The following is a 72,089-nucleotide window of genomic DNA, read 5'->3' on the forward strand; positions in this document are numbered from 1 at the left end:
TAACATATCAGTATGGGTTTATCAATTATAACAACTTTACTACAGTAATCTGAGATATTAATAACAGGAAAAATGTGTGCAGAGGTTGGGGTAAAGAGAGGGTATGTGGAAACTGTGTGCTTTCTGCTTTGTTTTTCTGTAAACCTAAAACAAGTCTAAAGATAAAGTTTATTAATTTGAAAAAATAGCTGAAATATAGATATATGTTAAACAGCATAAAATAAAACATAAGCACAAGCGGCCTTAAACACAAAGATGATAATAAATTTGCAAACAAAATTCAAATTGAATGTCTAGATATAAAAAATTTAATATTTGAAATGAAAAACTACAGCAGATAGGATTAAAAAACAAATTAGGTACCAGTAAAGGAAAATTGTTGAATTTTAAAGCATATTAATAAAAAATGTGTAAAATGACTCACAGAGAGAAAAAGACAAAAAATAATGACATTATCAAGCATTCTAACAAATTTGTAATTGGAGTTTCAGAAGACAAAAACAAAAAATAAATGAAGCAGGAAAAAGTATGGTAAAATAATGATAAAAAGTTTACAAATTTCATGACTGTAGTAGATAAACAAATCCAGTAAATCTGAAAAATAACAAAAATAATAATCTTATAGAAAGTAATACCAAGGCATATCATAATAAAATCACTGAAAATCAGCAATAATGAATAATTCCTACTTAAAAGAAGCTGGGATGGGTGGGTGGGAGGGAAGACAAATATCTAAGAGAGAAACATGGAGCAAAATAGATGCAGACTTCTTGTCAGAGACTATGTAAGCCAGAAGACAATGGAATAACATTTTAAAATGCAACAACAACAACAAAAAAAGAATGCTACACCCATGATAATATCTTTCAAAATTGAAGGCAAAAAAACTCCCCCAAAACAAAAAAACTTTATAGATCAACAAAATTTGTGAGAATTTAAATAAATGTGCACTGAAATAAATACCAAAGAAAAAATTTCAGACAAAACTTAATTATACCAAATGTATATTTGAATCTGTAAAAGGAATACAGGAGGTCTTCAAAAGCTTATGGAAAATCTGCATTATGAAAAAACTATGTATGGATCTCAACATTTATTTTTTTTACCAAAGTAAGATTATATTAACTTGCTATAACATGTCTGAACGGGATCTAGTTTGAGGCGCTAAGAAGACTAAGATGTCAGTTTGGAAGCAGTCCCTATCACAGCAATGTGAATTCTGCTGAAATTAAAGCAAGAATAAAAATCAAATTTATAATGAAGCTTAGGTGGAAGAATGATGAAATTTATGATACTTTACAAAAAGTTTATGGGATAACACCCCAAATAAATCAGCAGTTTACAAATTAATAAAAGTCATTTTAAGAAGACATGAGGTGATGTTGAAGATGAAGCCTGCATGGCACATCATTCCCATCAATTTGCAAGGAAATTTAATCTTATTCATGCCTAATTGAAGAGGACCAAATAAGAAACCAATAAGAAAAATACAAAATACATGAATAAAAATTAACAGCAGATTGGAATCTTAAGAAATGCAAAATCAAGCTAAATCAGTTTATTCAGGCTGAAGGGAAATGATACCAGATATAATTTGGATTCTCAGGAAGAAATGATGAACTTTGAAAACGATAAACCTCTGGATAAATACAAAACACTATTAATTATTCCTAATTATATACGTGTGTGCATATATATATATATATATATATATATATATAAATATATATCTGTTTAAAGCAAAAATGATAACCTTTCTTACTGATGTATAATCTGTGTAATACCACAAACAATAGCCAACACCATAGACATCTCAACTGGCTCAGCTTACACAATTTTAATTATAAAATTATAGTTGAGCAAACTTTCTGCTTGATGGGTACCAAAACTGTTGCACTCAGGTCAGCTTCAGACAAGAGTAGAGTTTCAATGGAAATTTTAAATAAGTGGAAGCAAGATTCTGAAGCATTTCTTCAAAGAAATGTAACAGGAGAAAAATATGGCTTTACTAGTACAATCCTGAAGACAAAGCATAACCAAAACAATGGTTACCAAGAGGTGGAAGTGGTCCAGTCAAAGCAAAAGCCAACCAGTCAAGTGCAAATGCCATGGCTACTGTTTTTTGGGATGTTCAAGGCATTTTACCTGTTGCCTTTCTGGAGGGCCAAAGAACAATAACATATAGTTATTATGAGAATGTTTTCTGAAAGTTAGCCAACGCTTCAGCAGAAAAACAGCTGGGAATGCTTCACCAGAGTCTTTCTCCACAACAACTCTCCTCCTCATTTCTCTCATCAAACAAGGGCAATTTTGTGAGATTTTTCAATGGAAAATCATTAGGCATCCACCTACAGCCCTGATTTGGCTCCTTCTGACTTATTTTTGTTATCTAATCCTCAAAAATCTTTAACGAGCACCCATTTTTCTTCAGTTAATAATGTAAAAAAGACAATATCGACATGGTTAAATTCCCAAGACCCTCAGTTCTTTAGGGATGGACTACATGACTGGGATCATTGCTTACAAAAGTGTTATGAATTTGATGGAGCTTATGTTGAGATATAAAGTTTATATGATTTATTTGAATCTTTTACTTCCATTTTTCCACAAACATTTTGAAGTCCCCTTATAAGAGTGTTGAAAATGGTCAATATGTGAATAAATATAAAAGACATGTTTTTTAACTTTAAAAAGCTTCTGCAGAAGATAATTTCCTCTTTAAAGTTAAAATAATAACAACGCATGGTGTAATTTATAGCCCTAGTAAAAATTAAATATATGACAACAATAGCACAAAGAGAAAAAGTAGATATGGAGATCTACTCTTATAAGGTTCTAAACTCACTGATCTAAAAAATAACAGATGCAGAATACCTCAAAAGGGAAGTAGAGGAAAAATGGGAAAAATATAAAATAGAGAACAAGATGATAGATTTAGCCTCAACACTATTGATATCTACATTGAATTATAATGTGCTATCTAATACTGTAGTCGCATTTGCTATGAGGTACATGATTTGTGGCTAGGCCTAATTGAAATGTGACATAAGTGTAAAATAAGCATTGGATTTCAATGACTAGTATGACTTGACATATTTTAAAATATTTCATTAATATATTTTTCCATTAATTTCATGTTTAATTGATATTTTGGATATGTTTGGATAAAAATAATGATGTATTGAAATAATGTTTTACCCAAAGTTTTGTTTGTCTACTAAAATTTTATATTGCATATGTGACTTATATTTGTGGCTCAAATTTTTATTGGCTATTACTGTTACAAAGTAAAGTAATAAAAAACTTTACTTGAATAAAAGTAAAGATTTTCAGATTGGATGAAAGCCAGGATCTATATATAAGCTGTCTACCCACTTAAGTATAATGACATAAGTTAAAAATTAAAGAATGGGACAAATTATACTATGAAAACACTATTTAAAGCTGGCATAGTTATATTAAATCAAACAAAGTAGACTTCAGGACAAGAAAAAAAAAAAAAAAAAACCTCCAGAAATAGAGACATTTTATAACAATAAAGAGGTCAACTCACTAAGAAGCTATAATAATTGTAAATGAAACCAATAAGAAAAATACAAAATACATGAATAAAGATTAACAGCAGACTGGAATCTTAAGAAATGCAAAATTGAGCTAAATCTGTTTATTCAAGGCTGAAGGGAAATGATACCAGATATAATTTGGATTCTCAGGAAGAAATGATGAACTTTGAAAATGATAAACTTCTGGATAAATACAAAACACTATTTCTTATTTCTAATTATATATATATGTATATATCTATATCTAATCTATATCTATATATCTGTTTAAAGAAAAAAATATACCCTATCTCACTGATTGACATCTGTGTAGATGCAATGTATCTGAAAACCTTCACGTAAATGATGGGAGCCTTGGTAAGTGAACTTATGTATTTGCACTGTTTCTACAATTTATGTGAAGTGCTACAATATTAACTCTACATTGGTTATCAAAAGCTAAGTGTTTGCACTGTAATCCCTAGAGTAAAAAGAAATGCAAAAGGCTATAGTTAATGAGGTAACAGATAAAACAAAATAACATTTAAAAAATATTCAAGAAATCCAAAAAAGTGAAGAAAGTAGGAGCAGGGAAACAAAAAACAATAAAGGGGCCAAATAGAAAAACTACAATAAAATGACAGATCTAAAGTAAAGCATATCAATAATTACATTAAATATGAAGGAATTAAACACTCAGTTTAAAAACTCTGCTCAAATGGACAGAAGCAAGACCAACTATGTGCTATCTGTTAGAAGTACTTTAAGTGAAAATACGTACAAAAATGCAGAGATTCTAAGACAAAGAAGCATTGCCCAACCATATGTTGTTAATAAGAAATGTACTTTAAATTTAAAGACAGAAATAAATTCAAAGTAAGTGAATGAAGATGAAAAATACATACGATGTAAATAGTAAGCAAAAGAAGGCTGGAATGGGTATATGAACAACAGATAAACTTAAAGAAAAAGAATATTACTAAAGATAAAGAGAGTTTTCAAAATACTAAAATTCCATTTAGTAGGAAGACATAATAATTATAACTAGGTATATGTTTAAAACCAGAATTTCGAAATAGATGAAACAAAAATTGACAGAATTAAACAAACACCTAATTCTAAAATTAAACTAAAATTTAATAAAGATTTTCTCCTCTTTCAGAAATAATAGAGCAATTAAAATTTGAAAATCAGTAAAAATGTAGATGATCTGAACACCACTATTAGCCACTTCGACCTATCTGACATTGAAAGAACGCTGCATCCAACAGCTTAACAGAAACATTGTCTTTCAAGTGTACACGATACATTCAGCAAGACAGATCATGTTCTGGGCCATAAAATAAGTCTTAATAAATTTAAAAGCATTGAAATTATAGCCGACAAATATATCACATATTAAACCTCTTTTAAACTATGATGACACCTCTTTTGCTTGTTATGTTCTATGATCACAATATAATTAAATTGGGAACCGATAACAACTAGGGGCCTAGAAAAACCCCAATTGTTTGAAAACTAAATAAAACCCTTCGAAATAATCTGTGGATCAGAGAAGTAATAATAAGAAAAATCAGGACATATTTTGATATGGCTTCCTTTATCTTTCTCTACCCTCATCCCAGTGGGAATGCTTTCATCCTGAGGCCTTTGTCCTAGCTGTCTCTCTTCTGCCTAGAACATTCTTGCAGCAGACATGGGTATAGCTTTCCTCTCTCACTTCCTTTGAGGGTCTGCTCAACTCTCACCTCAGGAAAACTTTCTCTCGCAGTTCTGTTTATAACTGAATAACCAGCATTTCCTATTTTTCTTGCCAGCTTTATTTTACTCTGTAGATGATCTAACCTACCGTAGATATTTTCGTTCTACTTTTGGTTTGGCTTATCCAACGAAGCTTTGTAGGGGCATGGGATTTTGTCTGTTTCCTTCTGCAATGTGTCCTTTGACTCCTAGCAGATATTTAATGAATGACTAAGTATAGGCATATTCAAAATATACACTGATATACTAAGAGAGAGTGTCCTTGGATGCTGGGAGTAAAAGCAATGTAAAATTTATGTTTACCACCTGCTTATCTGCATTTTCCCATTCTTCTACAATGGGAATGAATTTCTTGTGTAATTGTTTAAAAATAAATATCTTATTCAGAAATACCCAGAGCTGAACTCTGAAATATTTTCTATTTCCTGGCACTTACGTGAAGGAGGGAGAGGAGCAGAAAACATAAATTTCTAGAAAATTTATTATGCCATCATTTTTGTTCCCAATAAAAAATGCTTCTACACATGTTATGAAAGATATATCAAGACTCTACATATAGAAATCCATAATTTGATAATCAGTGGTATACTAATATTTTGTTTTAACTTTCTATTACACATCAACTGAATTCACCTTACAAATGAATTTACCTTACAATATCCAAGCAAGTATGACCATTACTTTGTCTACAACTTTCTTTTGTTCAGGCCACCTTATTATTGGATAGTTGGAAGTGATTAGATGGTATTTATAGCATTATAACTACTTTGCCACACTTCAACTCTGTTAACTTTTTAATTTGTGTTATTGTATTTGTATTATGTGAAGTCATCAGTGCACCTACCCACCTACTCAGAACTTCAAAATTTAACCTCAAAACCAATTCAGCTTCAAAGAGATTGAAGTAAAAAATAATTCAACATAAGCATGTGCAGCTGTGCATATAATAATGAAAATAAAAATTAATCCTCAAAAAGTGTTTTCTCAATTCTCTGTGTTGAATATCAGAAGATAAGATGATATCTATTTTATATAGAATTTCAAGAATTTGATTTAATTCTTTATTTTGAGCTCTTTGTAAAAAGCTGTTTTCTGTTTTATCTTTGAAGGCAAACATCCAGAACAGTGGCAAAATGAATAGCAAAATGTGACATTTTACTAAGTTTCTCTGTAAAATAAGTCAACATCACCCCTCCTTCACCATTTTAGTTAAAAGTCAATGCAATAAAAAGGACTAAAAAAAAAAAAATCAATGGCTAAACTGACAGTATTTTTTGAAAATAAAAATTACCAAAATGAACTTCAAATTCAAAATCTTTTAGTCATGGGAAATATGATTTTGTTTTACGTCTTCTAATCTACCTGGACTGTTTTCTTTTCACTGCTTACATCTGGGATGTATCTGGAGGTTGCAATGCACCATTAACATTTTATATGGAAAAAAAGCAAAAACATTGGTTTCTCTAAATAGTTATTATTCTATGGCATTTTAGTAGACAAAAAGTGATAAAATATCTTTCTCAAAAGCATTTTCAATCCATAACCAAAGATGGGCATAATGGGGTTATCTGTGTTGATACCTAGGTCCAACATTTCTTCAGTTTACTTGTAATCTGATTTCTTTTTCTCTTACCTATGTGAGATACAGGTAAGAGAAAAAGAAATCTCTCTTCCTCCTCAAGCTACTTATGTCTCCTTTACCTCTTGAGAATTTCTATTCCTGGTTGGAGCTTTTTGTAGAGTTGTCCTGCTGCCAGTCCAAAATCTGGCATTATTTCTGACAGTCATTTTAACTGGATGCAACCCAAACATGTTAGAGGATTGAAGTCAATTAATTGTGTTGTCAATTTCAATAAAAGAGCCACGACAGCCAAGCCAACATAAACAGGCTATAACAGTAATGGCCAATTTAAAGGTTCATTAACAAATACCAGTGGTAGCACTGTGATTCTCAACCTCTCATCACTCAAATGCTAAACACAGGCGCTGAAGACACCAGAAGAGACTACACGATACTATACAGACTGAAGTGGATCAGATTATTTACTTATTGCCATCCACATCCAAGTACAAATTAAGTTTGAGCTCTCTTGCATATTTTCAGATTTAATCGTGTCCCCCAAATGATGGCAATCTTATGGTTTTTCTTTCTTCTTTGTCAATTTCTTTTCTTCTTTTGTCTTCTCCTTCCTGATGATTTTCCCATTCTTCCTTCACTGAGCAATTTTTAAAAAAATTGTCTGATACAATTTGAAATAAATTTGGAGCTTCAACTTTTACTTCGGTTGTTCCCAGGAGTTTCTGCTCTTCCTCCTAAGGAGAAAAGAAGCTGCAGCTGCTTTGATTCCTATCTTAGAAAAATATCTCGTTGTATCTTGTGTACAAAAAAAACCCCCACAAAAGAATACAAGTTAAAAGGACAAATAGGGAAAAGTTATTTACAAAACTCGAGTGGATGAATTATTAATATTATTAATCTATGAAGAGTTTCAACCATTTGAGTGATAAAACTAATAACCTAAAGGGGAAAAAAAGCAAGTGAAGTTTTTTTTAAAATGTAGATTAAGAAATACATATTATGTATAAGCATAAGAACAAATGCTCACCCTCATCTACACAATCACTTGTAATTTTAAAAAAGAACAACTTTTCCATTCATCCTTTTAGAAATGAATTTTCAGTGATAGTATTTGGTACCATTGAACGTGAAATGAAACAGAGGAAAAGTCAGGGTGGATGCACTCAGGGCCAACGGAATGTTTATGTGTTCACTTTAAACACTGTTTTAGGCAGCCTGACTTTGCAAACACTGTTTCTTCAATGAAATAATAAAGAACTGATTGAAGTGTACATAAGTACAATATCTTGGAAATCAGTGGGCAATGTGCTACAATCATCAATTAAAAAAAAGCTCTAGCCAACACTTATACTCTGTTGTGAGTACATAATCAAATGTGTAGACAAAAACTTTACTACTAATAGGTTCATAACATAATTGCATAAGTAAATAAATCAATAAATAAATACTCAAAAGTATGGCTTAAAAGTGCATGACAATTTTTATGATAGGATATAATGCCACCCCTGAAAGAATATTTTCAGAGATTATTTATTAACATGGGAAGCTAGGTACACTGAGTGTTGTTTTTTAAAAGCAAGAGACAAAACTATGTATAAACATGACTTTACTGAAATTTATATATAGCTCTGTACATACATATTATATAATTATACAATAAATATACTCATGTTCATATATTTATTTATATTTATTTTTATATGTTTATATTCATATTTAAGGCCCAAAGGAAGTAACAATCTCTAATCTCTGGCTGATTATTTCACAGACAATTAATACTTTCTTCTTTAAAAAAGTAATTGCTGCTATGGCTTAAATGCATCTGACACAGTTTATGTGTTGAAAACCTAATCCCCAATGCAACAGTGTTGAGAGGTGGGACTTTTAGGAGGTGATTACATCATGAGCGCTCTACCCTCATGAATGGATTAATGTTGTTCTTGTGGGAATAGGTTTATTATCACAAGAGTAGCTTTGTTATAATAGTGCTCTTGCTCTCTCGAGCATGCTGTCTTGCCCTTCTACCTTCTGCCATGGGATGTTACAGCAAGAAGGCCCTCAGCAGACACTGGCACCTTGATATTGGACTTCCCAGCCTCCAGGACTGTGAGAAATAAACTTCTTTTCTTTATAAATTACCCAGTCTGTGGTATTCTGTTATAGCAAGACAACTGCAAGAATCTAAACAAATACATTTTGTAATTAAACAATATTAAGAACAATTTAAAAAATTAAGATTTTAAATGAGACTAATGAATCTGTTTTCAGTGTACACTTCATCTTTTCAGCATTTCACAAAGCTTCCCTTGATGACCTCTTTCAGGAGCTTTTTGAGATCAAAATGGGGCAATTAGTATTAATCCATTTCTTTAATGTGCAAATGGATAACTTCAAAGAAGAGTAATTTAAGAAGAGTACACAGTTGCTCTAGGGCAAAATTGGGAAAAGAAGCATACTTTTAGATTATTAATGTTGTATACACCCTAGCAGTTCACAATGCCATTACATAGTTATGTTTTCAGTAAAATAAGTTGGTAGAAATCCACAGTAAAAAAAGATCAGGCTTTTTTCATATATTAATTAGTCAAATAACAAAGTGCTAATGAAAAACCAGTCCCAACCATAGGTACCACATAGAGACAAGAATGGGGCTGCCAGAAACTTCTTTTGGAAGCTTTATAGTCTAATTACAGTAGTTTTAATGTAAGGCAAACAAAACCTAAAAAAAAAAAAAAAAACCGAAAGAGAGAAAAGTGTTATCAGGCCTAGCCTATAACTCAAAACTTTATCCTTTTAGAGGAAGAACTATGTGAAATAAATTTCCTTGGTTGAATGCCCCTTTTTGTAAATCACAAAACTGTATGAGAACATGCTTGGGACTAATTTGGTAATTTTTGTTTGTTTGTTTTTGGCTGGCTTCATAAATGTCCTTTGGAGAGAGAAAGTACATTTGGAGCCCTGCACACCTTCACTTTATCCAGTACCCTCTACTCACTTCCACCACTAGAAGGGCAGAAGTGACTGAGGCTGAAGCGTTTGTGACACACCTGGGACAGGGGTGTCCCTGAGGGGAAGGACCAGGCCTGCTTGGAAGCAGGGCTGTTGGAAATGGTAGGCTCCTACTAGCAATTTCACAAGCACAGAATTTTTCCTCTTACTCCTCTCCCACTTTGATCAGCCTAGGAAACACTTTTTTAAAAAATCAATTGTATTGAACTCTAATTTAAATAAAATAAATGCTCCCATTTTAAGTGCACAGTTTGATGAGATTTGTCAGATGTAATCACCCACATAAATAAAATTGATTAATTAATTTAATTGATTTTCAAATGATAAATCAACCTTGCAATCTTGCTAGAAATTCTACTTGCATATGGTTTATTATCCATACTATGATTGCTACATTCAATTTGTTGTTATGTTTTAAGGACTTTTGAGTCTATTTCTTATGAATGATATTGGTCTGTAGTTTTGTCACTTATGATGTTTTTGTCTCAGTTTGGAATCAGGGCATCATGAGGCTCATAAAATCAGACAGGAAAGTTTCTTTCGACTTCTATTTTTCTTAAACAATTTGTACAGGGTTGATACTATTACTTCCTTAAGTGTTTGGTAGAATTTACCAAAGAAATCATGTAGTCTGGAATTTTCTTTGTAGAAAGTTTTTACATGCAAATTCGGTTTTTAAAGTAGATATAGACTATTATTTTTTTGAGTCAGTTTTGGTAGAGTTTTACAAAGAATTTGGCACGTCATTTAGTTTGCCAAATGTATTGCCCAAAGTTTTCATAATTATATTAATGTCTGTAGGTTCTGTAGTCATATTCTCTATTTCATTCCTGCAATCTGAAATTTGAAGCTTCTGTTCATTTTCTTGATAAATCTAGGTGAACCTTTTTAAAATTTATTTTAAAATTTTTGTTTTAATTTTTTTTTTTTTTTTTTTTTTAGTTTCTTAAGGAATAACCTTAAGGTCATTGATTGCAGACTTTTTACTTTCAATATATGTATAATAAATTTATAAATTTACCTTTAAGACATGCTTTAGTTGCATCCCGCTTGTTTTATTATGTTTGAAAATTTTCTTTAAGTTTAAACTATTTTTTCATTTCCCTTGTGATATTTTCTTTGACCTGTGGGTTAGTCTAGAGTATTTTGTTTCATGGTCAAATTTGTGGGTGATATTTCACATATCCTGCTAATGTCCAACTGCATAATCTGGGTTCACCCTTGCAGTTCGCTGACGTGTCTCCGTGACTTCTGAGTCTTTCTCAAACACTTCTGAAGAATGCCAGAAATTATTTTGTAAGTGACCCTTCTCAATTAGTTTGATATTTTCTCATGATCAGACTGACAGTACAGATTTTGGGGAAGAATACCTCAGAATTGATATTATGTCCTTCTCGGTGCATCACATAAGAAGTTACATGATGTTGATTTATTTATTACTAGTGATGTTAACTTTGATCACATGGTTAAGGTGGCATCTCCACTGTAAAGGTCCTTTTTTAGAATTAAGTATTTTGTGGGGAGATACTTTGACCCCTACATAAATATCGATTTTTAACATCCCTTCACCACTAATTTCAACACTCCTCAAAAGTTCTTCCTTGCAGTGATTATTACCGTGGTATTTGCAAAATGGTGATTTTTATATTTTCTGCATGTCTACTACACTTAATAAATAAAATTTTATTGTAAGAAAGAGCTGCTCTTTCTACCCCTTTGGTTTATTTATTCAATTATTTATTTATATCAGTATTGAGTCATGGATATTTATCTCCTTCTGTAGGTTATAATCAGGGGTGTGTGCTCACACATTCATACACATCTATATTTATTTTCATATTTACCAATATGTATATATATCCACTAAAAACAATGATTTCATACCACTACCTTTGATTCCAGTCCAACACTACAAGATACATTATAGCCTTTTCCTTTCCCTTGTTTGTAACTCCATGCTCTCACAGTAGAAAACCTGTCTCTCATTAACCACAATGTATTTACTTTTTGCTGAATCCTAGTACACACATAATTTCATATTTGCAAACTCGTACCCTTGTGAAAACATGCTTATAAACTATAGTATACTATTTGTGCACAGTTCTTTTTTTCTTTAGCCTTACTGATAGACAAATATTGTTTTTCTTGATTTACTTTGGTTAGCTCTTTTCTGCCTCAGTTCTGTCAGTGTGGTTTTAATTATCACTTGTAATAGAGTTCAATTCATTTGTTACTCTTTGTATTTCATTTTGTATTTCCCCATATTGTGGTTTATTTTAATTGTTTGTTTGTTTGGGGGGAGAGTGGGGCATGTGAAACATTGTCCTACCTCAAAGAGTCAGAGCTCAAAAAATGCTCAGGAAAGCATCACCTTCCCTCTCTCTGATGTCATGTTTCCCTTCTTTTCTGTTTCTTTCTTTCTTTCCATTACCACTCACTCTCTGTAGGTAAACAATTGCATTAGTTTCTGGGTTGTTTTTCCCATATTTCTTTTGCACAAAACATTATACATGCATATTTTCTTAAATTCTATTTTTTCCTACATGAAGCATAGCATATTATACAAGCATACTTCAAAAAAGTCACAGAAAAATGGAATTAAAAGATACTATGAATCGTTCCATGAACTTTTTGAAGATCTCTTGTAGATACTGTTTTGCACTTTGCTCTTGCTATCACTTCATAGTTTATTACACTCCCTTCTAAAATAGTTAAACCTAATTTTATGAACTCTTATAATTCTTATTTTCTGATTCTGTTTCTATTGTCTGGTTTACACATTTTGTGCTTCACATTTACTTGCTTCTTGGGTTGTCCAGAAATTTTTTTTAGGGCTTGATTGTGAGTGGCTGCATTGTTTTTACTTGTAGATCAGTTTGATGTCTTTAGGATGTCTTTTTGAGCTTCGTTATGGTTGGCCTGCAGTTGGTTTCACTTCTGTTGTACTTTAGCTCAACTATTAGGGCACGGCTCCATGAGCTATCACCAGGGACTCAGTGACCAGATCTCACATGCCTTTCCACTTTGCATCAACTCTGGGAATTTTTCAGGTAGCAAGTTCCTAATTATCTTCTGCCAGCCTCATGTACTTGAACTCTGTACATGCACTGATCCGTCACAAAAAAGGAAAGCGTACCCAAAGTACATGTCTGGAGCTTTTTCTCTTCATACCTCCCTTCTTTCTGGAACTTTGCTGTGCAATCTCTACCTCCACAATGTCTCGTATCTATCTCCTCCACTGAGAAAGCCTTTGAGGCTCTACTTGGGCTCCTTTTTCCCATGCTTATGATTCAGAAATTTCTGCTAAGCAGAAAACTGGGTGACCATATAGTTGACCTTGTTTCCTTTCTGTCAAAGGTCCCTACTTTGTTCTGTCTGTTATCCAATGCCTGAAACCAATTGGCACATATATTTAGTCCGGTTGTCTTGCTGATTACTTCAGGAATAAGCTTGATTTGTTATTCCATCAGACCTGAGGGCAGAAGTTTGACCATTCTTAGTTTTGATATCAAATTATATGTAGCACCCACAGGCCAGTATGCTATGTTTGTGCAACATAGGCGTCATTGACCATCCTTTCAGGCACCCAGTCACCATCTGCAAATTGTGGCAATAAATAATATGCCAATCTATGATGACTGTGAGGTAAATAGTGCCTCTGGAACTGTGCAAGAAACAACTTACACAAGCATGAACTGCAGATCTGGAAGAATTCTAGAAGGAGAGAGAAAAATTATTGCTACCATATCTGTTTGCAGAATAAAATAGGGCAATAATCTCATTTTTCACTACAGGCTATAATGACTTGAGGGGCTTCTTGAGATAGATTAGAAATATGTTGACTACTAAAGGAAACAGAAATGCCATTCAAGAAGTAGAACAAGATGTTAAATATATGCATTGAGAAGAACCTTGTGGAAAACCAGTCAGATGGTAGGATGCTTAACACTAAATCACAGTGTGTGATTCAATGAGAAAATCAGGGATCCTCAGAATGTGTATAATTACAAATTATTTTTTTACACATATAATTTGTGTATGAGAGGTCTTCAGAAAGTGTGTGGGAAATGAGTATTATGAAGAAGTTGTGCATGGATTTCAAAATTCTTTTTGCACCCAAATTAACTTGTACCAACTTGCTGCAGCATGTCTGAACAGGATCTAGTTTGAGGCACTGAGAAAGATAAGACATGACTTTGAAAAGAGACCTTATCAGAGCAACATGAATTCTGCTAAAATTGAAGAAAGAACAAACATCAAATTTATGATGAAGCTTGGGTTGAAGAATTATGAGGTCACTGATGTTTTGTGAAATGTTTATGGGGATAATGTCCCAAAGAAATAAGCAGTTTACAAATAGATAATGCATTTTAAGATGGGATGAGACAAAGTTGAAGATGAAGCCTGCAGCAGCAGAACATACTCACCAATTTGCAAGGAAAAAGTTAATCTTTTTTGTGCCCTAATTGAAAAGGACCAAAAATTAACAGCATAAACAATAGCCAACAGCATAGACACGTCAGTTGGTTCAGCTGACACGATCCTGACTGAATAATTATAGTTTATCAAACTTTCTGCTCAATGGATGCCAAAACTGTTGTGCTCAGATCAGCTGCAGACAAGAGTAAAGCTTTCAGTGGGGATTTTAAACAAGTGGGGTCAACATCTGAGTATTTATTTGAAGAATTATAACAGAACATGAAACATGGCTTGATCAGTGCAATCCTGAAGAAAAAGCACAATCAAAGTATGGCTACCAAGAGGTGGAAGTGGTCCAGTCAAAGCATAAGCAGATCAGTCAAGAGCAAAAGTCATGCCAAAAGTTTTTTGGGATGCTGAAGGCGTTTTGCTGGTTGACTTTCTAGAGGGCCAAAGAATGATAACATCTGCTTATTGTGAGAGTGTTTTGATAAAGGCAGCCAAAGCTTTAGCAGAAAAGTGCACAGGAAAACTTCACCAGAGAGTCCTTCACCACCATGACGATGCTCCTGCTCATTCCTCTCCTCAAACAAGGGCAATTTTGTGAGATTTTCATTGGGAATCATTAGGCATCCACCTACAGTCCTGATTTGGCTCCTTGTGACTTTTTTTTGTTTCCTAATCTTACAAAAATCTATAAAGGCACCCACTTTCCTTCAGTTAATAATGTAAAAAAGATGGTGTTGACATGGTTAAATTTCCAGGACCCTCAGTTCTCTAGGGGTGGACTAAATGGCTGGTATCATCACTTATGAAAGTGTCTTAAGCTTATTAAAGCTTATGTTGACAAATAAAGTTCATATTTTTATTTTTATCTTTTAATTGCATTTCTTCATGAACTTTTTGAAATCACTTTTGTACTTATGTATCTATGGGATCTATATTACATTGCTATAGAATCACACATTACAACTCCTCCTCAGAAAGTTTTTATCTAGGAAAAATCCATTTAAGTAAGGCACAGAAAGACTGCCTTAACTGGAAAAAGAAGAAAAATCATTTACGTGAAAGTATGGAGGACCTGTTCTCTTGATACTCTTGGAGATGGTTGATAAGTAATATATGGAGCTGAGACCTTTTTTAGATGCATGAGGAAAGTTAAATAATCCTCTGTCCTTTGAAACTTTTTTATTTACTGCCTAGGCATTTATAGTTTAGAAGTTCTATAACTTTATCCTGCAGTTATGAGCCAGGCATCATGATACATATACCATGACAAATAACATTAATAGCATATGATCCTTGCTTGGGCATTTTATGCCATGGCTGGAGAGACAAATACAAGAAAGATAATTTTAATAAAATCGGTTCTTTAGCAAAAAGACATGTATAAAAGATGAAATGTCAAGGGGAATTCGTTGGACAGAGGCGCCCTCTCAAATCATTATTATATACAGACCTCTTTCACTATATAGATATCTCTATTCAACTGCAAATATGTACATGTACACACTTAAATTTACACATTTCTTTGGAGCACAAATGTCTGTGAATCCTTGAAAATTAATAAAACAGAAATTGCATTAAAGTTTTTGCTTCAAATTAAAAGTTCATTATCATCAAATGTAGTTATTCACTTTGTTCTGACAAGTATAATTTAATTTTAGCAACTACCATGTGTCATGCAAGACTATCATATACATAAGTTTTTATTTGGTGAGACTAATATGCCATGTGCTGCTCTAACATCTTTGCCATGAAACAGTGAGTTTGCTACTGTTCCCAGTGGAATTTAGCAGATCGAGTGCAAAGCTAAAAGAAGATTATTGCAATCTCAATGGAATACTGGATCCTAAGTGTTGGAACAATAGCTTCTTGAGGAGTGATTGAAGTTTTTGCTGTGGGCTGCATTATGCCATCACTAATTGAAGTGGAGCATTATCTCCAAATGAATTGCATCTACAGTTTCTGTGAACACCCCACACTGATATGGTATTTTACCTTTTTTTTGGGGGGGGGTCTCATTGCTGGAAAAATGTGGCAACTGGCTACATTGAAAAATAGAAGAACAGATCTTGCAGTGTAATAATGATGGAGAAGTCTTAGAATTATATTAGAATATAATTTAAAAGGGAAATTTGCCTATGAGTTACATATTGCAACTGAAACAAATCACTACAATCTTACTGGTTTAAAGCAACAATAATGTATTAGTTTACAGTTCCAGAGTTCAGAAGTCTGAAACGGGCCTTATGGAACTAAAACCAAGGTATCGGCAGGACTGCATTCTTTTCCGGAGGAGGCTTTAGGGGAGAGTCCAGTTTCATGTCTTTTCTGGTTTCTACTGTTTGCCCACATTCCTTGGCTCATGGCCCTCTTCCAACTATAAAGCAAGAAATCACGTCACTCTGACTTTTGCTTCTGTTGTTACTTCTTCTCTAACTCTTTCTCTTTCATGCCTCATTCTTTCACTTATGAAGATTCTTGTAACTGCCCACCTGGATAACCTTCCCCTCCCAATCACATACGCAAAGTCTCTTTTACCATGTAAGGCAACATAAAGGTTGCTTTAAAAATATTAGGAATATAATAGCATGATAAAGTATCCTGATAGGGAGGATTGTGTGCCTCTATATGAAATGCTAAATTAACTGAATATCTTACAAGAATTTTTCCAAAAAAATGGCAAGAAAAGTATAATCCCTGGAGCCTGTGAGTATGTTACCTAACATGGAAAAGAGGATCTTGAAGATGTGTTTCTGTTAAGGACTTTGAGATGAGGAGATATGCCTGGATTATTCAGGCACTCCCAAAATAATCACAGGTCCTCTGAAGTGGAAGAAGGATGCAGAGCATAGTCAGAGGAAAATGTGACTGGAAGAAGGTTTAAATTGATGCACTGTGCCTCATTTGAAGATGGAGGAAAGAAAGCCATGAGCCAAGGAATGTGGGCAACCTCTAGAAGCTGGACAAAGCAAGGAAACAGATTGTTTCCTAGAACCTCCAGAGGGATTCCAGCCCTGCTGACACCTCGACTTTAGTTCTAGAGAACCATTTTGACTTCTGACCTCTAGAACCATAAGAAATTTACGTTATTTTAATCCATTAAATTTGTGGTAATGTGTTACATCAGCAATAGAAAACAAATACAAATTAACCAGATTATATTAGAATTATTAGTATTTGGTTTACATGCTGGGAGCCAGTAACATCATCTGTAGATAAAAGTGAATTATGGAACCATCCATTTGTCCTAAGAGGAAAAAGAATTCTAAAACTTAGTAGCTTTATTATTTTTTTCATTTTTAGAGAATTAGGAGACTCATACAAGCCAAATTTTCAAAACTAACTTAAATTTAGAAAGTTATGAATTTCTAACAGCATGCAAATATTTTGAAATTTCAACTCAGTTGTTTCCTACAAATGTGACTTACTTCTCAGAAGACATTCATATTACCAAATCTTCACATACAATTTTACAAACTTACATTTCCCAGTTTTTAAATAAATCAAAGTTTAATCAATGAAAATTTTTAGTGTATATTTTTGTAAAAAAAGACTCAGCCTAGAAAGTTTATTCTTCAACTGTCCTTTAAAATTTTGTTGACTTCAGAAGCATTTTTTTTTTTTAAGATGACCGGTAAGGAGATCTTAATCCTTGACTTGGTGTTGTCAGCACCACGCTCTCCCAAGTGAGCCATGGGCCGGACCTCAGAAGCATTTTTTGTGACAATGAAAATTACAAGTACTCTTCTCTCTGGCTCATTTGTTGGTCTGCATATACACGTTTTTATTTACTCAACTCATCATCATTATGAGAGGGTAGGTCTTTTCTTTGAAAGCTTTGTACTCTTGTTATGGAGAAGAAATGCTAAGAAACTTGAGTCCAAGTGTAGTACCATAGTTTCAAGTATGTTGTGGTGGGGGTTGGGGGAACCAAAACAGGTGTCCATTCCAATGAATAGAGTATTACCATGGCCAGAATCTCATTTTACCTTTTGCCTTATAAGAAATACTTGGCTTTCAACCCCTCCCCCCCCATCTCAACTCTCTGATTTTATAACCCACGTATGGATTAGGAGTAAGGGATGATACATGCCTACTATGGGAACAGACAACCAGGACGTTGTAAATCTCTAACACATTCAAGTCTTTCTGGATGCCCTCAAAGTCAAACTAAATGCAGACTTCGTATTTTCACTTATTTCTTTATCCTTCTTAGGCTTTCAAGTTGTTCAGACATTTAGAAGGTCATTGGCATAAGACAGATAATAATGTTAATAAGTGATTAACTCAAGGGATAAATCATGAGATGATTAAGGTCTTTTTCCACTCATAGTTGGTTCATTTCAGGCTCAGGTGATTACTTCTCTGTAGTCATTGTTATCTGCATATATTTCAAAGTGAATAACCGTATCTGGATTCACTAGTTGTTCCGAGACAATGACTTCTGTCATCCACTCAGTCTATCATCATAATAACTGAGAATTGAAAAGCAAAGAGATTGACTCTTCATTTCACAAATTTAGTTTCTGTGCAAGAGTATGGGGAATTGTGCCTATTTGTTCTACACTATTTATATCATGAATAAAACAATACAAGTCAAGCATTTCAATTCTTCCAGCCAAAAGTTCAATTCTTTTTATTAGGATCATTGTTATATTACAAATATTTTAATGCATCTATGGAGAGGCAGTTCGCTATCTAGGGTGCAAGAAAGGAAAAATATGGTATATTGACGCCTGTATTGTTTCAAAGGTAAGTTATGTCTACGGAGTTTGTAATTAGAGAAGATTCTAATACCTTTCAATTATAACATTCTATATCAATAAATTGCCAGAAATATATCATATATATGATTATTTTGGTATTTCAGCCTTGTCCTCAGAGAAATTTGAAGTCTCAGGTGACAGAATCCATCATAAAAATATTAAAGGTTGGCCAATCAGCAGCAAATATTTATTTTTCAAGCCCTCCAGGCAGTCACAAATCATGATATAAAACATGGGATATGCCATAAAGTTGTTTTTTTTCAATTTAAATGAGCTGATCCTGAGGAATGTGCTGAGGCTTCCAGTCAAGATGGCAGAATAGACTGTCCCCAGCGTCACTCTTTCCCACAAATCAACCAATTTACAACTTTTAAAAAGCAATGACAGCCAAGCTGGGGCCACTAGAGCTCCTGAGGAGAAGAGGAGAGGAGGAGGAGAGACCAGTGGAGTGCATGAAGGTGGGAGAAGCCACAATGAGAGAAAGAAAGGACCATTCTGACTATTTCGAGCTCCGGCTGCTTCAAAGCTGGAGCTGGTGAGTGCATGGAGCAGGAGCTGGCAAAAGCTGCAGCTGTGCCATTTAGATGAAGTAGCTTGGAGGCTGCAGGGGAGAAGAGGGCCTTGGTGGCCTGCAGGCCAGCAAGACCAGTAATAGGGTTCCCATGGAACCACATAGGAGCAAGGAGCCACAACAACTGAGAAAAAGGAGCCACTCAGAGGCCAGTGAGTCATCGCAAGGGAACAATGTATGGCCCGTTCCACGGGACATGTTTGGAGCATGGTTGGTGGGGAAGATGGGCCACCGGGGAAAACTGGGGCACAGCAAGGACAGCTGATCTGCCCCCCCAATCAGTGCAGGCCCGTTCAGAGGAGACTGGTCAGGAATATAGAACTGCAGGGGGTGCAGTTTGCTGAAAAGATTCAGGCCCAGACCAGAGTTTCCACACAACTCAGGTGCACCAGATCTCATGAGACCTGGAAGTACCTACAAAGTCAACCATTAAAACCCGAGCTGCACAAAAAGCCTTCTCTAGAGAATCAGCATAAAAGCAGCAATTTAGCTCAACCACAGGGCTCAAGTACTGTCCCCACAGGAAGTTCCCCCATTTTAAAAGTAAGGAAAGGACAACAAATTAGTTCCAGTGCAGAGTTTAAATGGTGAGAACGGCAAATAATCCAACACAGAACTGAAAGAAAAAAACTAACCACAGACCAGAGACAATGTTTGATATTAACTAGTAGAGGTCCCACTTCACCAAAGAACACCTATAAAGCCTATAAGGACTGAAGTCCCCTGGGCTTCCAAGCCAGGGAAAGGGGAGGGCTGGGTCTTCAGCCATGCCCCCCGACACCCAGTCCCTAGAATGGGGGCCCAGGTCTTCAGCCATGACCCCCTACACCCAGTCCCTAGAATGGGGGGCTCAGGGCTTCAGCCATGCCCCATTGGCGCCTGCAACCAGCCCAGATACGATCACTGAGCTGCCTCAGGAAGTGCCCTGGGTTCTCCTGAGCCAGGGCAGTGGGGTTCTGATGGCCTCAGCCACACCCCCCAGCACCCACAACCAGCCCAGCAAGGACCAAACCACTGCTGAGAGCCCCCTGGTCTCCCCTGTAGGAATGAAGGGGTGCCACAGGCCTCAACTCCACCCCTCCTCCTCCCTCCTTCCACCTTCCTCTCTACCCCTTCCCCCCAACTGCTCCACAATAACATTACAGAATGTAAAAAAAAAAAAAATACTAATAAACCTAAAAAAAATAAATAAATGAGCTGATATGATTTCTCATCAGAGAACAAATAACTCCTATAACGTAAGCAGCTATAGCAGGTATGTTAAGAATTACTGGGAGATATCCTGGTGGGCTTGGAGAATGTTGTCTCATCTGAGTCTTTAAAGATTTAAGAAAGAGCAGAACCAAAAGTACAAAATAAAAATGGATGCGGCATGCGTAATGATATGGGCATGATGATAACTTTTGAATAATATGAGGTAATATTAGAGGGGGAAAAGAGAATAAAGAATCTTGACTTTGATATTAAAGACAGTCGGGGTTCACTACCAATGAGAAGGGTTTATCAATATTTATTGAAAATAGCTTGTTAAGGAGAATAATTGCATGATCTTTTGTGATACATTGTGGTACTATCTTTGTGGATATTAAGACTGAGAGGAAAGGTTTTCTATTGTAATGTGCAAGGACAACTCTAGGTGCAATTTCACAAATACTGAAAAAAGTCAGGGAGCTTGTGGTCAAAAATTTCCTCTATAATAAAACACCTTATAGAAACTAGCTGAGATTGAGAAAACCAGGGTAGTTCTCTCAAATCAAATAGTTTATATCTAAAGCTGCAACTTGCACAAACTTAATATATTGGAGGAGGCAGGAGTTTTTGCCAATGAGATAGCTTTTACAAGTGGAGAGAAGAGCCATGTATAAAATTTATATGTGTCAATCCTCGTAACTGGCATTTGACATGCAATACCTCAATTAATTCACATAAAAAATATTAAAGTAAATATTCTATCTCACATTGTATTTGTCGGAGACCAGTCAGGGAAACAGAAACCACACTGTTACGGGCAGAAAATCCAGCAGAGAGAATTTAGTATAGGCTATTGGTATAAGGTGTTGGTTTGCTGAATGAGAAAACAGAGAAGACGATGTGATCAAGAAAGCAGCCACCATCTCTAAATCTGGAGAAACAAAGGAAAGTGGTTAAAATATCAGAATGTAGAAGCTCAAATGATGGGTGTTGAGGAGTTGGGGCTTACACTTCTGCTGCTGAAATCTTGGAGGGACCACGAGCCTCATTCTGGGAGTGCCAATAGAGTTAAATAAATACTGGGGCCAACAGCTGCTGGGGGAGTCACCGCTGGGAATCACAAGCAAAAGGGAAGAGTCCTGCCCTCCCACCCCCTTCTAAACAACCTAACAAGAAGCCAGCTGGCACCAAAGAAATGTGGTGGGCAGAGTCCCAGCTCTATCCACACAAAGCAGAATATAGAGGGTGAATGAGGAGCCGACAGACATAGCATATTAACCACTACAAGTATTTTCCCCGTAAAATGTGTGATACTTAAAAAAAATTAGCAACACCCCAAGGGTCATACAATCAACACATGGCATAGTCAGAACATCCCATCCCTCCCATGCTTCCTTCCCTTATAACAGTTGGCCTTGTTTGGGGAATGTCTCATAAAAATGCTATGGTTATAGGGTCCCAAAGCTGATACCAGGGCCCCATCAGGGCACCTAGAAGCATCAGGCAATACGAGATACCAGCATTGGCCAGATACCTACATTCAGTCACCTTACAAACTCCTGGCAGATATGAGGTACCACTGGGGTCTGCAAAGCCTTTTGAGGTTATGCTTAGATAGAGGACTGTTTAGCATGGGCTCTGAGCCTGAATCAGAGACTGAGATTTGCTCACCTTCTTTGGGATTCACCTCCCACATCTGGGACCTACTCATAAAACACTTCACATTCCATATAGAGCAGTCCTAAATACCATATATAGAAAGTCTTTTTGAGAAGGATGTCTTCTAAGGAAGTATTCTAGCTAAATTGTATCAACAGCAATAGAAGAATAAATGGTGTATTTTTATTCTGTTTGTGTGAATCCCCAAGCCCAGCTAAATGAGCATGCATTTTGCCAATGAATTTAAAATATAAGAGCAGACAAGTTTTACCTAAGTCACTTTTTTGTATGAACACAACTTCAAACAACTTGAAACACCCTCTTTGGAGAAATGTTAATGAGAGGCCTTGGCATCTCAGAATCATTCTTAAAAATTTCCCACTCTTAAGGATTCTTTTCTTTCTAAGTGCTATTCTGAAATAGAAAATGGAAAATTCATAGTATCTAAAAGGTTAGATTACTTACTTTATCACCTTTTTTATGGTAACTTTAAGAGAAATAGCAAATGGTTTAACAATTGTCCATTTATAAACGTGAATGTTTAAAAGAAAACACAGAGTTAGGATTTCAAGTCGTATGGAAAATTTTCATAAGCAATGACATTAGTCAAAATGTGTTTGCCTTCACAGTTGGTGGAAATGTGTGTGGTAGAACATTTGAGACAAGAACATGTATTCAAGCCACATACATTGCACATTTTCAGTCAAAAGAAAAAATAGCTATTAATCAGGTTGAGTATTTACTGTTTTACTGTCACTAAAAAGTAATTTCTCAGAAGTTATCCCAGTTGCTGCTGTATAGAATTTTTGTTAACCTTTTTTTGTTGTTAGAGTCAATACCTTGATTTGTTCCAAGGAATAATATTTACTCCAGGAAAATGCTTCTTGTCATTTTTCCAAAACCTCTAAGTACTAAAAGCCCTTTTAGAAGCTGTTTTCTTTTGGGATTCTCACTGTGCCACCCACTCATAGGAGGAAAACTACTTCAACACCAAAAACAAATAAAGTCAATTAAGAAACACTGCGGCTGAATGATCAGTCTCAATGTCTAGAAGCTCATGGTTAGTCCAGTAGAGCTGCTGACTAGGGCAGAGGCCTAAATAAAGACACTTTTCTTTACAGCACATCACTGCTCGTACTGATCCTATGGTCCAAGTGCCTGTCCTTGAAATTCCTTGAACTGCCTGGATCCCTGCGTACTTTTCTTTTTCACCACTCAGGGAGTGTCCTATGCATTTGTTAATTAGTATTTGCAATGTGCTTTATTTTTATTTAATTAATTATTAATTATTAGATTATTTTTACATTCTAAGATGTTGCAGAGCAGTGGGAGGGTAAGGGGGCAGGTAGGTAGGGGGACAAAGGTGGAGGTGGGGGGCTGGCCCACAGCTGGCTCCTTTGCTGGCCTGGTTGCAGATTCTACCAGGAAATAGATTCTGCTTACAAACTACTGAAAGTGAGGATGTTTGCTTATGAAACTGTTTCATTTCAGTTGTTTTCTTTTTTTCTTTCTTAGTTTTTGTTTGTTTTATTTTGTTTTTTGGTGTTTTGTTTTTTGTTTTGGCTTTAGTTATAGACAGGTTTCCTCTGTCTGTATAGGCATTTTCAAACTATCACTACTACTTTTATAATGTTATTCCACTAGCTTATATTTATCTTGTGTGGTTTGTAGTTGGACCTCAGGTCATTTTATGGAAACAAGTTCAAAATTATTCCTCTGATTCCAGGTAAGTATTCTAAACTGTGTGTAGGTCAATTGCATAATGAGATAAATAGAATGAAGAGCTTTTTATCTGGATCATAAAAAACTTAAGAAAACAAATGTTGTTTTTAAAAAATGAAAAAAGTTGGAGAAATTAAATTACTGAGCTGATATCCATCGTAGAAAAATATTCTATCTTAAAACAGGATTTGTGACCTCAAGGCACTAATTATCAAAGTCTGAAATAAATGTGAGACTGTTTGCACCTTTGTATAGCTGAGAAAAAAAATGGAGGAAAAAAAAATAAGAGAATTTAATTATACACATACAACATAAGTGCTTGTGTACACATATGTTCTCACACATGCATAATAAACAGACTCACATACACACAAACACACATGCCGAATAAACTTCAGTCGGTTACCATTATAAAATAAGTACACCTCAGTTATTGGAGGAATTGACAATAGTTCTGGCATCTTTCAATGCCAGCATTTCAGTATGCCTAGGCATGCCAAGAAAAACTAAACACACAAGCATGCATACAGGCCTGCACATATGTGCACACACACACACCCTACCTTTGAGGTTGTAGTTACCTTTGATCAGAGGTTCTGCAAAATATCCAAAGCTCTGAAACAAACCATGACGTTTGAGAAACATTTGTAGGTTCTGACAAGCTTCCAAGCCTCCTGGTGGGAATACTTTGTGTTCTTTTCCATCCTGCTGGAGGAAAGCAGTGGCTTATGGACAAGCTCCCGGGCAATTAGAATTCCATAATTCAAATTAATAACCTCATAAAACACTGCAATTTATGTACTTAGTTTTTTTTAACCTATAACCAAAGTGCTATTCTGATAGCAATTTTGAAATTACTGGGAATTCATCCCAGGCTTGTTTAAAATAATTTTTTGAAATGTTAAAGACTTCTAAAATAGATAGATTTCATATAATAATGAATTTTTTAAAATTTACAATTAGATTTTCAGATTAGTAGGACACGGAAAATATTTGCTTTTACCAATTTTGCTTCACTGGGACGTGGACTTTGAGGTCTTGCTTTTCACACGCTGACCTTTTCTACTTTGGAAAGGGGAAATGGCTGGAAGAGATACGAAAACGACTTTATTTCATCATGTTCCTGTTATGCTTCATCACATTGTCTAGTGAAATGAATGAATAAATTAGGTTTTTAGTTTCATGTGCTGGATTATATATCTTATATACTTCCCTACTTTTAATTTAGTAGGGCAGTCCTTTCCATTAGAAGATGGGACTCATTAAAAGAAATGTTATTATAGAACTGTGTGCATTAGGTTTAATTTTTACTCAATTTAAAAAGAATACTTGGGAGAGCAGTGCATTGAAGCACAAGAAAATGATTAGTTGGAGTTCCTGTTAAGGAGAGGAGCCAAATGTGTGAGAAGCTGTACCTCTGGGCAAACGAAACAATCAAACAGTCAGAAATGAGGTTGCAGGCTGTGCATAGGTGACTGCTCTATTCTATTTTCAGACCTCCTGCCTATCTTTAATGACCATTTCTCTTTTTCTTGAGGGATCTGATGAAGAACAGTGGAGGTTAGAGGGAGGAAGATGATTTGGGCCCAACTAGGACAAGACCCCTACAGGGATGCCTTTAAGGATTTCTTATAGTCTCTCACCAGGAGAAAAGTCAAGTGGCTACTGGAGGGAGGGATCTCTTTCCATTCAAGGCTTTGCCAAGCCCAACGGTACTTAAACTTCAGTGAGCATCGAATTCATCTGAAGATCTTGTTAAAGCACTGATCACTGGCCCTATCCCCAGAGTTTCCAATAGAGTAGTTCTGGAAATGGGACCCCAAACTTTGCTTTTTTAACAAGTTCCCAAGTGATGCTGATGCTGCTGGTCCTAGGACCACACTTTGAGAAATGCCAACTCAGACTCTATGAAGGATGAAACATCTCCAAATAGATTGTTAAAGCTATAACTACACACAAATGTGAATAAAGTAGGTTTTTCTCATAAATTAGTTGGGTTTGTAATCACATCTGAGAACTGTAGTTATAAATGTTTGGCTGATTCTCAGTTGCATGTAAAGTATCCATATATAGTTAAATCCCCCTCATTTCTCCTAATGCCTCATTCTGGAAAGTTCTTTAGCTTGGTGAAGGTATTTTCATTCTCAGTTGGCATACTGATGGTGGGGATTATTGCGAGAAGCAGTGGGAAGGCCATATAGAAATGTTAATTGAATGGAAATCTTATTAATGTAGCTGGTATTATCAGAATTTTTTCTTGCATAAGTAACAGAAACTAACTCTGGATAACTTAAACAAAAAAGGGCTTTGCTGTTAGGTCTTAAGAGTGCTCCCATTTCTGAATGAAGGAACAAAAATCCAAGTTTGAGAAGGATAGGCACAAAACAGTCTTGGTAGCAGGCAATAACTCTTTGGGTGAATGCATTCCAAGGTTGCCAATATTTTCTTCCATTGTTTAAGATGCAAATTCCAGACAGAGAATGTCCGATTAGCTCACTTAGTTGAAGTGCTCACGTCCTCACCAGGGAGACCAGAACACTTTGATTCATAGCTCTATTGAACTGTGTGTGCTGGGGAAAAAAATTATTCACCAAAGAGCAGAGTAGTTTTATAAAAAGAAGAGGTAGTAGGTCCCTGGTTGGCCATACAGGTCCACCACATTGTTCACGAACCCTCTGTTGAGTGGATCAGCTGTTATGCAAAGACCAACTCTAAGTGCTATCATAGAACCACAAAGTGGGAAGACAGTGGAAAATAACCACACCGCGGACTTTCTCTCAGGAAGGTCAGTAACTAACACAGTGGTCCCCAACCTGGTCTCTCTAAAGTAGAAATGGGAGCCCATAAGAATTTTCAGTATTTTTGAAACCTACCCAAAATTATGCTTTTGCTTTCAGAATTGAAATGTCAAGTTTCATTATGCGGGTACAAATACACATCTACTCACCACAAAAAAACTTTTTTGGGGGGTCATTATATTAAAAACTCTGATATAGTTGTATTAACTTGAAATCTGGCAAACAAAGTAATTAGATTTTAAACATATAGTTTGGTAAATTACTGTTTTGAAAACATGAAATATTTGCCTGTGTGTTGGGGGTGGGACAGAGATAGCGTGATGCATGATGACTAATGGTTATCATCACTGGTTAAGTCATCTGTTATAAGCTGCACTGTGTACCCCCTCCCCAAATTTATATGTTGAAATCCTAACCACCAGTACCTCTCTGAATGTGATTGAACTAATGGCCTTCAGAAAGTTCATGCAAAAATTAGTATTATCTTTTAATTCTATTTTTTTATCAGCTATTTGAAGGATCCCTGTATTTAGAGTTAGGGCCTTTAACGAGGTGATTAAGTTAAAATGAGGCTATTAGAGTGGGCTCTAATCCAGTTTGGCTGGTATACTTATCAGAAGGAGAAATTTAGGCACATGAAGTGACAAGGGAGATGCATACACAGAGGAAAGGTCAAGTGAGCCAACAGAGAGAAGACAGACATCTGCACGTCAAGGAAAGAGGTCTCGGCAGAAACTAGACATACTGACAGCTTAATCTTTGATTTTTAGCTTCCAGAACAGTAAGAAAATAAATTTCCTGTTATTTAAGCCACAAGTCTGTGGTATTTTGTTATGGCAGCCCTAGCTAACTAAGAAACCATCTCAGGAAGGTGGTTGACCATTGTCTTGATATTGAAGACAAAGTTGTTCTCATAATCTATCTTTGTAGATCATTACAAACCTTTATCAAAATGTTCTTTTTTTATTGACAAAAATGTCTCTAAATTTTTTTAATTACATTTCCTCCTTTGAGTCTTGCATGAACATTAAGATCAACTGGCTGCCAAATACTTAATACATCCATGAACGTGCTTGAAGTAACTATTCCCCTTTTATCCAGAATTAACAGCCCTGTTACTTCTAGGACATATTTTACATTACCCTGATCATTTGTTTTGCTCTTTTCTTGGATTTTTTTCAAGTTCACTGAAGACAGGACCTCAGTGACTTGTTCTATTGCTGATCCCTTAAATAGACCCACATTGCCCATATGTCACATGGCAGAAAAGATGTAAAAAGCCATTTACTGGTGACTGCCCCTGCTTCCGCTGATTCTGAATTTTCCACAGGCTGCCATTTCTGTATATTTTGTTTCCTGATGGTTAGTAATTTAATGTTCATTACAGGATTCAGGTTTTCACTCCCTTTTCTGTGTCAGGCTCTTCATGGTTTCTGGGCCCCCTGAAGCCCATTTATATTTTGTTAATCTCTGACTTCCCCTTTAACCTCCACTTTCTCGAGCTCACCTTAGTTTGAAGCACTCGCACCTCTAGAGTGAGCTTACTTCTTCCATCTGCATTGACATCCATGGGTCCGCAGTACTGGGCTACTCCCTCCCGTGCAGGCATGACTTCATGAACATACGTGTCTGTGAAGGGTCTTCCTGGTGTAGAGGGGAGAAGTGATTAATATACTGCTTTGAAACCTCATATATGCATTATTACATCCCAGGGTTCTTCCCAAATGACATTTTTAAAAATGCTACCTTTTATTGAGTATGTAATCTGTGTTAGTCGTTAGTCACTGTACTAAGCACTTTGCACACACGACCTGATTTAATTTGAAAAAAATCAATTCCATGGGGTGATTGCATTATTCTCATCTGAGATACTAGGCAATAAATACACAGACAGGTTAAGTAACTAAGCCAGACTCATTCTTTTAGTAATCATCAGACTATGATTTCCTCCCCAAACCATCTCTGACATTTAGGCTTTCTGCAAAACTAGGTTACATCCACATTTGTTCTTTTATTCATTAACTTTTGACTTCTAACTTTCATTTAAAACTAAAATTGATTTTTCTGAACATCAAAATCTCATTTGAAAACCACCGTTCACAGCGGAGACTGACTGGGAGTGTGTTGGTCACTCCTGTGGCTAGCTTAGTGGAAGTGCACGGAAAACATGTTTCACAGATGGTTAAATAATGCTAAACTTCTCAAGTTTTTCTGCACAGTAGCCCTAAAATAAGAGGAAAGTATGTCCTGGGTGATCTGAGATGACTCACTGAAGATACTAGCTCTCATATTTTATCTTAATGATTCTTTCAAATTTTGCATTCTACTCAATAATATAGTTGTGCTTGCTCTAGTATAAATTTTTACATGCTTAAATTCTATTGCTTACACTTAGGGAAATTGTTTTCTGCATTTCTCAGTTATTGGATAAGATACTACTTCACTGAGGTTATGAATTTTAAAAATGGAACGGATCGAAACAAGGACAGTTCCGTGACTGGGAAATTTATCTAGGTGTTATAATCGAGAATATAAGTATGGATATAGTATATGTGGAGCCATATCACAGCTTTTTTCTTATATTGATTTATAAGTTATGTTGTAATAATCACCAAATAAAATGCCAAGAACGTTGTCAAAGAGACAATTCAAGATAGTGTATGTACACACTGTTTTTGTTGCAAATGTTATTAATTGTTTGTATACTTGAGTCATATGATGGGGCTGAAAATTCTCTGGTCCATTGGGCATTCTTTTTTCCTATCTCAAGCATATATTCATCAAAGGACTCTTTTCAGTGAAGAAAGATGAATGATGATTCTATTCTTATCTTTACAAAGACATTGTAAACATCATTACTTTTAATTGAACTAAAATGCTCAAATACTTCATCATCCCCACAGCAATTCTCTTATTTCAGCTCTTACCATTCATTTTAATCGCAATGATCTTGTTATATGCAATAACAACCTTGAGAGTTTCTTCTTGCAATTTTTGGTTGAAGTTATTTAGCCTTGAAAAAGTATCTGCTAGTTAAGTCAATTTTGTTAGACATCCTTTATCATTCAAGACAAAAAAGAATTACTTCACCTTATCCAAAGGCTGACACTTTCCTGGATGTCTTAATTCCCCTTCTCTGTGCAGAAAATCATCATTGTGGCTAGAGTTACAACACTAGGTATCCCTGCTGTACACCTGGGTTGCAACTTTCCAGATCAAGCTACAGTTCATCTGTGCAGTAGGTTTTCAAAGTCACTTCCTACTGTTTTAAAAAAAGTTATTCAAATCACTGCACTTTTTTTTTTTTTTAAGTAAAAGTTTCCATTTTCACCACCCCATTGAACACATTGAGGAAATCAGGAGGCATATTGTTTGAGGTGAGTATTCTTGGTAAATGATGCAGTGGCTGCTAGGTCACTCAAAAAGAGCAATGTCCTTGATGCAGGTTACCACTCCCACAGTCTGATATGGGCACCTCTTTTCAGCTTGGCTGCCTCTTTTTGATCCAAAATAGATTTAGCCATGCCTCTAGCATGAGCTCTATCAAATATTCTTCTGTTACATGAACTTCATCTTTTAAAGTATTTTTGAAAATGACCTTGAAGCTAACTTTGAAAGATATTTTATTTGCCTATTTATATTTTTTTTGGATTTCTTCTGGCAAAGACTTTTATTTCTTTATTTGGAAAAATTACTAGCAATTATTCTTTGAACTGTGTTAATTGGGTTTTAAATGCTACTGCAAAAGTGATGGTATCAGGCTATTTTTGTATCAAGGTTTTGTAGCAAAATGTTTCCCAGGTTTTAGATTTGCTTTTCCTCCATAGGTTTTTAAACTTATGTTTTAAATAAACATAAAAGTATGTCTATTTTGCTGATGCTTACTATTTATAGGGTAGTGTTTTAATTTTATTAAATGTTTATTATTTTATAAATATATTCTTATTGTCTGGAACATAACTTCTGAAACAACCCTCAATAATTTCAGATTTTTTCCTTTTTATTGTTATAATTTTCTATAAATTATTATTAGATCTTTCTGTTTTAAGACAAAATTTCATATACTGATCCCAAAATATAATTTAAAAATAAATCAAGAATGACACTATAAAAGTAAAACTCAACATTTTTGGTTGTTTTGTGATATTGTGGCACTCACTATGATAGACATTTTGGCTAAATTTAATTTGTGTTCATGTAAATCTATTTGGATCATAGATTGACGTATTTATCTTTGTGTTTTTTATTTCCCACTCAATTGTTTGTGACCTTTCCTAGTTAGTGAGAAGCATCTACACTGCCTCAAGGAGAAGCAAAGTTTTTGTTTGTTTGATACTGGCATTTAAAAAACCTCTCAGTGTTCAGTTTTTTGACATCCGGAACAGGATTTTGAGACTCAAAAGGGGAGACCCGAGGGAAACAAGTGTTCAATCCATGCCAATGGAATTAGGAAAAGAGACAGATTCAGGGGTTCTCTCTACCACAGAAGGTCATATGGCCTGGGGGTGACTGGGCTGGAGGGAGAAACGAGAAGTCAGAAACAGGAAGGGTTCAGCCCACAGGATACCATGTGAACAGATTCGGGATCAGCATTAGGAGACTCAGCAATGCTGGTTCATTTCCAGGAAGCTGTCAATATGGTCCAACAACTCCCGTGGATCATCCCAGGCTTTGAGGGAGTCATTTAGCTCAGCCTGTGGGGTGTCTAAGGAATCATCCAGCAGAGGGCTGTTTCCCTGCTCTGAAACTTTGCTGAGACCTGATCAATTTGCCCGTGCAGATAAATTTTCAGCCCTCTCCCCCTTTTGTTCCAGCAGCTCAGGTAATTTATAAGACCCTTAAAAATAGAGGGTGAGGGTCTTGAACAACTAAAGAGACAGAGATGAATATAAAAAGGAAAGTGCAAGAGAGGATCTTTCAGCCTGGTGAAATTCATCCTCAGTACGTAAAACATTTTATTGAATGCAGGTGTGTCAAAAAGAACCAAAGAGTGTGTGAGCGTGTGTATTCAAAACAAAAAAGCAAAACGGTGGTTTATTGGTTAGTACATGAATCTATAAAATAAAAGGGAAGCCTAAATGGGTTGCCAGTGGGAGTTATTTCAGATTTCCATGTTGTAACTTATTTGGACAGACAAGAATTAGCCTTGAGGGACAATGACATTAGCAAAGTCTGGACTTGTCACAGCAGCATTCCCTGTTCATGATGTAAATGGCATTCTGGGTATCTAATTATTACCAAAATACTAGATGTTTTACTCAGCATACTAACACATTCTGTTCTTTGGGCTTTCATAAAAAATCAAATGATTAGCTGACATGGAATGCACATTCTGCTGATTCTTTTGTATTTACGCAACAAATCTCCCAAAGACATCAACAACCCAAAAAAGAAAAGCTCTGCCCCAGTTTTTCAGTAAGATTAGTATTGTGGGTACATACACCATGCTGCTTCTATGGATTGGGTACCTGAGAGGGCAACACCAGGGCATATGTAGGCCCTGATTTAAGAATGACCATTCAGTTTCATGTCATTAGTACAACTTATGGAGAATCCCTAAAGGTTAAACTGCAGCTCATTTTATGTTTCCTGAGCAAAGATCCAGATTTCTGAGATTACTTAACAAGTCAAAGTCTAAGAATATTTAAAATAAATCTCATTTGGAAATTAATCTTATTGGAACAAGGCTAATGACAGGATGGAAAAATAAATGGATCACATGATTTTCCAGTCCATAAGTAGTAGGCTAATTTTCTTGTTTCTTAATCCTGGGTATCCATTGCTGATAATTCAATGCATATATTAATTCTACCCATATTTTACTTTCCTATTAAAATGCCATCTCCACCAAAGCGGCTTCCTGCATGCCTTGACTGAAAGTAATGATTTGCTCCTCTATTTCCTTATGGAATGTTATTTGGTATTTTTCTCATGACATGCCACTTTCTAATTCACATTTTACTTATGTGTATGGACTGTTTGTTTTACTAGAGTGAAAGGGCCTTGAGGACAGGGACAATATGTTACCCAACTTATTCTCCAGACAGAAAGCAGAAAACATTTTCTTTAAAGGGTGTGGTAGTAAATATTTTTGGTTTTTTGGGCCACATGAGGTCTTTATCCCCAAACTCCATTTTTATAACCATTTAGAAATGTGAAAAACATTCTGAGCTTGGAAGTTGTACAAAAACAAGTTGTGGAGCAGATTTAGCCCACAAACTAAAATTTTTCAACCCCTGCTTCAGATTATTTAGCAATGCATATAATAGAAAATTAAAAATGTTTATAAAAGAAATGAGTAAATATAATGAATAATAACCCATGAGTAATATACTGGAATGTTCAAAAATATTCTTATTCTAATCAGCATGTATAAAAATAATAGAAGATTTGTACCTCCATTGAACAAATTTACCAGGTCAACAGCTTTCCCCCAGAAACTGTTTAGTCATCAAACCAATAGAACTGATATTTTTTTTTACTACTCAATTTCAGTTAATTGTTATTCTTTCTGGATGTGTTGGATATTCAAAAAGCCATACTCAATGGGAATAAGATCCATATACAACAAAACAATTAGAGAATGAAATACAGTATTTCAAAGGCACAAGGCTTAAAGGCTGTGAGTTTGTAAATTATGAATCCATCACTAAATATTTATTGAGGCATTCCTCCCCTGGAAGAAAAGTACTATCAGTACTTCTGCTTAGGAGACAGAAAGCCACGGCAGTCAGTCACTCCTACCCTAATAACGAGAAAGCACCAGATAATCTAAGAAATTATAACTCTGTTGAGTGCAGCAGAGGCCTGAGGTCATAACACAGTGAAGGGAACTGAATTCCAAAGAGAAAGAGGGGCAAGCTCCTCTCTGAGGAGAGGTGGGAAATGTGACCTATTTTACCTTTGGGAGAACAGAAGAGGAGAAGGTGGCTGCTGTAGAGGCGGAGAAAAGAAATCAGCTAAAATATTGATAAATTCTGAACAGGCAAATATATCAGTTTAGAATACCTGGGAGCTCCAAACGCACAGTCACTCAAAAGCTCTACATCAAAGTTTTCCACTGAGTGTTCTCGGAAGTTCTAGAGGTGCAGGGGGACACTGCTCAGAGCCCCTCCGTGGTTCAGACACAGAAGTACACTGCCTGCATTGTGTAGAGGTACCTTCCCGGGATCGACATCTAAGTGAAAGACTTACATCTTCGGGAAAAGGATGGAAAACCCTACCATCTGCAGGGCGATTGTGGGAGAAGCAGAAGTAATACACCTCTGCCTCTTGGGAAGGGGTAGAAAGCCCTAATTATTCCCCTCAGAAATCAAAATAAGATCTATTGCTTCCAGTAAAAGTCCTCTGCTTCTGGAAAAAAAGCAAGAAAACCTCTTGGGCCAATAATACTGCAACAATGCAAAAACAGATTTCTTCTGATACTAAGAGAGGGAATGACAACTCACTCCTTTAGAAATTCCAGAGATATAAGGTAGAATTTGGTTGCCTTGAGGATCAAGGGGTGAGAAAATTAAGAAGGCCCCATCCCCAAAGGACCAGGTTCAAGAACCTGTCTAATATAGAAACTGGAACAAGAAAACAAAAACTGCCTAGTTCCACTGTGAGCCTAGCACTGACTAACAAGCAATGAACAAGTTTGCCCATGGGGAAAGTCTAAGAGGAGGGGCTGGCAAACTACAGTCTGTGGGCCAGTTTTACCCAAAAGACCGTTTTTGCAATACTTGTGAACTAAAAAATGTTTATTACAGTCTTAAAAGTTTGTAAAATAAAAAACACAGATATGGAACAGAGACCATATATTGCCTAAAAAGCCAAATTATGTACTTTTAGAAAAATTTGTTGACCTTCGGACAAGAGCATGGAAAGAGATTCTTCTGTTGCACAATTGTGCAAAAATGTCTTAAAAAGAGGGCGAAAGAAGAAGCCAGTGAAAAACAGGGCAGCACACCAGGCTCCACAGTAAGTACTTCATGTGAGGCAAGCCCTGAAGGAATTTGAAGCTGATGGTGCACCAACGGTAATGGAGCAACACAAAATTCTATGCCTAACTCACCCAGCTCAACTACTAATGAGAGTAGTATAACACCTTCACATTAACAGCCTAGCATAAGAGGTATATCCACTTCCAAGTGTAAAAATGATTTACCTCAGTATCTTTTTTTTCTACATGAAATTTTCATAATTCAACTTTTAAAAACTATAAGACACAAAAAATAGCAAGGGAAAATAAACTGTTTTCAAGTGATAAAATAGTCAACATAATAAGAATTGGAGATGACCCACATGTTAGAATAACTGGAAGTAACTAATCATGACTACAATTAATAAGGTTTCAGTTAGAAAGATGGCATTTTGATAGAGATTGCATTGAATCTGTAGATTGTTTTGGGAGTATGGACATTTAAACAATATTAATTCTTCCAATCCATGAACATGGGATATCTTTCCATTTTTTGGTATGCTTTTCTATTTCTTTAATCAGTGTCTTATAGTTTACATGGTATAGATCTTTCACTTCTTTGGTTAAATTTGTTCACAGGCATTTTTTTGTAACTTTTGTAAATGGGATTGCTTTCTTGATTTCTTTTTCAGATTATTTGCTCTTGGCATGTAGACATGCTACTAATTTTTGTATGTTGATTTTGCATCTGCAACTTTTCTGAATTTGTTTATAAGTGGAGTATTTAGGTTTTTGTAAATATAAAATCATGTCATCTGCAAACAAGAGTAGTTTGATTTTCTCCTTTCCAATTCAGAGGCCCTTTATTTCTTTCTCTTTCCTAATTTCTCTATGACATCCAGTACTCTGTTGAATAAAAGCAGTGAAAGTGAGCATCCTTGACTTGTTCCAGGTTTAGAGGAAATGTTTTCAATTTTACTTGCTTAATATGATGTTAGCTGTGGGTTTGTATTACATGGCCTTTATTGTGTTGAGGCATGTTATTTTTATACCTAAGTTGTTGAGAATTTCTATCATGAAGGGGTGTTAAATTTTATAAAATGATTCATCCATTCTGGTGATGTGGTAAATCACATTTATTGATTTGTGGGTGTTGAACCATCCTTGCATCCCTGGGGTAAATCCCGTTTGATCCTGGTGTTTAATCTTGTCGACGTACTGCTGAATTTGATTTCCTAATACTTTGTTGAGGATTTTTGCATCTATGCCCATCAGGAACATTGGCCTGTAGGATTTTTTTGTTTGATTGGTTGGGTATTTGTTTGTTTGTTTTGTTTGGCATGTCCTTGTCTGGCTTTGGTATCAGAGTAATGCTGGCCTCAGAAAATGAGTTTGGAAGAAGAATTTCTTATTCTTCAGCTTTTTGGAATAATTTGTGAATAATTGGCATTAGTTCTTCTTTAACAGTTTGGTAGAATTCAGTAACGAAGCCATTCATTCCTGAACTTTCTTTGTTGGGAGACATTTTATTACCAATTCAATCTCATTACTCATTATTGGTTTGTTCAGTTTTTCTATTTTTTCATATTTCAATCCTGGTAGGTTGTGTGTTTCTAGGAATTTATTCATTATCTCTAGTTTTTCAAATTTGTTGGCATATAGTTATCTTTTCAATAAACCAACTTGTTGTTTTGATTTTTTGAATTGTTTTTTGTCTCAATTTCATTTATTTATTCTCTGATCATTATTATTTCTTTCCTTCTACTAATTTTGGGTTTGGTTTGTTTTTGCTTTTCTGGTTCTGTGAGGTGTAATATTAGGTTATTTATTTAAAGTCTTTCTACCTTTTTGATGTAGGTGTTTATTACTATAAACTTCCATCTTGGTATTGCTTTTGCTCTATACCACAAGCATGTTGTATTTGGTTTTTATTTGTTTCAAGACATTTTTAAAATTTAATTCTTGATTTCTTCATTAACACCATGGTCATTCAGGAACATGTTCCAATGTCTCCAAAGTTCCTCTCGTTATTGATTTCTAGTTTTATTTCACTGTGGTCAGAAATGATACTTCATGTGATATAGATTTTTAAAAATTTATTGAGACTTGTTTTGTTGCCTAAATGGCCTATACTGGAGAATGTATTATGTAATAATGAGGAAAATGTGTATTCTGCAGCAGTTGAATAAAATGTTTTGGAAATGTCATGTAGATCCATTTGGTCTAGAGTGTAGTTTAACTCTAATGTTTCCTTGCTGCTTTTCTGTCTGGATAATCTGTACATTGCTGAAAGTGTGGTAATGAAGTCTCCTACTATTATTGTATTTCAGTTTTTCTCTCTGTTTGGCTCTATTGTTATTTGCTTCATATATTTGGGGGCACTGGTGTTGGGTGCATATATATTTACAATCATTATATCCTCTTTTTGAATTCACTCCTTTTTCATTATATAATGATCATCTTTTTGTCTTTTTACAGTTTTTGACTTAATGTCTATTTAATCTGACATAAATATTGCTACTTCTGCTTTCTTTTGGTTTCCATTTTCATGAAATATCTTTTTCCATCCCTTCACTTTCAATCTATGTGTGTTCCTACATGTGAGGTGAGTCTCTTGAAGGCAGTATATAGTTGGGTCTTTTTTTTTTTTTTCCTTAAATCACTCTATAATTTTTAACTGAGGGATTTGACCCATTTATATTCAATGCTATTATTGATAGGTATGGACTTACTCCTGCCATTTTATTAATTGTTTTCTAGTTGTTTTGCAAATCTTTTTTTTTTTTCTCTCTTCTTACTGCCTTGCTTTCTTCCTTTGTGGTTTGGTGTGTTTGTGTGTGTATGTGCTGGTATTCTTTGGTTCTTTTCTTTTATTCTTTTGTGTATCTATTACAGGCTTCTGCTTTGTACTAACTCTGAGGCATACATAAATAATCTTATACTTAAACAAGTTAATTTAAGCTGATAAAAGCTAATTTTGATCCCACACACAAACTCCCCATTTTCACTTCACCTCTGAAAATGTTTTGTGTTTTTGACATCATACTTTACAACTTTTTATGGTACACATCCCTTAGCAAATTATTGTAGTTTTAGTTGCTTTTAATAGTTTTGCCTTTTCACCTTTGTACTAGAGATATACTTTCTTTTTTTTTTTTTACCACCACCGTTATACTACTAAAGTACTTTGGATTTTTCAATTAAAAAATGGGCAAAGGATCTAAATAAATAGTTCACAAAAGATGACACACAAATGACCAACAGATATATGAAAAAATGCTCCAAATCACTAAGTATCAGAGAAATGGAAATCAAAACCATAATGAGTGATCATCTCACCCCAATTAAAATGGATATTTTATCAAAAAGACAAAAAATAACAATGCTGGTGAGGGGGGAAAGGGGGGAGGGTAAGCAAGAAATTGGCAAAGGGCCACAAAAAATGAGTACCTTGTGTAATGAAAAATATAGCAATTATCCTGAATTCAGCATCACATATTTCACATAGGTATTGATAGTCAACAGTGTACCCCACAGATATATACAATTAATTATGTTTCTATTAAAAAAAGAGAAATAAAAAAATGCCATTGAGGATGTAAACAAAAGGAAACTTTTGTTTGTGGGAATGTAAATTAGCACAACCATTGTGGAAAACAGTGTAGAGTTTCCTCAAAAAACTAAAAATAGAATTACCATATGGTCCAGCAATCCCATTACTGAGTATATACCCAAAAGCAAGACAATAAGTGTGTTGAAGAGATATTTGCACTTCCATGTTCATTGCAGCACTATTCACAATAGCCATGAGATGGAATCAATCTAAAAGACCATCAACAGATGAATGAATAAAAAAATACAGAATACATACATAATGGAATAGTATTCAGCTATTAAAAAATCCTCTCATTGGCAGCAATATGCAGTGTATTGAATTGTATCCCCCAAAGTCCATGTATTAGAAACTTAACCACCACTTTGACAGTGTTAAAAGGATAAGAAATCCTATTGTGGTAGTTGAAAGGTGGGGCTTTGAAGAGATGATTGGATCTTGAGGACTGTACCCTTGTGAATGAATTGATCCATTCTTGGCATAATGGGAATGATTCCGGTGCCTTTAAAAGGAGAAGGAATGAGGAGTTAGCTCTCTCTCCATTTTTGCCATTTCACCATGTGACAATGTGCATTGCTATAGAGTTACTACTAAGAAAAGTTCCTCACCAGATGTGTTCCCTGGACTTTGGACTTCTCAGCCTCTGAAACTATAAGCAACAAATATCATTTCTTTACAAACTACCCAGTTCCAGATATTTTATTGTAAGCAACTGAAATGGACTAATACAAATCTGGAGGACATTAAGAGAAATAAGCCAGGCACAGGAAGTCAAACATTGCATATTTTCAGTCATATTTGAGAGCTAAATAAGCTAATCTCATAGAAGTAGAGAGTAGAATAGTGCTTGAGGAAGGATAGCGAGAGATTGATTAATGGGCACAAAAATACAGCTAGATAAGGTAAATAAGTTCTAGTGTTTGATAGCACAGTAGAGTGACTATAGTTAACAATAATTTATTATATATTTCAAAATAGAAGAGATTTAGAATTTTCCCTATCCATAGAAACAATTGTTTGACATTATAAATATCTCAATTACCCTAATTTGGTCACCACACATTGTATACATGTGTTAAAATATCACATACTTCTCATAAATATGTGCAATTATTATGTATCAAATAAGAAAATTAATTTTAAAATGATGGGAAACATGCATGGGCAAAGTCTAGAAAAAGCATGGAAACGGACTATCCCCTAGTGCCTTTAAAAGGCACACAGCCCTGCTGACACAATGATCTTAGCCTAGTCAGACCTCTTTTGGTCTTCTTTCATCCAGACTGCAAGATACTAAATTTATGTGGTTTTAAGCCAGTGAGTATGCATAATATATTATAGCAGCCATAGGAAACTAATACATGCACAGATACAAAGTCCTTAAAATATTAACAGATCAAATCCAGCAACGTAAGATAAAGATATCGCATATCATGACCAAGTATGGTTTGTACCAGGAATGCCATGTGAGTTCACAGTTGGGAAATAAATGAATATAATTTACCACATAGGGACTAAAATAGAAAATAAGACTACGTAGGATCATCCCACAGGATGCAATGGGAAGGTTAACTTTATGTGTCAACTTGCTAGGCCATGGTTCCCAGAAACACTATTCATTTTTGTGAAGGTATTTTTTAATTGCGATTAACATTTAAATCAGTACACTTTGAGTTAAACAGATTGCCCTCCATAATGTGGGTAGGGCTCATCTAATTAGTTGAAGGTCTTAGCAGAAAAGGGACTAACTTCCCCTGAGGAAGAGGGAATTCTGCCAGCAGACTGCCTTGAGGGTTGAGCTGCAAAATTAACTCTTCCTTGGGTCTCCAAACTAGAGGCCTAACCTGTACTGGAAGTCTTAACCAGTGTGGTTAGGTATGAAAAAAAAAACAAATGACATCAATATTGGAAAGGAGGAAGAACTCATGAATAAAGCCGCTATGAATATTTCCGTACAAATTACTCACAGTTGGTACAATTTTCTGCAGGGAAAATCTCTTCAAATCTATAATTAACTACATTACAAAAACTAATAAGAATGTTTAGCAATGTTGCAGTGTTCAGACAAAAATACAAAATTCAGTGTATTTCTATATACTAGAAATGAACAGTGGGAAATTGGCATTAAATTTATGTATCAAATGACATTAAATTGACATGATATATAAAATAACATCAATACATAAAAAAACATATGGATAAATATACCAAAATATGTGTGCAAAATTATAAAACATTAATGTGGAAAATTAAAGAAAATCTAAATAATTAGGTTGTATGTCATGACAATCAATGGAAGACTTGATATTGTCATGATACTAGTTTTCTGCTAATTGATATAGAAATTTAATGCAATTCCAATCAATCCAGCAGTCTTTTTAGTAGGAATTGACAAATTTTCTAAATTTATATGAAGAAGCAAAAGATCTAGAAAAAGAACATTCTTGGATGATTTGTGCTACATGATTTAACAATTCAAAGAAAGCAATATTGTAGCATTTGTATGAGGCAAATATTTACGTCAATGGAATAGAATGAACAGTCAGAAGGAAAGCTAGACATTATGTGGTGAATCATTTTTTTATAAAGTTCTCAAGGTAATTAAATATAGAAAGGACAGTTTATTTTTAAATTAAGTTCTGCTGTACAAAAGAAACATTCAAATGCAAAATATAAACCTGAATGTATATCTCAGCAATATACAGATGTCAATACAAAATGGATCATAGGCCTAATTGTAAAAACTGAAATAAACTTCAAGGCAGAGATTTATTAAACAGAATATATGAAGCATAAACACAAAATAAAAAATTGAGAAATTGAAAGCCATCAAATTTATAACTTCTGCCTTTAGGAGGGAGAGGAAACAGTCCACACACTGTAATAAAATATTTGCTAACACACATCTGATAAAAGATTTCTATCCAGAATATATAAAGAACTTTTATAACTCAATAACAAGAAGTTCAATAAGATAAAATGAGCAAAAGACTTGAACATATATTTCACCACAGAAGAGATATTAATAGCGAATCAGTATAATATGCTTAACATCTTTAGTCATAAGGAAAATGCAAATGGAAACCACAGTGAAATACCACTACATACCTACTCCAATTAAAAAAAAAAAAAAAAAAGCCAAGCCCACAGACTGGTGTGAATGTAGCGTTATTAGAACTCATACATTTCTGGTGGGCATGCAAAAATGGTACAGACATTTTGGAAAACATTTACCAATTTTGGATAAATTTAAACATACATTTACTATAGAACTCAGCAGTCCCACCCCTAGATGTTTCCACAAAAGAAATAAAAACATATGTCCACAAAACATATACACAAATACACAAATGTTTGTAGCAGCTTTGTTTATAATATCCCCAAACTGGTAACACCCACTAATCACCACTCAGTAACGAAAAGGAATGAAATACTGAAATATGCAGCAACATAAAGGAATCTCAAAAGCATTATGATGGGTAAAAAAAAAAAAAAAAAAAAGCCAGACCAATAAAAGCCTACACAGTGTACAATTCCATATATATAACATTTTGGAGATGGAAAAATTATCAGGATAGAAATCAAATCAGTACCAGGGGCTGGAAATTGGGGGTAGGATTTTGAACTCAAAGGGCACATGAAGTTAAGCATTATTTTTGAGGAAGAGGTGGGAGAGAGCATCCTTACAAAATTTTTCCCTGTTTGAAAAGAAACATGAACTTTTGAGTGGGTAATGCAAAAAAGTTGCTTAAACCTATACAACTTATTGTTTGTAGAAGTTTTATTAGCAAATCATTCACATACTGAAAAATTCACCCCTTTAAAATGTGCAATACAATAGTTTTTAGTATATTCACAGTTGTGCAACCATTACAATACATTTTAAAAGTTTTCCTCCTCCCCCCAAAAACCCTCCACACAGTAGCTGTCACCCATATTTTCCCCCCAATAACTGCAGACCTAAGCAATCACTAATTTACTTTTCGTATCTATAAATTTTTCTATTTTGGACACTTTGCACAATGGGACTTATATTCTTTATGATCTTTTTGACTGCCTTCTTTCAGTTAGAATGTTTTCAAGGTTCACCCACATTGTAGCATATAATAGTACTTTGTTTCTTTTCATGACTGAATAATATTTCTGTTGTATGGATATAACACATTCTATTTATCCATTCATCAGTTAATGGACATTTGGATTGTTTCAGTGTGTGAGTCTGGGACCGTGCCCTTTTTCTAAGCAAAAACAACAGTTGGCCTAAACGGATAAAAGGTGGTGCCCAAGGGAAGTTAAGGGGGAGGGCTAAGCATAGAGAGGCAAGGCACGTGTACATTTGACCCTTTCAAGGATTGGCCTAAGCTTGGAAATCCCCGCCTGCTAAGCATGTAAATGTGATCTTTTGTGTTACAATAAACAGAACTGCCTTGACAGAACCCCCGCCTTGACAGAACCCCCGCCGCGCGCGCGCGTGCGCGTGTTTGTTCCCTATCTGGGAGAGCAGCAGAGTGCTCACCCTTCTCTTGGAATCTCTTTTTGCCCTGCATCCTGGGGGGAAGAAAAGGGAAATCCCTTTGGCCCCAACCCTCTAGGGAAATGAAAAACCTGTTGGGGTCCTGTGCGGCTGCCGGAGACACCCAACATGAGAGTTCACGAATAAAGCAGCTATACCATTCCTGTACAAGTTCTTGTGTGGACATATGTTTAGATTTCTCTGGGGTATATACCTAGGAGAGGAATTGCTGGACTATAAAATAATTTTATGCTTTAATTCTGAGAAACTTCCACGACTTCCAAAAAATAAGCTCTATCATATTATAGTCACACCAGCAGTGCCCGAGGGTTCCAATTTCTCTACATCCTCATGGACACTAGTTATTATCTTATAGTCATCCTGGTGGGTGTCAAGTATTACACTGTGGTTTTGTTTTAAATTTTCCTAATGGTTTATAATATTGAACACTTTTATATACTTGTTGACCATTTCAATGGAGAAATTTCTATTCAGATCTTTTTTCTATTTATAAATTTGTATTATTGACTTGTAAAAATTCTTTATATAGTCATCCTTTGCCAGATATATGTATCTGTATATTTGTGTGTGTGTGTGTATTTGTACATATATATATATATACACACACACACACAAATATACAGATACACATACAAGTATTTTATTTCATTATATGGATTGTCATTTCACTTTCTTCATGGTGTTTTTGAAGTACAAAAGTTTTTAATTTTGACATTGTCCAATTTTTCTACAATTTTTCTTTGGTTGCTTGTGCTTTTGGTGTCATATCTAAGAAGCCATTATTAGCCCAAGTCACAAAGAAATATTTTCATGGTTTTTGTAGGAGTTTTGTAGTTTTAGCTCTTATATTTAAGTCTTTGATCCATTTTTATGAAACTTCTGAATATGTTGTAAAGTAGGGGCCCTACTTCATTTTCTTTTCTTTTTTTCTTTTTTTTTTTTTTTGCTTGTGGAAATCCAGTTTTCCTAGCATGATTTGTTCTTTCTCCTTTAAATGATCTTGGCACTCTTGTTGAAAATCAGTTTGCCATCAATATATAGGTTTGTTTCAGGATTCTCAACTCTGTTCCATTGATCTGTATGTCTATCCACACTGTCTTGATTGCTGTAGATTTGTAGTAAGTTTTGATACTTTGTAAGTAGATCTTCCATAGTTGTTCTTTTTCAAGATTGCTTGGTTATTTGGGGTCCCTTGAATTTCCATAGGAATTTTAGGATCAGTTTGCAGATTTTTACAGAGAAGGCACCTGGGATTTTGATAAAGATTGTCCTGAAAATGTAGATCAATTTGGGAGTACTGTCATGTTAAATATATCCTTTCCATGAATATAAGATATCTTTCCATATTTAGATCTTTAATTTCTTCCAACAATGTTTTGTTGTTTTTATAATATAATTTTGTACTTTAAAAATAATTTATACCTAAATTAAAAGGAAGTATTTTGTGCTTTTCTATGTTAGTGTATATGGGTTTTTTAAATGTCATTTTTACGTTTATTGCAAGTATATAGAAACATTTAACTTGTGCATGTTGATCTTGACTTCTGCAACCTTGCTGAACTCATTTAGTACTTCTAATGGTTTCTTAGTAATTTCCTTAGTATTTTGTATTTACATGATCATGTCATCTGCAAATAGAGATGATTTTATTTCTTCCTTTCCAGTCTGGATGACCTTTATTTCTGGGTTTTTTGTTTTTGTTTTTTTTTTTGGCCTAGTTGTCCTGATTAGAATCTCCAGGACAATACTGAATTGAAATGGTGAGAATGGAGTTCCAAATTTTAGTGCAAAAGCATGCAGTCTTTTACTATTAAGTCAGATGTTAGCTGTGGGTATTTTAGAGATAACCTTTATCATGTTGATGCTCTTAGGAAGTTATCAGGCTCCTTTTAATTGCTTATCACCAGTATCTCTACTGTTTTGAGAGTGACCTTAAACTTGAATTTGCCCACACTCTGGTGCAAATAATGTCATTTCCTCTGCAGACAGCTTTAGAATTCTATTCTTATCCTATTTCTCAGGGCAAAACTTCTGAGCCACAGCTTCAGTGCTATGGGTAGGGATAGTGGCCCACATCTCTTAGAGTGATACAATTGCTTTGCAGGGCACTGAGCGGGGTTGGTAACCCCTAGTCTTTCCTAGCGTTGTACTTGGGAGCAATCTGGGTCCAGATAGAGTCCCCAAATTCCTGGCCTGCGACGCCTGGAGTACAATCTGCAACCTATGAGCAAAAAGAGGGGAGCTTCCAACCTCTTGGCCTCACCTTGAGTTTAGCCTCTGCAACCTGTACGTGGGGTGGGAGGGGGTGGGGGGGGATGAGAAATGCTGGTGGCCTGTCCCTCTCAGGGAGATACTGTAATCCTTGATTAGGGAGAGAGAGTCTTGTGGTCTTGGCTGCTGCCACCTTCAGTGGAGTTTTGATCATGCTAAACTTGGAGGAGGAAGGAAAAGAAATCAGATGTGTATCAAAAGCCATGGACTTTTGCTGCTCTTACCAAGTTTTAGTAGATATTCTTGAATAAATGCTTTTTCATTTGCTGTACACCATAGCACCATATCAACTGACCTTAACATCTGTATTTTCTTTTAATAATTTTGTTCATCAGTTTTGCTTACTTCCCTGGAGAGAATGTCCTCATGCCTCACTACAGAAGTGAAATTTCCATATATCTTGTTTTTTAAATTTCACAATACATCCCTAAGATTTTTTCACATACGAGCATGAACAAATAAACCTCAACACTTAAATATCTACATATTATACTTTTAATAGAAAGACCATATTTTAATTATATTGATCTCATTTTAAATATAATTCTATTATGCACATTTTTATGCATATAATCGGTATATATACATACAAGTAAATATGTAGAGTTAATTTTAAAAATTGTATAAGCATTTTAATTTCGTCAAATATTGCCAGATGGTACTTCAGGTACACTGTCAAAATATGTAGTGATGCTCTCTCGTGCTCTTATTCATACTGAGTTATCAAAGTTTCAATTCATTGATAATCTGATACTGAAAAATGCCTTCACAATTTAATTTGTGTTTTTTATGAGTATCATTGAGTATTTTTATATGCTTATGAACTTTCTGCCTATATTTCTTTGTGAATGTCTATTCCTTCCATTTTACCAGTTTTTTTGGAGGGAGGGTCTTTTCATTATTGATTTGCATAAATTATTTACATTTCAAAAATTAGCACTTTGTTTTATGGTTTACAAACTCTTTTGACTTGTCACTTTTATTACTTTATTATTTCTTTTTTATTATATTATTTTTTATTTCCTTTGTATTGCTTTAAAGAATGATTGCATTTTATTTACAATTATTTTAGGAATGTACATCAGTAAAAATAGATTTACTTCAACTTATTTTTTTATTATTATGGTATGGTTTATATACAGCGTTTGCAAACTCTCCACTTTATATATCAGGAGATTGTTAAAACATCATTCAGTTTATCTCTTCCTTCATAGTGTAGAAGAGTTGCCTATGCAGGCTTTACGCTGTTGTTGCAGATGCAGCTTCTTGATATTGTTTCAAATTTTTCCTTGACAGTCATGCTGGCTAAGTTTTCTATCTCCTCTGGAGTCCATTTCAGTAACTTACATTTTCCTGGAAAACCTATTTATTTAGTTTTTTAAGTTAATTTTTATAAATTTGAGTAAATAATTTTCTTTTGGTTACTCTAATGTCCTTTTATTTATATTATTTACCTGTTGACACTTTGCATCTGTGCATTCTGCTTTATTCTTTTTCACTTATATGCCCACAAATGCTATATGCATTTTAACTTTTTCTCTCCTTGACCAACTTCTTGAATTTATTAGTCCTACTTTTTTTTTTCTGTCTTCTATTGCATTAATTTGTTTTTATCTTTGTTAAATTATTTTCTTTCATTTTTAAGCTTATATTTGGTTGTTCAACTCTTACCTTCTTAATCTGGTTTAATTTACTTTGATTCTTTCTTGTGTATCTATACTTATTAATTTTCTGACCCATATCTCACAGTTGTGACATGTTTTCATTGCTTCTAATTTCTAGGTATTCTGCAATTTTATGTGTTAGGTTGCTCTCTTTGACTCAATAGTGATTTAACAAAATTGTGGAATGTCGGGATTGTTTGGTTTCTTCTATTTTTTGTGTATGTCTAGTTTTTCTTATTTATTTCTGGTTTTATTTGACTATGATAAAAGAACTAACAGTACTGAGACCTTTTGGAATTCAGTGAGGTTTGCTTTATGTTCTGCTACATGGTCATTTTTGGGGTGTACTTTTTTATTACTTTGGGTACCATAAGCTCTAGAAAAGAAGTTTTAGTTTCTGGCTTTAGGGGATAGATTTTGATGCATGTCTTTAAACCACAACTTTATTTCTTAATGAAGTTGAGAAAGTCAGTGCAATTGACATTCCCCCAACCTCTTCACCATACTTACCACCTCCCAATTATTGTTAGGCATGTTGTGTCTCTCTAAATTTTAAGATTTATAACATTATATTTTCTTTTATAACTATAGCTAGTATTTGGCATTAGTTCTTTCCTACTAGAGCTTTATATTTCTGAACTCTTTATTTTGACATATCTTAATTATCAAAATCTTGTAAAAAAGAGGTTTTTATAAAAAATTTATAAATATTATATTCTCTGAATCTTGATTTGTTTTAGTTTAAGACCATCGGGTCACACTACTTTTTTTTCTTTTTGGTAAAATATTATAGCCATTAAAAAAAAGTTCTATTGTTGACTATTGCCATGAAGAAGTCTGAGACCACATAGATTTTTTTAAAAATTCTGCCTCTCTCCAATTTAAAAAATTTATTTTTTCTTTAATGTCCAGAAAAGTTATTATTGTCTTTGAAGTGCGGTAACTTCATCAAGACTTAACTCAACATTGACTATTCTGTAGAAGGATTTTCCTGTGATACAGTGCTTACTTCTTTCTGTTATATCTTAGCATATTCTCACATTTCATTTAATAATTTGGCTCTACTTTGTACTCTATATCTATCACTTTCTTTCTAATGACTTTGATCCCTATGCTTTAAATTTGTTTTACTTGACATTTGTGAGCTTATTGTTTATGCCCTTGACTATTATTTTTCCGTGTCTATTTATCATGTGTGCTTCTTGTGGTGAGAAGCCAAGAAACCATTAGGGTGCTCTCAAGATATGGCACATGTGCTCAGTACTGCTCTTTCATATGCCATATTTTCATTGGACTGGGTTGATATTGCAGGTGGCATGTGTCTACAGGAGCCTAACACCGTATCCTCCATGTACATCTTTCTCATGGCCTGTGTGGTGAGTCTGGGTGGAGAGTCACTTGGTGTAAGTCAGGTTTTAAGCAGGTTGGTCATAATTGGGAATGGTGGAAGACAGCCTGAATTTGCATGAGATGGGTCTAATGATTTAAATAATCTTGAATAACTTTGGAAGGAGTCATTAGACTTTCCTTGGTGATTGCATCATAAAATGAAAGAAAAAGTGAAAATCTGGGAAATGCTTGAATATTTGTGAATAAGTATAACGTCAGTAAGTAAAAGATTTTATAAAATTATGATTTTTTTTGAAGAGTCAATCATTCTTTAATTATTGCATAGTCAAGTGAATGATTATATAACTTTTCAAGTACTATAAAATGCATGGGAAACATGATTTTCTTAATGAAAAAACTGCAAAGATTGAATGATATAATTTTGTAAAGAAAGAAAGAAAGGAATATCAAAGATATTTTTCTAGTATTTATTTCTAGTAATATAAAGTTTGTTTGGAATGCTAAAATTGTAAATTAATTTTGTAAGAAAAGGTAAGATAAAAGTGCCTTGCAACTCAAACATCACGCATAAATGCTATCATAGGAGTTCCTGTTTCCTAACTTTCTTCCACTCTTCTTCTCTACTCTGTAATGCTTTTCCTTATTTTCTCCTACTCTTTTAAAATTTCAAAAACAGATTATTAGTCTAGTTTGCCCTTCTAGAAAGTAAGATTGAGATTTCCATGGTCTGAGATTAATAGGGATTTTGTCTGGGCAACAGGCCAAGGTGTTTCAAATCCAGGAGTTTTTGAGACCCTACACATGGTTTTCTCAGAAACATTTTCTTCTTGAAAATTCTGTGTAATTTCTGGTGATTGAAGCAACAGAAAATTGTTAATCTTACTGTTTAGTCATCCGAAATTTGCAGCCTCCCCTAAATAACCAGAATCAAAGATTTTCTTTTCTCCCCAGGTTGCACGGAGCAGCCAGGATAAGACAGGCAGGGTAAATAGGAAGTCGGAACCCCTAAGGAGAGCAGCAGGTAGGGCAGGTCATAAAGCCAAGGCTGCCCCGCCATATGTGGGCATCTGGCAGCCCCATGAATCAGTCACACAAAGACAAGCACCTTTGATCTACTTGAAAGCCTAGAGATGAGACAGGCAAACTTGAGTGACCTTTTCACTTTTCAGCTTGAGCAGTTTCCTCTTGTTCCCTGAATACTTTTTTCTCTAAAGTTGCAGACCTCTTCGTGAATCCATGTGACTCTGATTTTCTTACCTCTCTTCTTATCTATTCAGCAGCATCAGAATGTGTTTTATTTTGTAAAGATAGTCCTACAAACTCTGATTTCAAAAAGGACACTTGGAAGCTATATAGCATGACTTTTAACTGGAGGAAAAGAGGAAGGGACATAGAGACACTGAAAGCTGCGACTTACTACGTGAGTATAGACATGTTCTGTATACGTGATGTCAAATATTTGAATGCATGAAAATATTTATCTTTTAAATTAAATATTAGTCTCATCATCTTTCATAAATTTTGTATTCTGTATATACATCTTTGACCTTAATCTCTATCTCTAAAGAGATAAAAAATATCCAATTTAGTTAAAGAACTTGGTAACTCATTAAAGGTACTGGAGATGTTGAGGTGTGCGGTAATCAGACTAAGAGTTCATGCTTTAATCATACTGTGTTAATGTAAAGACTTTTTATTTTAATTTTTTTGGTATGGGATAGTTGCTTCAAGAACCATTGCTGGATTAGTGATTCATATATTTTTGTGTATTAGACAGTTATGTTATAATAATAAAAACCTACTGGAGTTTATGCCACACTATAGAATATTAGCTATATTAACCTTGGGAATTAACTTTTAAGTAAAATATTAAGAACTCCTCTGCCTTACCCTTTAGCAGGAGGTAAAGACATAAAACAAAATAGTTGAGAATAAGACAACGGACATGCTATAAAATTCAAATTATGATTTGAAACAAATTATAACAGGTACTTGATACCACAGAGTATAGTAGGTCAACTTCAGCAGTTATCCTCTTCCAACATATTAATTTTTATTAAAATAAATGCAGAGGTCAACTTAATTTTCTTTTTGATTTAGAATTACAGCATCTGGAAAGAATCAGAGTTATTTTTAAAAATTAATGTGACTCATATTTTTGCATAAATATTAGAACCAGCATATCAAAACAGTTTCAAATTATTGCCTTTCAGGATTCTTTTTCTTTACAACAGAAAGCATAGTCTTTATTCAATGTACAGCCAAATGGTAATATTAACCTCCTGACAACCTGATGTACCTCCAACGTATATACTACACATGTATGAGTGTGCATACAGTCACAGCTAAGTATTCATGAAATAAAATCCATTGACCCCATTCAACTTAGGCTTTTATTATTTCCACATTAACAAAATATCTCTTGTCAATATCCTTAATGGATTCCATGTTGCCAAATCCAGTGGCCTTTCTTCACCAACAAAGAACACTTGACATAGGTGATTGCTCTGTTTCCTAAATGATTGCTTCACCTGGTTTCTGGGACACCATCCTCTTGTTGGCTTCCTCTGTCTCCCTGACTCGTCCTTCTTAATCCCTTTTGCTCTGTTTCCCTCATCTCCATGGCCAATGAACATAGGAAAAAACAAGGGTAACCCTTAGACTACTTTTCTCCTTTATGTTTACATATTTCCTTGGGAATGTTATTCAACCTAATCATTTAAAATTATATTTACAGTCTTAGATTTTCCCAAATGTATATCCCCAGCTCAAACTTCTCTCCAAAATTGCATATGTGATAGTCTATCCCAAATTTCCTTTTGTAGTCAGAATAGACATTTCAAAGTTAACATTTCCCCAGCAGAGATCCTGCTTCAACCCTCCAACCTGCTCTGCCTGCAGTATTACCAATTTTTGTAAACAGGCCCTATTCTTCTAAATCCTTACATTAGAGACCTTGGCATCATTCTTACTCTACTCTCTCTCACACTTCATATCCAAACCATCAGCAAATGCTGATATCTCTACCTTCAATATATCTCATGTCCAACCTTTTCTAATTGTCTTTCCCTTGAGCACTTTGGTCTAGAGCACAGCCATCTCTCTCTTGGATTACTGCAATAGCCTCCTGGAATCTCACTCTGAACATGCTTCTCCTCTGCTAAATCTTTCCAGTGGCTTCAAAGCAAAAAACCCAGGTCTCCAGGTCCTTATACAGAATCAACCTTTCCTACCTCTCCATCCTAATTTTTTATTTCTCTCTCCTTCAGTGATCCTTTTCTTGTCACCCTGGCCTCCTCGAGCTTCCTCAAAAGCTCCAGGCATGTTTTCTTCAATGCCTTTGCATTTTCTGTTCACTCTGCCCAGAATACTCTGATGCTGTGTCCCCAATGTGCTCATAACTTGCTCCCTCTCTTTCTTTAGGTTTCAGCTTAAATACAGCTTTAGCAGTGAAGCTGTCCCTAATTTCTCTTTTTTAGATAATGGATCTCTCACTCTAGCATTCCTAATCTGTTTTGCCATGCTGTATTATTCTCTTTAGCATTTATTTGAATCATATGTATATATACACAAATATATATCCATACACATATATACACATATACACACACATATACCTATACATATATATACACAAACGCAGGTGTACTTCAAAAATTTCATGGAAAAATAGAATGGAAAGATAATAAATGCCCATTGGCAGTTGATTGGATAAAGAAAACATGGTATATATACTCAATGGAATACTACTCGGCCATAAAAAAGAATGAATTTCTGCCGTTCTCAGCAATGTGGATGAGCTTGCAGAAAATTATGTCAAGTGAAATAAGCTGGGCACAGAAAGAGACATACCCTATGTTCTCACTCATAGAATTAGAATTAATTCTATGAGTGGGAGATAAAAAAAATAAAAAAAGAAAATAAGTTGAACTTTTAGAGGTAGAGAGTAGAACTGTGACTGCTAGAGAGAGAAAAGGGGAGGAGGAAGGGATAGTGAGAGGTTGGTTAATGGATACAAAATTACAGCTGCACAGTAAGTTCTATTGCTGTATGGTCATGATAGGCATCTGTAATAACAATGATTAATTGTATTCTGCCAAATGGCTAAAAGAGAGGAGCTTAAATGCTCTCATCACAAAGAAATGATAGATTTTTACCATGATGAATTGGCAAATTACCCTGATTTGATCACTAGACATTGTATACGTGTATTAAAATGTAATTCTGTACCCCATAAATATGTACAACCAATGTTTCAATTAAATAAAGAAAAAAAAGATAAGATGAATCTTTCCATGAACTTTTTGAAGTACCATCTTGAGTGTGTGTGTGTGTGTATATATATATATATACCTATGCACACATACATATATGCCTATGTACACACAAATATATGTATATATGAAGGATCTTCAAAAAGTTCATGGAAAGATTCATCTTATCTTTTCATTTTCTTTCTACACGGACTTTCTGAATATAGTTGAATACAGTACCCTTGAATATAGTTACACATAAATAAGTAATGTATTTATTTGCTATCTCTCGTATTGGAATTTTCTGATAGCAAGATTTTCTTCTGAGTACTTCACTGACGTAACCCCATCTCCTAGAACAATGCTACATCCTCAATAAAATGTGTTGAATGAATGAAAAAAAGAACATTCCTAGAATATACTTTATGATTAGCAAATTGTTTTAAATAATAAGAAGAAATAAAATTAAAAGAGTAGGGGTGTGTCCTAAGCCTAACATCAATGAACAAGGTCATTCACATGCCTGGCTGCAGTAAAGAGCTAATGGAAGCTTCTAGATGTTCTCTGCTCCTGTGCTATTGGTCCTTGTCTTGAGCTGGTTTCCTGACATATGTGTTTGTGATTGTGGGTGGCTTGTTCATTCTTAGATAACCAACCACATTTGTGCTGGAGATTTAACTCCCTCTTTAAGAGGATCTGGATTCTGTACCCCTATTAGTGGTCAGTTCATGAGCAGAACCAACACTTTTGTGAACTCTTTTCATCTGTTTTATCCTCATTATATTTTTCTTCCTCAGTTAGTACCCCATCAAGCCAGCAATATGTTAACCAGATTTTTTCTCAACTCCTCCACTTTGAGACTAACTTTGTAAAAAAGTTACTGATTTGTTTATCTGAATTTTTATATCACTCTTTCCCATTTCATTTTATCCTAGACCATTCCTTGGATCTTTTCCAAACTGAAACATTTATGCAGAATTCATATTTTTAAAATTTATATCTGGTTAAAATGACAGATAAAAGGCAAACTGCATGATAGAGTCAATACTGATTGTACCAGATTTAAAGGTTCTGTTTACAATTGAGCAAATAATTTTAAAAAGTGCCTTCTTCCAAAATCTTGGTATTAATTTGAAAGTCAGTGGAAGCCAAATATCTCTTTTAAAACCTCTGCTTTTTAAAAATGAATAATTTAAAAATTCTGGAAAATAAAATGAAACAAAACACAAGCCAGAGGTTGCATATCTTTCTTTTTTACCAAATCAGAAGAGACATTCCCTGTGTTTCTTATTACTGAACCTTTAACTACATGTTATTATAGGAAGTTGGAGCAATCACTAGAAACAAAGTTTGTGAAATCTTCATAATTGAATTAAGATGGCACTTTTGGGCAGATATCAGTGCGTGATTGCCAACTAGTCACAACCCATCCAGGACCTTGCTTCTCAATTTGCTGAAAAGGGATTATGGCCCTGTTGGGGCATGGCAGAATTTAGGGGTGGGAGAGTCATCTAGAATTGAAAAAAGAACATTCAACATGTTAATGTATTCTGTGATCTGTAATACACTGATAACTCTATTTCTGACTCTAAAATAAAGCAAAGCATGTTTGGCTTACATGCCAGTTTGCTCTATGCTACATACAAGCTAGCGAAGGATTCCTTGTGACAAACAAAATCAATGCTAACATTGATACGTGAACAAAGCAGAAAACAAAATAATAATAATAAAAGTTTTGTATCTTTCAAATCCTAATTAAAAATTTTCCCCTTTAAAGCCAGAATGAGGGGAGGGGTGCCACAGGCTTCATGCAGGCCCCCCCTTCCTCCTCCTCCGGCTCTATTTACCTCCCCTTTCTTATGTCTCCCTCCCCCCAACTGCTCTGCAACATCTTAGAATATAAAAAAATAATAATGGTATAAATAAATAAATTTTTTAAAAATCCCATTGATTTTATTTATTTATTTTGTGGTTTATAATATTTAGTTTATTGTAAAATTTCAAGGAAAATTCAAGAAGAGCACTTGGTACTTATACTTATTGAGAGTATTGTTTTGCTAGGGAAACTAACATAGATAACTATTCTGTGTGACACACTACAACAGAAAATTATGCAAGAGAAAAATAAGACAGGAATGTAGGAAAGTTGTGAGAGAAGGAAACTCGCAGATGAGGATGAAAATCATCAGTCCCCAAACGATTTATTTAGCACTGACTTAGACACCATTTTTACTTTAGTCAAGGCTACATTCAGTCTTAAATAACCAAGTCTGTAAACACAAGACGAGAGCATAGGTGATGAAGAACAGAGGATGGGAGCTGCTTTGAGCTGCAGAGCCAGGACTGGAGGCTGTGTTTGATCACCAAGCGAGTTCTGGCCAGCAGCTCTGCTAGTCCAGTGCAGATCTGGGTTTCAGTTACTTTTTTATTTTATTTTATTTTATTTTATTTTATTTTATTTTATTTTATTTTATTTTACCTACTTACTTACTTTATTTATTTATTTATTTATTTATTTATTTATTTATTTATTTATTTTTTTAGCTCCCACAAATAAGTGAGAACCTGTGGTATTTCTCTTTCTGTGCCTGACTTGTTTTACTTAATATGATCTTCTCTAAGTCCATCCATGTTGTTGCAAATGGTAGTATCTCATTCCTTGTTATAGCAAAGTAGTATTCCATTGTGTCGATATACCACAGTTTCCTTATCCACTCATCTCATGATGGACATTTGGGCTGGTTCCAAAGCGTGGATATCATAAATAGTGCTGCAATAAACATTGGAGTACAGGTATCCCTTTGGCATGATGATTTCCATTCCTCTGGGTATATTCCCAGCAGTGGAATAACTGGGTCATATGATAGATCTATATGTAATTGTTTAAGGAATCTCCATACAACTTTCCATAAAGGCTGCACCATTTTGAAGTCCTACCAATAGTGTATGAGAGTTCCTTTTTCTGCACAACCTCACCAGCATTTATCATTCTCAGTCTTTTGGAATGTCCATATTACCCAAAGTGATCTACAGATTTGATGCAATCCCCATCAAAATTCATTACAGTTTGCTCGGATATGGAAAAAAACTATCCAGACATTTATATGGAATAACAAAAGACCATGCACAGCCAAAGCAATCCTGAGCAAAAAGAAAAATAAAGCTGGAGGCGTAACACTATCTGACTTTAAACTATACTACAAAGCTATAGTAAGCAAAACAGCATGGTGCTGGCATAAAAACAGACACATTGATGAATGGAATGGAATAGAAAACCCAGAAATCAACCCATACACCTACAACCATCTGATCTTTGACACAGGCTTTGGTTACTTTAAATCACAACAGGCATGGGCCTTCTGGGCTGGACTGCTTGCAAGTCATCAGAACTATGAATATTAAATATGTAGTTCTAAGGGGTTATTCTGGAAGGCTGGGCAAATCAGAAGGAAGTCATTCCTGACTACATGACCCAATGTTGATAACAGTGAATGTCATGTAAGAGAGACTGGGGAGGCCTTAGGTAACTAAATAAGGTAATCAACTTAGATCTCATTGCAGAGTGGTACATTTGATACAATGGCTGAATGGACACTGACACATCATTATCATGTCAAGTTCATAGTTTACATTAGGATTCACTCTTGGTGTTGTAAATTCTATGAATTTTAATAAATGTATAATGACATGTATTCACAGAATATCATGTAGAATAGTTTTGCTGCCCTAAAAATCCCATGTGTTCCACTTATTCATTCCTTCCTGCCCTCAAACCCCTGGCAACTACTGATCATTTTACAGTTTCCATAGTTTTGCCTTTTCCAGAAAGTCATCTAGTTGGAATCACATAGTAGGTAGCCTTTTCAGACTGGCTTCTTTTATTTAGTAAAAGGTGTTTAAGTTACCTCCATGTCTTTCAATGCCTTGGTAGCTCATTTCTGTTTAGTGCTGAATAATATCCCATTGTCCAGACGCACCACTGTTTACTTATCCATTCACCTACTAATGGGCATCTTCACTGATTTCAAGTTTTAGCAGTTATGAATGAGGCTGCTGCAAACATCTGTGTGCACGTTTTTGTGCAGACATAGTTTTCAGCTCATTTTGGTAAATGCCAAGGAGCTCAGCCACAGAGTCATAGGGTAAGAGTATGTTTAGATTTATAAGAAGCTGTCAAACTATCTTCCTAAGTGGCTGTACCATTTTACATTACCACAAGCAATGAATGGGAATTCCTGGTGCTGCACTGTGGATCATGTTTTATGTTTCATCTTATTAGCAGTTATTATTGAAGACTTTCAGACAGGAAAGGGTATTAATCATGAGAACAATTAGGCTATATTTTTTGCAAAATAAATCACATTACTTAGAAAAAAACATATGTTTATATTAATGGTATTGTAGGTAACAAGCAAACAGATGGTATTAACAACAGTAAAAGGCAGATTAAACATGCTTGAGACTTTCTTGATATATGATACTAATGGTAACAATATTAGAGGTTTCTATATGAAATATATATGCTTGGGCTTTATCAAAGCATTCACAGTAGAGGATTATAGATTGTGGCTCATAAATGTTTGGACAACTTTTTTTTTGATGATTCCACAATGTCATTCCCTGGGATTTTAGGTAAGGTTAAAGATGTTCAAGTATTACAAAAATTTCCCCATCTGCTGCATGACATTGAAGATCAGATATCTTCTATTTTATGGTATTTTCTTTTGTTTTCTTTGACTTAGTTTCTTTGGTAGTTGTATATTTAGAAATGAAATGATTCACTGATCTTTATTTTCATCCAAAGGTGATTAAAAAAGGAAAAGCCTATTTAACAGAGATCTCTTATCCTCAGAATTCCTACCAGGCAATAGCCGAACCTCTGTAGTCAACACAGCATAGTTTCGGGGGTATGGAACACTATATCAAAGCCCTTTTAAGTTTTTCAAGTTTTGAACTGCCTTGTACTAAATTAACAACGGACCTATTATTTTCTAGTGAATTTTTAGTATATTAAGGAATATTAAATATCATCTACATATAATGCAGGTAATTTATTGAATTGAGTGTTTGAGATCTTTAATTCTACAGAAATATTTGATGTTTTCTTGTGTTTCTTTCACATCCACTGTATGTTTTTATTTTTGTTCCTGTAGGGGAGCTAACAAACATTAGAAAACTTCTGCATCTTAGAGAAAATACAGTTAATGCATCAGTCAAGGTCCAACCAGCTCTGTAATAATCTGAAACAAAGGGAATTTAATTCAGCTAAGTGAGGGAGCCATACATGGGTTGGTGAGAAAACCCAGAGATTAAATAAGCAAGAAGCTGATACCCCTCCTTGCTGGAGGGGTAAAGAGAAGAGATGAGTTAACAAGGGGCTGCATAAAGTTCAGGAATTCTAGAACTAAAGTGGAATCGTGGTAGGTTTTGCCATATGGTAGATAGAATATGGAGGACACAGTTGCATACAGAGTCTGCAGGAGGCAAAAGCCATTAGGGAGAGATAAAGTGGGTCTTTCCCCACTCGCTCTCCAGCCTTCCACAAGGGTCACCTGCTGGCTGAATCAAGGTGGAGTACAGCATTAGTAGCAACCTGGATACATAGTCAGGAATCAACATTCCTATGAAACAGAGAGGCAAGGGCGTAGAAAGGGCAAACCATACAAAGACCAGCATGACTCATCACTATTTGGAAATGCTACACATTTCATACTTTTTCTATACGTATTGGGGCTGCGACACATTAATGGGCCTGAGTTCTTTCCTCCAAATCTATATTCACCATTTGAATAAGTAAAACAAATGATTTTGATGCAGATAAAACTGTCTTTATGGGAACATTTACTTTGCGGTTTATGTTTTGACATTTTTTAAAACATAAAATTTATGAACCCTATTTATGTCTCCTTTCTATATTCAGTTAATTGAGGGATTTTGCAGGCTTTTTAGCATTTTGATAATATTAAAAAAAGGAACCTTCAAAATGATAAAAAATGTTGTCTAAATATGTATTCTATAATTATTTGATTATCAAAGTAATATAAGGTGCTTTTCAGTAATTTATTCTGTAAATGTAAAAATGTCACTAAATTGGAAGCATAATATATGCTTCTAAGCTACTGATATGCCAATATTCTTTAAGAGATAGCTTGACTCCAGCCTTCTGCTTTATATTGCTTTTCCATAGATGTGAGCACAGACCTAAAGTTTCCTGCCTCCATCTGTTCAGTGGGTATTATCATTTGATACACAGAAATAAGGTTTAAAAGTTTTAACTAGTTGTTCTTTCCAGACTTTAAATGTTTGATCTTTAAATTTAGTTTTTATTCCAACAAACTGCTCTTTCATGATCATAACACATTTTGGTAGCATTGCAGATAGTATAACAAATGGTTCCCCCCTAAATTTTTTCAAATCATTTCATTGGTTAATTTAATGCAATGTTTCTTATACTAGGTCTGGAGCATTATTCTTAGATATCCTTAATATACTGACCTAGTATACACAGGTACATCACCTTATATTTTGAGTATAAGAGTTGGCTTTGGGAACTCAAATAACCTTGAGATCTACTTAGTGACTTACAAGGAATCTTCCAAATTGAAACATATATTACAGGCTGTCTTAGTTAACATATGAATGGGATAGTAGGATCTACCACAATATCTTGAAAACAAAAACAACTGAGATACTTTTAGCCTTAATCAATGTCTTATCTCAGTGATATCAGAGTAGAATAAGATTGTATTATACAAGCCAAAATTTAATAAAGTATATCAAAACTTGTACAAAAGTTAAACAATATTAATAGAAAGGGGGTGGTCAGCATCATTTCTAGAAAAAGGGGGAATCCCAAAACCAAATTTAATGTGTCCACAGTGTTATAAAATGAGCGGTCTATGACAGTCAACAGAATCTCTTTATCCTGGTTGGCATGTGATAAACATTTAACTTATCAACAATCATCATTAAGATATTATAACAATCTTTCCTTGCTTTAAACACCTGCTGTATTCACCTGCTCAGCCTTAGATAACAAAATACCATAGACTGGGTGGCTTAAACAACAGAAATTGACTTCTCACAGTTTTAGAAACTGAGATGTCCAAGATCAAGGGGCTGGCAAGGTAGATGTCATTCTGAGGCCCCTTTCCTTGGCCTGTAGGTGCCTACCATCTCACTGGCTGCTCACATGACCTCTTTATGAGTGGGGCACAGGGAGAGAAAGCAAGAACAAGCTCTCTGGTGTCTCTTTTTATCAGGACACTAAGTTCATCATGAGGGCCCCACCCCTGAAGACCTCCGTAACTAACCCTAAAGACCTCCCAAAGCTGCCATCTCCACATACCATCATTTTGGGGGTTAGGGCTTCAAACTGTGAATTTGAGGGAGATACAAACATTCAGTCCATAACACCTGCTCAGCAGTTTTCTGATTACTATTTAGTTTAAACCCCTGCCCTTACTCAGATGAGGAGTCATAGATACGGGCTTTGAGCTGAGACTGTGGTGTACCAGGCATTCAGATCAGTGAGAGACAGGACAGGACAAGCCCACAGGCTCAGTAGATAGAAGTCAGATGGGATATTATGAAGAATCCAAAATAAAAAGCCAAACAGGCGATCCAGCTGTCATCAATCGGAGTGGGACGGGCTGAGAACGAACGTCCAGGCAGAAGAAGGGTCTTAAGGACCGAACTGCCAAGAGCAAAAGTAGGAAAAAGGAGGTGGTATGAGGTGCCAGAAAAAGTCCTCAAAAGCCTCAGGTCCAAAAACATTGTCATGTTTATAGTAATGCAGAGGACACTGTTAGAGGGCATGTCCCACGTAGCCAAGTATGGGGGTACTTCCAAAAGTTCATGGAAAGATTCATATTACCTTTTAATTCTATTTACCACAAACTTTTTGAAGTACCCTCGTATTTGGCTTGCCACCTTGACTTTACGACACATAAAGAATGTTTTAGCTAAAATTTTAATCTGCATGGCAACTCTATATTTCATTGTAAATAGATATACTGAATAAATTGACCTTACATTTTGTAGCATCTTGTTTACTTGGATAATGTAAATTCTTCTCCCCAAAGATGAACGACTCTAATTATCCTGTTAGAAGTAAGGTTTTGAACAACACAGCAAAGGGACAAAGCAGTTAACACAAAGATCACACTGTTGGAAGTTCTGCTTATTCTCACTGCTCCTTTGCCAAGATGTCACCCTATATCAGTCAGTGTTAATTTTCCAAAAAAAAAAAAAAAAAAAAAAAATCTTCAATATCTCAGTGACTTTGAGCATAATAAAGATTCATTTCTTTTTCTCAATCACAGTCTCAGTTTGCTCAGTTGGGAGAGATGGCTCTGCTCTGCTCTATCATTCGTGGGTCAAGACTCATTTCACCTAATACCCATCTCTGAGGGCCTTGGGGTTTTATTCTGGATTTTCTGAATCTGATAAAAGAAAGAGAAGAATTATTCAGAAAACACATTCATGTCAGGGCTGGACAAGGAATATGTTTCCACCCGTATTCCACTGGCTAGAACTCAGTCTCATGATTCTGTGAAGAGCAAGGGTGGCTGGGAAATGGCGTCCAAATGTGTGTCAAGGTGGCGGAGGTCTGAGGCAGACACATATCTTGTGCTTGCTTTATCTCTTTATCTCATCATCTCTCTCGACAGCCTCTTCTTCATCAATGGAAAAGCTGTGGAAAAGCAGACCTACAAAAGATACCCCAAAATATGCTTTTAAGCTCTGACAAATATCCTACAATTTCTGAAATATTGATTAACTAAAATCTTGACAGTGTAGTCTTCATGTGCACAAAGTCAGTTTCATGTGGTTTGGGGCTTCTCTGTGAAGACACCATATGTCCCCCAAACAATTAGCCTGTGTTTAATATAAATTGAGAGAATTATAGCCAATAAATTTAAAATAAGGTCTTACATATCCTTAGCATTATAAGTTTTGTTATTATTGGAAAGCTGTGATTACAGTTCTCTGTGTTTGTCATAACAAATGTTTTCTCATAAATTGATATTTCAATAGACAGAAGCATTTATGCAAGTTGTTTCAAGAAAGAACTTGTCAGTGGCCTTTTGAGAGAAAGTCTTAGTGCAACCAACTTTGAATAATACATCAGGGAAGAATCTTTCAGACAAAATTTTCAGGTTAAAAGTAAGCCATAAATAGCTAGTACACAATGCCTTTTACTTTGTGTCAGAGAAAAAAAACAGCCTCTTCACTTACTCAGTTCTAGAACTATACTTTCTAAAGACAGTGGCCATTAGCTACAAATGACTACTTAAATTTAAAGTAATTAAAATTAAATAAAATAGAAATTTAGTCACTCTGGCCACATGTCAAATGCTCAGAAACACTCTGCAGTTATGTGGCCACCATATCGAGCAGGGCAGACACAGAATATTTCCATCAACATTGCTATTGGATAGCAATAGTCTAGAGATTCAGTTTGCCAACCCCTACCCACCTGAGAAGGAGAAACAGATGCAAAAGTCTCTGATCAGGATGAATATTCACAGAATATGCTTGCCTGTTACCTATTTCCTTTTTTTTTTTTTTCATTCATGAGCAAATCCAAATCTATTCAGTACATTTAAAAAATAAAATAAAGCTTGAAATATTGGGAGTTTGTTTTGATAAATGGAGGAGAAAAACTAGCTCATTGGGGACTTTTATTTATTGCTTGTACTAGCATAAAGACTATTAAAACTATTGAAAAGAAAGTCATTCTGTCTAATGTGAATAGGCATAATAAATTAAATACATTGCAATCTAATCTATTATACTTAAATAGCAAAATATGTCTTTATACTGTTTTGATATGAAAGCGAATCAAATAGACCACGAAGGCATCTCTCTCTCTCTCTCTCTCTCTCCCTCCCCCCCTTCCATCTATTCTCCCACATCTTTCTATTTTTTTTGATTCCTGGAACATTCTGTTTTTTTTACAAGCTAACAAGTTTGATGTGGCTCTGTGTCTTATTCCCTTCCAGGCTTGCAGCTGTTTTGGCAACAGAAGAAAAAATCCCCATAACAAATCAAATAAAAGCCCTTTCTGTGAAGAGGAATTGAAAACAGCAGGCCTCAAAGAGGACTGCACATGAGATGCCTTGTTCTGGCTTTCAACACAACTCAAATCAGAAACACATTACCATAATCTGAAACAGCCCACTGCTAACACAAGACAGATGGTGGGTAATAACCCATGCATCATTAATAAATAAATTCCAGCATTAAAGGCTCTACAAAGTATGACAACATTATCTGGGCACAATTACTACCCCTCTCCCACCCCCAACATCATTTCAGTGTGTTATGAGCTAGGCTAGGTTTCTTTTCTTTCTTTCTTTTTTTTTTTTTCCTTCAACTCCATGGATCTGAAGGAAGTTTAAGTACGATGCAAGTTTTAACCAGATGAAACCTATCTCAGTGTACAAAACGGGTCTGAAACTCCATAAGGGAAAAAATAAAATAGCTGCCAAAGTGTAATAGCTCCCATGTTCTGCTGTTGGACCAGCCCACGGCGATTTTCTGCACTGCCCTCCTCGGCTGGCCTCACCCTCTCTGGTCGCCTTTGAGCTTGCATTTCATGACACATTCCAAGCAAGAATCTTGGCATCAGATTTGCCACAGAGATGAAAGATATATGTGTAATTTCTCAGCTTTCCTTCTGCAAACGATACCATCTGTCTCCTTTCCCCTAACTCCCCCCACCAAAAGGGGAAGAAAAAACAATCTTTGATTAGACCGGAAAAAAATGAAAGAGAGTTGGGGAGGTCGGGGCAGGGGGGCAGGGGGGGGAGGGGGTAGAATTTTAACTCCATAAATGCCATAAATGTTGAAAAGTAAAAAAAAAAAAGTCATTCAGCCATTTGTCAGATGTCCAAAGACACCAATTATTTTGCTTTATTTTAATTTGTTTGTTCAATGAGACAACGTTATTCCAACAGGATGTGAGAAGTATAGGACTGTAGGAGTGTAGCAGAGGACTGGGCAGGCCTCTTTGGTTGATGTTCCCTGGTATTCCTGCAAAGCCTAGCAGCCGCTTTCTCTGCATACCTTCCTAAACAAAAAATGAGTCATAGTAGTGATAGTAAATTTGGAAAAAAAATGTAGGCTTTAGGAGATCAAATATCAACTTTGATTCTCCTGTATAAATTACATATTCCTTCTTAAAAATGGGCAATATAAGCATTTTTGTCCAACATACCAATATGTTTTTAATGACAGAGATAAAGCATTTCACATTAATTCACTTGACCTGCAAAGAGCTAGGGACAGAGAAAATAATACATTCTAAGTTGGCTAATCCCAGACAACTAGAAGGCAGAGTGAAAATATCTCCATGGCATTATCCAGTGACCCAGACCATCAGTCCTGTGGATGTGATATACAGTCCCAAGCACAGAGTTGCTTCTCCTGGCCCAGAACCTTTGAGAGGGGGAAAAAAAAAACGATGAACAAAATCCCTCTCTGGAATGGCTGGGCCTTACCTTTCAGCATAGAGAGAACTTTCCTTCCACTTAGACTCATGGGAAGACTGTCCTGCAAGACTTTCCTGATTAGCATCTAAATCCTTTGCCTCTATGTCCTTCTCTTTCCAAAACTTCAATCAATATTTTATGTGCACATGTGTATCTACTTTCTCTTAATCGACTGTGTGTTTATCTTATTTCCTCCATTAAATTGTGAGATTCCTGAGGGTAAAAACCATGTCTAATCTATGCTCTAAATTCCCCTTAGCACCTGGCGCAGAACTCTGCACTCAGGCTGAATGAAATCACAACTCAGAGAGAGACGCCAGGGCCCCTGGCAGTTCAGACTCAGATGGAGTCTATGCGTTCCAGGTGAGTCTGTTCCAAGCGGTGTTTCTTTGAGCTCTCTCCAGCTTTCTCTGAAAACAACTGCTGAGGGATGGCCAGAAGGAGGTGAGTTAAGCTTTAATTGGTTCCTGAGGTATGCAGTTTCCTTCGTGATTGGAACATGATGAAGGGAATTTGAAATGGACTCTGATATTGAATTGGTAGACCGAGAATGGAGCAAAAAATCATATTGATCAAGAGACTTTCTAAAAATGGCACATTCTGTAGAGGTAAGGATTATTTCCAAAAAAAAAATCTTGGTGAGTTTCCAACTCTAATATCTGATATCAACTTTGATAGTCTCCCTCGTCTATCTTGTGGAAATTCTTGAGCAGGACAATTTACTAAGCCATCATTTTATCATCATCATCATCCAGGTAAAAGAAGTTAATCAGTGAATTTCTATATGCTCCTTTTAAAGTGCATACTATTGTTTGAAGTTGGTTAACCAGATTTAACTCCTGTTCTCTGGAGTTTTAAGTCCAAAAATCAAATCCCATACATACAAACATCAAAACTATGAAAAAACAATATATTGTCGCACATTTATGCTATACTTTAGGGATAGTGAGGGGTTGGTTAATGGACACAAATTTATAAATAGATAGGAAAAATAAGTTCTAGTCATGTGCAGTAGTGCTAGGCCTCTATAATTAACAATAATTTATCGCATGTTGTCAAATGGCTAAAAAAGATTTAAATATTCTCATCACAAAGAAACGATAAATTTTGCCATGATGAATTTGCTAACTATCCTGATTTGATCACTGCACAGTGTAAGCATGTGTTGAAATGCAACTCTGTACCCCATAAATATGTACAATCAATACATTTTTTTCAATTAAATTAAAATAAAATTTAAAAAGCTAAGATTGTTCAGTTGCTTCTCTCTATGCAAAGCAGTCAGGTGAGATAAGGACCTGGAAATGTTCTTTCAATGTGTGACTTGTTCATAATTACAGATCTTTGTAAAAGCTAATTCCAAGGTATGTTGATTGTGGAAGCCAGATTGAAGTGGGCTGAAGAAGGGGAAATGAAGAAGGGGATATAGCAATTCTACTTACTATATACACGCAAGAGATAAGGCAGAGACATGCCCAGGAAACCTAGAGGAGGAGGATTTAACCCTGCCCGTGAGTTTCAGGTAGGCCTCCTGGAGTAGCTGACATCTCACCCTCAATCTTAAAGAATGAGTTATGCATGTAAAGAAAAATGAAACAGCTGTTATAAGCAGAGGAAGAGCACCCCTGCCCATCTCTAGAGATATACTACACTAAAGTCACAGATGTGTGAAACAGCAATGTATGTGTAGAGTGGTCCCTAACATTTTCTTATTAATCGTTTTCCAAAGGCCTGGCCTGTATTGTTGGCTTAAGGTATCCTAACTGTAATTCTAGTTTGCTTTGTCTAATAGACACCAACATTTAGGTTGCTTGTATCAGTCATTTTCTGCTATAATAATGCTGCCTACATCATAACCATACAACCATGACACAGAACAGTAAACATTTATTTTTGCTCTTAAGTCTATGGATTATGTACATCATCCATTTGAACTGGGCTTGGCTTGGCTGATCTCAGCTGGGCTTGCTCATGCATCACTGGTCAACTGTGGGTCAGCTATGGGCTGACTGTCCAAGATGGCTTCACACGAAATGACTCAGCTCTTCTCCGTGTGGTGCCTTATACCCTAGCAGGCTGGCCTGCATTCATTTGCATGAGGGTGGCAGAGTTCTAAGAAAATAAGTGGAGACACAAAAGGCCTGCGGGGGCCTAAGCTTGGAACTGGCATGCCATGACTTCCACTGCTTCCTATTGGCCAATGTATGTCACATGGCCAGCCCAGATGTAAGCAGTGGGGAAGTGGATTTCACCCTTTGTTAGGATTTCCAGTAATGTTTCCAAAGGTGTGGATATGGGAGGAGTGGAGAATTGGAACCACTTTTGCAGTCATTTTATCTCATGGGTAAATCATGCTTTTTGGACATAATGATCCCTTCGAAATCCCATTTCAAAAGAAAATTGACACTAAAATACTTCATATTGAGATATTTTACTTGTCAGCATATATTTGTCATAGTGTATTTGTCATCTTGCTGGCTAGATAGACTTTTGAAGATTGACAACCCTACCACCACTCCTTGCCAGTATTTAAAGTATAGATATAAAGTGGTATATGTTGAAGAATGATTATTCTTTCTCCTTTCTAGCTAGTTACTTATATACTCCCATCTTTTTCTAGTTTTGGCACCCACCCTGCAAAGGACAAGTTGCTAATTTTATGGTTCAGCTAGTGTTTGGGCCACAAAACAAGTGGGTATGGTAGAGTGTCTCAAAGAATCTAAATCAAGGTCCCATCCTGCCTCATGATTTATAGTTTCTATGTCCCTGTAGTAAACAGATTTTATGGGTCAAGCTCATGAGGTTTGGGTCAAGCTCATGCAGTTTTCCTTTCTTTATTTTTTAATTTCCAACTCTATTCATACTGTTCATAGTTTGCCTCAGAACTTTCTCTGAAACCTGACCCTTCTGTCAGGATTTAGATTTGAGGAGTAGAAAGTATGGTGGTCTAGAAAAATGAGAATAAAGCTGCAATTGGGTCCCATGCTCAAAGCCTTTGCTGTAAACCAACTTTTACCAAGCAGGCCCAGTAAGAGGTTTTGATTTCTGGCCCAGATAGTCACAAAGTCATACTTTAGTTCTCATTCTGGTAATGATTGTGTACTTGACTCTCTCAGGAACCTTGTAAAGGAACCAAACCTCACCATAATTTCTGTCTGCATAAAACAGTCTCCTTGAGCTTGAGCTTTTCAGAAGTGATGGAAACGGGCTATCAATTGAAGGCGTCAGGAAATGATGGAGAGAGAGAAGCAAAAGGGAAGATTGTGTTCACATCAGAGAACTTTCTCATCCATGTGAGAACCTGCTGATGCAGTGTGTGAAAGTTTAGCCGGAATTTTCATCATTTGCTTTTGTGCAGTTTCATGCTTTCTCATACTTTCTTTGCAGCTTCTTGAGCTTGAAAACATGGGAGCTAAAATGAAGAGAAATCTGTTTCTGTGAATTTCCTCTATTCCAGCCAAAAACTCATGGGCTTGCATTGCCCCTAGATGATGACAGCTCCAGGGACTGACAGATGACATGGCTCTCCACCCCCTGACATCTCTGTGATGTGGCTTGGAAAGTCAGAATGTTCTGGGCGAAACGCTGCAAATTTCCAGCATTGGTAATTTCTGAATAAAGACCACATGGGCCCATTGTAATCATTAGATGAGTCATTTCTTAAGTTAAAGTTCATTCATGATTTTTATTTATTGTAGGAAAATAGAAAAAAAAAGACACAAACATTGGGAGATAACTGGCTACCAATAGAATGATGTTAAAAATTATTAGCAGTAAAAGAAAATGTTGATATCATCTGTTTGCTTTGCCGCCATATTTTTCAGCTGCCTTGTTGCCACATAAAAACTTGAAAATAGAGGTTCATCCCCCCAACTAGCTAACTCTATACAAATATATTGATCCTAGATACTTTGGGCTCAGTGCAAATAAAGGTTAGATAAAAGACAGTGTGGAGGAGAAGGAAAAGACATACTTCAGTAAACCACACTGTGGAATTTGGTGTGAAAATGTATTGTCTTACTTAGTTACACACAGTCTAGACAAGTGAGATTGAATGAAAGAAAAAATATGTACACAATAGAATTCAATTCAATACACTCACTTGGTGCAGAAATTATCTTTTTGTCTTCCTTCAGGAATGGACAGTTGGTGAGGTTCAAGGAAATCCAACACTTGTACGTGATTCACATCTACATAATCTTTGCTGGATGGATTTAGCAGGAACTGGATAAAAGTTGCTTATAATTTTAATTCCCACTGCTATTTTGGAAACTAATCAGGAGAAAGAAGGCCAAAACTATTCTTTCAAGACTTAAAAAAAAAAGAAATGTGGCTAAACTAAGTCCTCCAGGCAGATGTTTCTATTGGCAACCAGCTAGGCAAAGGAACAAATGTTTATCGAAGAGAATATTCATAGGTGGAGGCTTTGAGCTCTGAACTCCCTACACTCTAACATCATCAGGTAAAGCATTCCTGGAAAAAAATAACTCCCTTCATTCTTCCTTGTTCACATTCGTTTTGTCAATTGGTATTTGCGTTTAATAAATATTCTATATATTTTTAGTCACTTCATGCAAAGATTTACATTTGGAAGTTTTCTCTCTACATACCAATGTTCCTGTGTTTTAGCTCCAGCACTCTGTATTATCTTTTATTCAGTTTATCCTGGAACTTAGTATTTAGTGTGATTAAATAGGTATCCAGTTGTATTAGTACATTTCTGTTGCTTATAACTGAATACCTGAAATGGGATAATTTATAAAAAAATAAAATTTATTTCTTACAGTTTTGGAGTCTGGGAAGTCCCCAGTGCAGGGGGCTTATCTGGTAAGGGCCAACTTCTGAGTGGGGACTCTCTTACACAGTCCTGTGGTTACACAGGATATCGCATAGTGAGAATTGGCATGGGCAAGGGAGATCTAACTTTCTCACTCGCTCTCCTTATAAAGCCATCAGACCATGCCTATGACTAACCTTTAAACCATCAACACTTTAGTCTATGAATGGATCAATCCATTCACAAAGGCACGGTCCTCTCCATCCAATCACCTCTTAAAGGTCTACCTTCTACCACCACGCTGGAGGTTACGTTCCAACATGAGCTTGAGGGGACATTCAAATCACAGCACTGGCTTACAATCACTCACCTTAGAAATGGAAAAAATAATCTTAGGAGAGGGGTAAAAGATGATTTTTTTCCTCAAGTTTACAGAGTCAGTTAAAGTCCAAACTGAAGAAAGACCTGAGAGGTTATGTTGTTAGCAGTAAAGCTCACATAAGATCCCTTGTCCCTGAAGTTGTACAACAGTGGTCTCTTTGATGTCTGAGGTCAAACACAACTACCAATGCATTTTTGCAAATATTATGTAAACTTAGCCAGTCTACAAATTTCAGGAGCCAAGCCCTTTACTAAAAGTGGACTCCTTGAATCAAATGTATGTTTTAGATTTTGACAAATATTTCCAAATTGCTTTTCATAAAGTCCCTGACAATATACCACCAAAATATGATAGTGTCTATTTTCCCGATCATATGGTGACACAGGATATCAAAGGTCGAAAGCAATGCTGATCTGTTTCCCATGTATTTTTATACTTCATTATTTTCTATCAGGTAAGCACAATAACCCACCTACACTCACCTTCCTTTCAGTGTGTTATACACCTTGTGTTCTCAGCTCCAATCCTCGATGGAGATTATTCCTTTACTCTGGAACGTGCACACATCACTCATTGCCACCTTTCCACTGCCAGCCCTTTACCTGACCAACTCATGCTCAACTTTCAGTCCTCAGTTCAGATGTGTCTCCTCTGAAAACCCTTCTCTGACAGTAATGTCTAGAAGAGGGGCCTCTCCGAGGTGCTCTCAGAGCACCCTGTATGCCCTGACCGTCATACACATCACACTGAATCTTAATTATATGTTGAATTCCATGTTGAATTCTCTGTGGTCCACAATGGCCCATACACACTGTGAGGGTAGAGATGGTGGCTATCTTCTTCACTGCTGTTTCTGCAGCACCTAACTCAATGCCAGGTAGATTTAGGCAGTTTGGTCACTTTCTACCACTGCTACTAAGCAGTTCATCTCAAGTGTCCACTTTCATGCTACTGAAATCTGGAGATGGGCAAGAGGGGAACAGTAGCAACAGGGACCATTTATTGACTGCATTCTATGTGCCCAGTACCATCTCGTCTGTTCCTGTGATGATCCTACCAAATAGGTTCTCTTATAATTCCCACTTTAGAGATGAGAAACTGAGGCACATAGAAGCTAACAAATTCTTCCAAGTTTTCACAAATGGTGGAGGAGGTGAGACGTGAATCCAGGCTGTGTAAATCCATAACCTCTGCTCTTTAATCATTTTTCTTATGCTGTCTTTGGGTGAAACAAATGCTCAGTTTGTTGAAAATATGTTCCAGTGATTGCTCTAAAATATGTTCCAGTGATTGCTCTGGATGAGAACTTCTGAGGGGTATACTTGGAACTTACTGATTTGGGGTCCAAGTGCCAAAACTCAAGTTTTAAAGCATCAGTGCTGATGTTTCTACAGGGTGCTTTCTACTAAGAGCATGCTTTCATCTACACCTCTCAAGTCACTCCATGGTCAGAGCTTCCCTGTTAAGCAATTATTATCAAATTGATGGAAATAGTGTGAGAAAAAGTGTTCCTTATTTCCTCACAAAGAAAAATTTAAGGTCTTGATAGAACGGTACTCAGGTAACTGGAGGCTACAGCTAAAGAAGAAAATCAACAGGATTCACAAGAGGTGAATGCAAGCTGTCATCTAGAACATATTCAGAAATCTCTCATCTAATACATAGTAATGGTGCAGTAACTAATATCAAATGATTAAATAAATCAGTTGATTTTATAATCCTTCCTACTTCTCAAGGTATCCTGGTTTCTTAGACCTTCAATTCTTCATGTACCATCATAGTAATTGATTAAATTATCTTAGTTGTTTGATATTTCTGGTTCCCTTTTGTTTTTTGACTGTTCTACTTTTATGTTACTACTATTATAGTACAGGTATTAATATATTTAAGATAACCAGCCTTAACATATTTTACCAAGTGTGGGTGGGGAAGAGATGGTAGAGCTAGAGAGAGAGAGAGAGAGAGAGAGAGAGAGAGAGAGAGAGAGAGAGACAGAGACAGAGACAGAGAGACAGAGAGAGAGAGAGGGAGAGAGAAACAGAGAGAGAGAGAGAGAGTCAATTTTATAAACCAGCTCTCTTCAATAGAAGAGTCATATATGTAGTTTTTCATTTCCTAGTAGCCACACTAAAAAGTAAAAATAAACAGATGAGATGATTTTAATAACATAATTTGTTTATCCAAATATAATATAGTATATTTTTATCCAAATGTATCCAAAATTTCATCATGTAATCAATGCAAAACTTATTAATGAGAAATACTACATATTTTCTTACAAAGTTTTCAAAATCTACTGTGTATTTTACAATTATAGCACATCTCATTTTTATTAAAAATTCATTTCTTCAGTCACAGTAGTCACACTTCAAGAGCTCATAACCACATGTTAGCTGATGGCTACCATATTGAACAGTAAAGTCACAATGTATTTGTAAAAGAAACTTTGTTCCATTCTCATAGAAATAGAGAAAAGTGTAGTGAAGAGTTATCAGTTTTGAAAATCATGCTATAATTCTGAGCCTTGTGTGTCTCTCTCCCTGGCTGTATTTTTTTTTTAACAAGGCTAAAAAAGGAAGAAGATATTTTGTATAATGATCTTACCAGTTCAAGTGTGGTTTACTATCTGTGGGGTTCAGCAACCACAGTAAATTGGAACATTCTGGGTATCCCCAGTGCTCAGAGCAAGAATCATCCATATTTGGCACAAAAGCTGGCTTCCCACAGGGAGGAGAGATAGAACAGAAGACTCTTCTTGTATCAGTAAGTGGGACTGAAGCAATGATTCGTGAAATGGTGTCTTGGAAACTCCATCCCAGGC

The sequence above is a fragment of the Cynocephalus volans genome, chromosome 16 (assembly GCF_027409185.1).
Source record: "Cynocephalus volans isolate mCynVol1 chromosome 16, mCynVol1.pri, whole genome shotgun sequence".
NCBI classification, from domain to species: domain Eukaryota; kingdom Metazoa; phylum Chordata; class Mammalia; order Dermoptera; family Cynocephalidae; genus Cynocephalus; species Cynocephalus volans.